The sequence below is a fragment of the Benincasa hispida genome, chromosome 6 (genome assembly GCF_009727055.1).
Source record: "Benincasa hispida cultivar B227 chromosome 6, ASM972705v1, whole genome shotgun sequence".
NCBI lineage: Eukaryota > Viridiplantae > Streptophyta > Magnoliopsida > Cucurbitales > Cucurbitaceae > Benincasa > Benincasa hispida.
Window position 1 is genome coordinate 10,455,100 of NC_052354.1, and position 72,089 is coordinate 10,527,188.

Consider the following 72,089-nt stretch of genomic DNA (forward strand, 5'->3'; position numbering starts at 1 on the left):
TTAAGGAACACAAGGGGAACACAGATATAGAGAAAATATAATATAATAATATATAAATAAAATAAAATAAAATAACTAAAATTATGAAAATTTGATAATATGAAAATGTGAGTGAAATTTTGAAGTGGATTTTCTTACCAATGTGTGTTTTTCCAAGATCCACCAAATGTCACTATATATACTAGGTAAAGTGGCAAATAGGATGTGGTACACTTGAACACTATATATGGGTGGTTAGATGACACATGAGTAACATGTGTGGTAATGGAAAAATGACATTTGGTATTGGACAGTATGCATGAGCATCTAACATTTATTTATAATATTTATAATAACCTTTTCTTTTTGTTCAATTATTGGGTTGAGAAGAAACCCAGTTCTCTTCTCTCTCTCTAAGATAGTAACATGAATAGAAAAATTCAAAATTGGGGTTCTAAGGTATCCGCCCTATCACTTTTGCTTTTCTCCCTCTTTGATTTGCTTTGTTTTTCTTTTTTCTTTTTTTCTCTTTTTTAATTATTTTAATAACAAAACTATTGAAAATATTTTTAAATATAACAAACTTTCACTATCTATCTAGGGATGATATTGGTTCCGTTTTCTTCGGTTTTAAGCTAATCCAAGAATCCAATCAAACAAATTAGTTAGCTAAAATAGGAACCGAACCGATATCTAATAAAGAGTAAAACCGTTGGTTCGGTTTTCCCTTGGTTCGGTCATATGTCGTTTGGTTTTTGGGTTTTTTTTTCTTTTTCTTTTTAAAAAATTATGCTTTTGTCCATTTTCATTTTTTTTTTTTTTTTTTTTACCAAAGTTACAACTTCCCTGGATCATTCAAATTTTCCAAGTTACCATATTAGTCAAAGGTCTCGACAAAATTCCCACACCATTGGCAATCGTAATTCAAACAATCTAAGGGGGAGTTTGGGGTAAAGATTATCCTAAGACTATAATAACCACCTCTTGCTACTGCTACAGTAAATACCATTTTGTAATCCTCAATTAGCTACGATCAACACTTTTTCAAAACTTTCATTTGCTACAGTTTTTACTATTTTACATTCATCTTTTTTTTATTCTTTGCTACAATGTTTAGTATTTGCTTCTCAAACTAAAATAATCTACACCTCAAAGTCAAACTATAATAAACCAACCATAATAACCCAGGACTACAATAACCAATTTTTTGTCCTAAATGTCTCCTAAATGATTTGTTTGCTTTTTCTTCCATACCTCTCTTGACATTATCTTCAATTTTAAAATTTATATATGTCATTATCTTTGAATTCTTATCTTTTGTATTTGGTTTTTTTTTTCCCTTCCATGTAGTCTTTTATATATATATATATATATGAGAAATGAAGAATCCAAGCTTAAAAAAGGAAATAAGAGGAATTTTGGATTTATTTAGGTATATTTATATCTCTTGGTTCGGTTCGATTTTTTATTGGATTTGTCAAACAAAAACCAAAACCGATCCAAAAAATCTTCGTTTTCTCAAAATTCAAACCAACCTATCCAATGTTTTGCTAAAAAACCAAACCAATCCATTGAATCGATTTGGTTTGGTTTGGTTTTCTCAATTTTTTATTATTTACATCATCCCTATGTCTATCAGCGAGAGACAATGATAAATGTTTATTAGAGTCTATTACTATCTATCATTGATACGGTGACATTTTTCTATGTTTGTAGATAAATTGACTCATTTTTATATATTTGAAAATAAGCTTTTTTTTTTTTTTTTTTTTTTTTTGTTAATTTTTATTTTTATATTTGAGAAATAAACCTATAAAGAAAGACTTGGTCCAAAGTAACTAATGCCCAAACAAATGTGTAAAGTAAATGAAAACATATTCAATTTTCAAGTTGCAATAGGACAGATTCTCATCACAATCATTTTCCAACACTCCATTGACCCAATTCTTTTTTTAAAAAATAAAAAATTACAGATTATGACTATATATTATTTAGTGAAAACTTGTAGTTTTATTTTTTTAAAAAAAAAATAATCAATTTATGTAACTAAGATCCATATGATAATAACTTTCCAAAAATTTTTTATTTGTAAATTTAGCCTACATGTTTTGTCTTTTTCTGCTTTCTACAGTACTTTTAAAATTTTAGTCAAACTTCATTATTTTTCAGTCCCCTCTTTACAACAACTTGGCTATGCCTGTCCCACATACAATATGTAAACCCATGGATTCTTTGGTCAATTTTTTAAACTAAGTTTTATAGAGTCCTTCAATTTTAATTCAAAACAACTAAACTTGTCTTTAAGAGTCTCAAATTTGGTTAGGGCCATAATAACATTTATAAAAATAATTACGAAACAAAGAAAAATCGTAATCAAACAAAACCTTTTAACAACGAAACCTTTTAACAACAAAAGTTCTCCCAACAAAGATAAATACAGCAACAAGATGACATGTCTTTCAGATAAATGTTCAACTAAGAAATTTCAAGATTCAAAAATGAAACAATTAGATGTGTCTGATGTTGACTTTGACCAGCTTGCAAAACAGAAAAAATAATAAATAATAAAAAAAGGAAAGGAATGGAAAGAAAGAAAATTTGTGAGTGCACGTATGGTTGAAAATAACCATTTAACGTGCAAAAGATTAACAACAATAATCATACAGAACAAATTCAGAATTTGAAAGTTTCAAAGTCAATGCCAAACTTAGAAGCAGACATTTTTCACTTCTACATATACATATTTAAATATTTATATATTTATACAGAACCAACTGAATATAAAAACACGGTTCGAAGAGTTGACGGTATCGAAACGAGTAGATATTAGCAACCAGGTGAGAAAAAGGAGGGCAGCATTTGTGCAGATCTTTAGAAGAAAGAAGACACCAGTTTTGATCTTTCAATGGCTCCTTAATCTAGTTGACATACATTCTAACAAGTTTTAACCTACATATTTCAATGCAAGGATCAAATACATATCATACAAACCACATAGAAATGAAATCATGGTATCTTTATTGGCAAGATACCGACATCTAAGGAAATGAATGTCAGAAATGCTCTTATTCTCAGCTCCTCCTAACAATATTTCGAGTATTTGATGGTCAATTATCGTATAGCAAGTGTAGCAAGAAACAATGATGAAGCTTATGAAGCATACATACAAGGTACCGAGCAGTAGGAACAGTATCGGTATAAGCGTTAGAGCAAAAGCGATTTCATGTGCGATAGTTTTAGTGTTTCATTCAAAAGCAAGGAATCTCTATAGAGGCAGTGTGCCATCTAGGATAATAGATAAATTACTTTAGAATCCAAGAACCTACAGTCTAACTTGGGTTTATTGTATCATACAGCCATACGAAACAATTGTGGAAACAAGTTTTCTTTTACGCGAGTTAACACGATTTACATTACGAGTCGTTGAGAACTCACCAGAAGATGTTGAAATCTCAAGTCCTCTATATAATGTTTTCCATCCACATATATTTTTCTGGAGCTACATTGGTTCATTATCTCCCTTGCCGAGTAAAAGTGGGAATTCATCATCTGGTTCAGGGAAACTGTAGTCTTTAGCCATGGCTCTCATTGACTGATAAACCTGATACATAGACCACCTGTCCTTCGGCCGAGAAACAATGCAGTTCATTGTAATTTTCAGAAATTGTAAGATCTCTTCATCGTTCCCTTTCCCACAAAGATCTTTATCAATAACATCCTTAATTCGACCCGACATACTTAGCTGATTAACCCAATCCACCAAGTTACCCTTATAGCCTTCCTCTGCTTTGGTGACTTCTAGAGGTTTTTGGCCAGTGATCAACTCCAAAAGCACAACCCCAAATCCATAAACATCCCCCTTCAGAGAAGCAATCATGGTGCTCGGGTATTCGGGAGCGACATAACCAAGTTCCCCTAAATCTCCATTAACAAAACTACTGTCATGAGAATCTGAAGCCATCAACTTTGCCAATCCAAAATCCATGATCCTAGCATCATAGTCTTCATCCACAAGAATTACACTAGAACAAATGTTTTGATGCATAAACGGAGGTTGGCATCCATGGTGAAGCCAAGCAAGACCTCTAGCTGCACCCAGACCAATCCTAAACCTAGTTGGCCAATCCAATATCTCATCATTTCCATGTAACAAAGAAGACAAAGTCCCATTAGACATATACTTATAAACCAAAAGCTTTTCCTCTTCCACAACACAAAACCCCAAAAGGGGTGTCAAATTCGGGTGCCTTATCGATCCTAACCGGTTCATCTCCATTCGAAACAGCTTCTCGCCAAGCTTGCAAGTATTGAGCCGCTTTATAGCAAGCACAGAGCCATCTGGTAGAACAGCTCTATAAGTAGTCCCAGTTCTAGAAGAAACTATAATGTTTTCTGGATTGAAATTGTTAGTAGCAGCCATCAGATCAGCCAATTTAACTTTCACAAGAGGCTTTTGAAACAAGGAAACTTGAACAAGCTTATAAGCTCTCAATCTATCAGCCCAATCCCCACTAATCCCATCCCCATATCCCCTTCTTCTCTTCATGTTCATTCTAGAGTGATACCACCACCATAACCCAAAACCTAATAACAGAGAAGCCGCAGCACCAAACACACCAGCAGCTATAATAATCGCAAGATTCTTCTTGCTCAACCCACCACAACTAGATCCAACAGGCCCTCCACATAAATCACTGTTCCCATCAAAATCTTCCTTCCCAAATTTATCAAAAAATGAGGGAATCGTACCAGTGAGTTGATTGTTCGCAACAGAAAATTTATTAAGCCTACCCAAACTCGTGAGCTCAACTGGTATTGTACCAGACAGCTCATTATCGGACAAAATCAACGAATTCAGATAAGAACATTTAGCAAGATCAGCCGGAATAGAACCGGTAAATTGATTGTTAGACAAATCCATACTAACCAAATACGGAAGCCACTCACAAATATGCGGCGGGATCGCGCCGGCAAAGCTATTGCCGGACAGATCCAGTTTCTGCAAGCTTACACAGTACTGCAAGTCTTCAGAAATCGAACCGGAAAGCTTCATATCTTTGAGTTCAAGGCTGAGAATGCGATTCTCACGGTCGTTCCAGCAGGAAAGACCGACGAATTTGTTGCAGAGATGACCAACGGAAGTGTTCTTGAAATCCCATGAACTGAGCCTTCCAAGAGGATCAACGAGCGCATTCTTAACCCCACGAAGGCACCTTATATCGTCTTCTGGAACTACAGAAAAAGATGGAGAAACACAAAGTAGAAGAAGAAGAAGAAGAAGATGATGATGATTGAGAGAAACCCATTTGAGGAAGAAAATGAAGATCTTCATGGTGAAAAACAAAAATAAAAAACCCTTTGAAATGATTGTTGATTGAGGCTCCTAAAGCCTGAACCAGGGTCTTCTTTTGGCCCTTCTTCCTCCTCCCATCAATGAATCCTTTTCAGTTTTCCTTTTTCTTTTTGATCATTTTCCAAACTCCAATAATTTCAAGGTTATAAGACCAACCATTTTACCAAAATACCCCTGTATTCATATTTTTATGGGCTCTTTTCCAATCTTACCATATATTGGAATAAAATAATAGAGAGAGGAGTAAAAGGGGAATTTGGGAAAAAAAAAAAAGGATATATTTACAAATAATGTAAAAAGAGAGAAGTTGAGTTGGAGTTGTCTAAATAAATGAAAAAGGTTTGACTGTCTTCAGATAAAAAGGGGAAGACATCCTGTGAAAGCATTGACTACATTCTAAAACTAAAACAGCCTATTCTTTCTTTCTACATTGCAAAAATTACAATTTTTAACAGAAAAAACTAAAACTAATTGTTTTGTTTTGTTTGTTTTTTAAAAAATAACCAAATTACAACTTCAATCCCTAAACTTCATTTAAATTATGAAGTATGACATTTGTTTCTAGCTATCTTGTCCCTAAAAACTTTTAGACTTTTAATCATATCATAATATCATTTGATCAAAACCTAAAATAGTTTAATTAATTAAGATATATACTCTATTGGGAGGTTAGATTAGATAAAAAACAATAAAATATAAATGTGATTTGTTTTTGTACTTTAAATTTGAATTCATTTATTAAAATCTTGTTGGTTGACCAAACATGTAATTGTTTGAAAATGTTATTCAAATCTTTGCCCATCAATGAAGTTGGAACAAACCAATAGAATCGATTAGATTATTCTTCAAATTTTAAGATTTAAGTAATTTAAGATTGAATGTCTATCTAGACTTCATGAACTTTTATAAAATAGTAAATAACAAGATACTTATCATAAAATCAATAGGCAATGAAAGAGTAGCACATTGATTTCTCTAGTGATCTCAATAATTTTTTTTTTAAAAAAAAAAATGAAGCATTGTACTTAAGGTTACATACAACTTTAAAGATACACTTTTTGTAAAGTTTTTTTCTTTTTTTTAATATAACAACTACGAGGTGGAGGATTATACCTCCGACTTTTAGGGACGAATGTCATGTCATTATTACTGAGTTAAGCTCACTTTGCCTACTTTTTGTAAATATTTTTTTAATACAACAACTACGAGGTGGAGGATTGAACCTCCGACTTGAAGGGACGAAGGTCATACCAATACTGCTGAGTTAAACTCACTTTGGCTACTTTTTGTAAAGGTTTTTTTTAATACAACAACTACGAGGTGGAGGATTGAACCTCCGACTCTTAGGGACGAAGGTCATACCAATACCACTTAATTAAGCTCACTTTGACTACTTTTCGTAAAGGTTTTTTTTAGTACAATAACTACGAGGTGGAGGATTGAATCTCTGACTTTTAGGGACGAAAGTCATGTCAATACCACTACATTAAGCTCACTTTGGCTACTTTTCATAAAGGTATTTCTTAGTACAACAACTACGAGGTGGATGGTTGAATATCTGACTTTTAGAGACGAAAGTCATGTCAATGGCACTGCGTTAAGCTCACTTTGGTTACTTTTCATAAAGGTTTTTCTTAGTACAACAACTATAAGGTGGAGGATTTAATCTCCAACTTTTAGGGACGAATGTCATGTCAATACCACTACGTTAAGCTCACTTTTGCTACTTTTCATAAAGGTTTTTCTTAGTACAATAACTATAAGGTGGAGGATTTAATCTCTAACTTTTAGGGATGAAGGTCATGTCAATACCACTGCATTAAACTCACTTTAGCTATTTTTCGTAAAGATTTTCTTAGTACAACAATTACGAGGTGGAGGATTTAATCTCTAACTTTTAGGGACGAAGGTCATGTCAATACCACTACGTTAAGTTCACTTTGGCTACTTTTCGTAAAGGTTTTTCTTAGTACAACAACTACGAGATGGAAGATTTAATCTCCAACTTTTAGGGATGAAGGTCATGTCAATACCACTGCGTTAAGCTCACTTTGGCTACTTTTCTAAAGGTTTTTCTTAGTACAACAACTATAAGGTAGTGGATTTAATCTCCGACTTTTAGGGATGAAGGTCATGTCAATACCACTGTGTTAAGCTCACTTAGGCTACTTTTCATAAAGGTTTTTCTTAGTACAACAACTACGAGGTGGAATATTTAATCTCTGACTTTTAGGGACGAAGATCATGTCAATATCACTGCGTTAAGCTCACTTTGGCAAATTTTCGTAAAGGTTTTTCTTAGTACAATGACTACGAGGTGGAAGATTTAATCTCTGAATTTTAGGAACTAAGGTCATGTCAATACCACTGCATTTAGCTCACTTTGGCTACTTTTCGTAAAGGTTTTTCTTAGTACAACGACTACGAGGTGGAGGATTTAATCTCCGACTTTTAGGGACGAAGTTCATGTCAATACAACTGCGTTAAGCTCACTTTGGCTACTTTTCATAAAGATTTTTTTTAATACAACAACTACGAGGTGAAGGATTGAATCTCCGACTTTTAAAAACGAAGGTCATACCAATACCATTGAAGTTTGGCTACTTTCCGTAAAGGCTAACCTTTGTAATTCGGTAATTAATTCAAATGGTCTTTGTCCTCAATAAGAAAAATAAAATAAAAGGGAAAATATAAAGAAATGAAAGGGAAAAGTAACTATAATTGAACGTTTTCCCAAAAACAGTTTTTTAAAAAATTTATAATTAGAGAAATGAACTGATTACTGGTGGTTTGACTAAGAGATATCAATTGGGGAATTTTGACCAATGGGCTGTGTTTGTCGTGGCCCACACACATTGCCTTTTGTCTTCTTGTCCTTTGTTTTACCCTACTAGAATTTGTTCTCTTTATTTTATTTCCTTTCAATAAATTATTGACAATAAATACCATCCACACACATTTTTTTTTCAAAAAAAAAAAATGTCTTCTTATATATTTCTAAGTTTATACTTCCTTTAAAAGTTACAATATATATCATGAAATCTTTGTATTAAAAAAAGCTTTATTATTTAATGTCAATTGCGTTGACTCGAAATTGAGGATTCTCTTTATGGAAATTACCTATGATTATGACAAATTATATTCCTCTTCAATAATGTTTATTCTTAATCAATTAATGTTCATTCAATGTTCAAATAGTTTTAGCTAATGGTTCATAATTTCTTATGTAATTAATTATTTGTGTTACTTTTGTTTGATTTTTTTAGTATAACTTTATTTGATTGATACTATGTTGATTTTTTTCCCAACCCTGTTGGACATATATATTTAGTATTCACTATTTCATTATTTTCACCTTTTAAAAATAGAGCGACAACTCATTTGATGATGTGTAGCTTGATTTAGCCCATAGAGTCCTTATGTTTCATATTTGATTCACTTTTTGCCTTCATGATTTTATTTTAAATGATTTATTAAAAGTAATTTTTAATATAATTATCATTTTAGACAATGTTTACACCCGTTGAAAGATAATCCATCAATGGTCTTATAAAAAGTGAGCCCTAATCGATTACTTTTGTTGTTGTTTACCTGTTTTTTGTAATCGCATTTAGATGTGGGGTTCATCTTGAAATTTGTAATCAAATCATGTAATCTAAATGAGGGATGAATGATGCTTAATCTGATTGTGGTTGAAAACTATGTGGGATTCACTACCTTTACCATTATTATTACCGATATTGTTACTATGACAGTATGAAAATTATGAATTTCTCACATTTATTGTTACCTTTACTGTTACCGTTGCTGTTAAGGTCAAACAGTAACAGTAATGATAATGGTAACAGTAAAATCTGATATATTCATAATTATAGGTAAATGCGATAAAAAATAATCCAATTATGTTTACAATTCAAATCTATTACGATTTATCTACCAATAAATTTTTATTTCGATTACACCAATTTTCATTACAGTTTAAATATAGCTTTAATGTTTTGTTCTACAATTTTAAAAGTGATTTTTCATGTAATAAAAAATTGTCATGCATGCATGAAGGTGGCTTTGAAATAAAAGCTAAATGATTTAGTTATAATTATTTTGTAAGGTGTTTAGTTATAAATTATTTTAATTATTAATTTCACCCTTGTATAGGAGATTTTGATTCAATTAAAAATGTTTTCGTGATTAATGTTTGTTTTCACCGAATCTTTTAGAATCATATTAATAAAAAGGACATTACATTTTAGAGAGAAAAAAAAGTGGTAAAACAAAAGTTATGGGGAGAAGAAACCCAATAGAAAAATAAAAATTTAAGAAAGAAAAAAAATATAAAAATGATATAAGAGGAGTTATTTTTTCCATTAATTTGAAATAATAGTCACGTTAAAAAAATCCTTCCAATTATTTATCAAAAATCACATTTTCTGCGATTCACCTAGAATAATTTATATCTACTAAACCATCACCATTTTATAATAGAAAATTTTTGGGCAAGATAATGATTAATCATCTCAAAAATCTCTTTCAGACATGCTTTAAGAGTATGTTTGGATTATTATATACATATATATATATATATATATATATATATATATATATGTTTGATTAATTTTTAACAAAATTTTGAAGGTCCAAAAATATTATTTTTACGAAAAAAGTCTAGTTTCGGGATAATTTTTGAAAATATTAGGTTAGTTCACAATTATTTTTTTAGAATCATTTTAGATTGATTTTCTAATAAAATAATCGACTGAGAATCACTTTATAGTTATAATTTGACATTTATAAAGTCACTCTTAATGTAGACAACAAAACACTTGTATTATTAATTAAAATCTCACTTTAAAGAAAAGGTGAGCAAAACCTACAAAACTTAGAACCATTTTTATATAAAAAAATATTTAAGAATAATAGCTTTTTTTATAAAGAAAATTAAAATGAGAAGGTACTCCAAACTCACAAAGAAAGTTGGCCTACCAAGAAAAAAAAAAAAAAATCTTCTTTGGGTATCCATGGTGCTATTTGTTCATAATTGATCACAAACCATAAAAGAGATCTCTTCAATGCATTAATTTGATTTTTGTCTTCTTCTTTTTGTTTTTCCTTTCCTATGCTCTATACTTTTTGTTAGTGATTAATTTTTTGATCTAATTTTTATTTCGTACTTATGTTTCAAAATGTTACCTTTTTAATTTTTATGTTTTGAGTTTAATTTTAATTTAGTCTTCAAATTTTAAAATATTATAATTTTACATTTAAAGTTTGAGTTTTGTTTCAATCTAGTTCATAGATTTCAATATTTATATTTTTAACCTCAATTTTTTTTTGCTAAATTCTTACTTATTTAGTATTAATGTCTATTAATTAGTTTTAGAAAAATTAAAAGAGTTAAACTTCATTATATTCAACTATTTTTTGCTTCTATATTAAAATTAGTTTTAAAATTCTACTTCATAATTTTTATTAATTAATAGACATTAATGACAAAGACTGAGAAGTGAATAATTGAGGTTTAAAAATATAAATCTTGAAATCTAGTGACCAAATTGAAACAAAACTCAAATTTTAAAGGTAAAAATTGTAACAATTTGAAACCTAGAAACTAAGGTCATGTTTGATAACTATTTCATTTTTTGTTTTTTATTTTTGGTTTTTGGTTTTTGAAAATCAAGTCTATTTCCTTCCCATTTTTTACAATGCTTTGCATCTTTCTTAAGTACAATGACTGAATTCCTAGTCAAGTTCCAAATTCCAAAAAAAAAATTTTTAAAAATCACTTTTTTAATTTCCAAATTTTGGCTTTGTTGAGAATTCCACATTGAAAAAATCAGAGGATCTCATATTCTTTATAAGATAGATGAGCTACTCTTCTTATTCCCTATTGGTTTTGAGATGGAACGTCATCCTATCAAATATGGTAACCCAAAAAGTGTATCATCTTATTGTCTATAAGCTTAATTTTCAAAAACATATTCAAAACTAAAACTAAATTGTTACCAAACGGGATTTAAATTAAAATAAAACTCAAAACTTATGTACTACTAAAAATGTAACACCAAATGCAAACTATACTCAAGACCAAAAAAGTAGTTTTTCTTAGCATTACGTTTCATATAGCTTGAAACTAATATTTTTGTACTTTTTTCTGGTTGTTATTTTCACTTTCAGGTTGCTTAAGGGCGTATTTGGAATGTATTTTCAAATGTTTAATTTAAAAAATAAGTCATTTTGGAAAAATTTGGAGTGTTTGACAATCACTCAAAATAACTTTTCAATTGTATTTTCAACCTTTTTGTCAAAAATATTTAAATAAAAATATTTTTTTAAAAAAATATTTTTTCTTAACTCAATCCAAACGTCCTATTTTCAAATATTATAAATTTAGTTTACCTTCCCGACATTGAGTTGGGTCACAATTCGATAAATGAAAAAGTCAAAAAAAAAAGAAAAAAAAGAAAAAAGAAAAAACAAAGAGACATACCAACTTGCTTGTGTTCCACTTGATGACAATGGACATGGGAAACAATGACAGTAATCAACGTGGAAATTCAACAAGAAACCAACCACAACTTCACATTTTTCCTATGAAACATCCACTTGGATTTTATGTGCTATTCCTATTTCTTTCCAGAACAAAGAAAATGATAAAAGCTAACAAACATTAAAAAGAAGTGTTAAAATTATTATTATAAAGTAGCGGATAGTTTCACATCGTCAAATATATGAAAAAAAATTACATATAAAACTTGGGTAATTATTTTGAATTAGCAAAATTACTGAAAATCGGTGATAAGCACTAGTAGATAGTTATATTTTGCTATATTGTAAATAAATTTGCTCGTTTTCCTATATTTGAAAACAATCATGAATATTTGATTACTAATCACTAACTAATTAGATTAGATGGACAAATTTCCAAGTTATTTGAAAAAAACTAGATTCTCCTTTAATAAATTTTCTATACGTTTTAGTTGGATGTAGTTAAAAGGGGAAAAAAAACTAGGTGATAAGCTGTTTAATCACTAAATTTTAAGCATTCATTCTTTTTTGTTCCTAAAGTTTAAGATAATAGTCTATTTTACTTCATATTATAAATAAATAAACTATAAGTAAAACATATTTTGTTACTAAAAATCATTTCACATTATTCATTTTTTCCAAATAGTTATAGTTCAATTATCCGAATAATTTATCTATATTTTTCTTAATTCATCGAAATTTGGATTACATACCTCATAGTTACTAAAACATTTGTATGTTTAGTAGAATTTGTGATATTTTAAATATAAAAAAATTAAATTAGTAAGTAAAATTCATTCTTTTCAAATGGTTTAAAATTTCTTATTATTAATATTAGGTCCACGTGAATAATACTTTGATGGTAAATTTATTATTTTTCATCAATGTTTAGCAATATAATAGAAGTATCAATTAATCTCTTATATCAATATGAATCTATGATGAACACACAAAAAATACATTAATGAAAATTTATAATCTTGAATTAGACAACACAATTTTCTATCGTTTATTTATCTTTATGGGAACTATGATTTTAAAATTTTAAGAAAAAAAAATACATTTTTGGTCTTTTAGATTTTAGGTCTAGTTTCTATTTAATCCTTAGGTTTCAAAATGTTATACATTTAGTTCTTAAATTTTGAATTTTGTTTGAATTTAGTTCATAGGTTTCAAAATGTTACAATTTTACTCTTAATATTTGAGTTTTGCTTCAATTTAGTCCTTATGTTTCAAAATTTACACTTTTAACATCAATTATTCACTAAATACTCATTTTATGTCTTTAGTGTTAATTTATGTTAATAAATTTAAAATCATTGAAAGAGTTATAATTAATTAAGTTTCATTAATTTTTTTTTATCACTTTTCAAATTAAATTTAAAATTTCACTTTATAATTACTTTCACTTAATTAACAGAAATTTACGTCGATGATTGAAAGTGAGTATTAATGAAAAGTTGAAGTTAAAAATGTAAAATCTTGAATCCTAAGAACCAGATTGAAACAAAACTCAAGGTAAAATTATAACATTTTGGAACTTAGGGACTAAATTGAAACAAAACTCAAAACTTAAAAACTAAGGTCTCGTTTGATAATCATTTAATTTTTTTGTTTTATTTTTTAAAATCAAACTTATATCATCCCGATTTCGTATAATGATTTACATCTTTCTTTACAATGATTGAATTCTTAGCCAAAATTCCAAAAACAAAAATAATTTTTTGAGAGCTACTTTTTTAATTCTCAAAATTTGACTTTAGTTTTTAAACCATTGTTGAAAAGTAGATGGTAGATGAAGAAATTTAGAAGTGAAAGTAGTGTTGATAGGCTTAATTTAAAAAAAAAAAAAAAAAGTTACCAAACGAGACATAAATATATAAAATTTTAAAATCTTAAAACCAACTAAAAACTAAATCCAAAATTTAACAACCGAAAAAGAATTTTAGACGCGTTAAAAACAATTTGCATATAACACATCCTTTCTATATTTTCTTTCTAAAGTTGTGCTGGAAAAGTGGGGAAAGAGGTGCTTAATGATGGATTAGTTGACCCATTAGTTCTAATTTTTACCATTATTACACGCCTATATCATGACTAATCTTACAAATTTTCAATTAAAATATGTCCGTGTCTCTCACTCTATATATTTGTGCTTTTTTTTCTTTTTTAATTTTCCTCATACCTTTTCAGTGATTATCTAACATCTATCCTAACTTTTCATAATTTCTTTAATGAGTAATTAATCTAGCCACTACTTTTAAGATTAATAATTAAGTATATAATAATATTTTTAAAGAATTATTAATAATCTAGATAGACGTCTACCATTGATAGATTTCTATTAATGATATGGTCTATCACTGATAAATTTCAGAATCTAAATTTAATTTTTGTTATATTTGTAAATTATTTTGTATTGTACTATATTTACTAATATTTTGAGTTTAATTTATATATTAGCAACTATCTTTAAACTAAAAGGAAAAAAAACAAGAATAGGCCATTTGAACAATGTTAAAACATTAATGGATTAAGAACGGTTTGATTTCATCAATTTTTGAGCCAACAAGAAACCAAACCGATGTCCATGAACAATGAAAACAAATAAATTCGTTTTTATTTAGTTCAGTTTTTTATCAGTTTGGTTCTCCATTTTTTGTATTTTTTTTTCTTTTCTTTTAAAGTTCATTTTTATTTTTTATTTTGTTTTGAATTGGGTATTTTTTTTGCTATTTTTCATGGTAAAATTGGATATATATATATATATGTATATAGATTAAAATTGGTTTTGTTTTTTATTTTTATTTTTTTGCGTGATTTTTTTCACACCATAATAATTGGTCACATTTTCCTAACTAAAAAATATACACAAATCATAATAATGAAAATTTAAAAGGATTCTGGGACGAGTTTATCTTCAAGGATATATATTCGGTTTCATTTAGTTTCGATTGAGTTTTTCAATAAAAAACCAATTTAAATCAATAATTTTTTGTTTTTCTCTAAATACAAATCAAAATATCTAATTTAATACTAAAAAACTAATCCAAACTAGTGCATCCATTAGGTTTTTTTTTTTTTTTTTTTTTTTTTTTTTTTTTTTAAATTTTTTTTGCGCTCCTAATAGTCAATAGATATAGTCGACATGTACCTACGGTTTTGAAGATGGTTCTTCTTCTTTTTTTTTTTGAAAAAAACTTAAATATGATCACTAGATTTTTAGGAGGGATCTACAACTCATCAAATTATTCCATATTTATCCTAAAAGATCATATATTTCTAATAAGGATCACCATTCATTAAGTTTTTCCATACGAACGTATGTGGATTTCTTTTATTTTTAAGTGGTTATAAAATGGAGTATCTACAAACAAATTTGGTAAGATTTTGAACCTTTACCGTATTCATATTATATTTTAGAAAAGAGTTGAATAGTTACCTTTTTCTTCCATTGAAATTTTTTATTTTCTACCTCCAAAGTTTGATTCAAGTTCGTCAACTCAGTAATGATTTCAAAATACACAAATTTTTCATATAAATGCGTTAAAACTATCATAACTTTCAAATACTTTCTTGTCAATTGAATTTCTTAATGCGTAATGAGTCTAAGCATCACACTTTTTCGTGATAGAATGTTCGCGTTTGAATTGACTTCATCAAAAAAATATTTTTTAAAACACTCATTTTTATTAAATATTTTTTATAAAATTGGTTAAAATATACTTGAAAACTATTTATCAAACACTCGAATTTTTTCAAAATGATTTTTTTTAAAAAAAATTATACTTGAAATATATTCCAAACACACCCTAAATCTCATTTAAGAGATTTTTTTTTCTTTTCCTTTTCCTTTAGTGAAAAAAATTTAAAATTAATTCACACAATCTCATATTAAATTAATGTAAATAAGAAACGTATTGTACTTAAACTTTTATTTTGATTTAATTTCTTAATAAAAATGTCAACTTTCAAAAACTTTATTTTACTTATTAATTTATCACTATTTACCAAATGTTTATACTAATCATTTAACAATAACTCGTCAAAGAGAGCATAACTCAATCGATATATAGTATTGTTCTGTTTTATGCCCTAAAACTCGTAGATAGTAAGTGTTATTAATTGACTGTCATCAATAAAGAGTTATAAATGTTATTGTGTTGTTTTTTTTATTTTTTTTTAATAACTTTAAATCCAATAAACTAACATCTTATGAGTCTTGAATTGTATGTGGAGACATACAGAGATCAATGTTCAAGATAAAGCCTAAATGGTCTATAGTATAGGGATAAAGTTGGGTACTTTATCATTGTGACACTATGGATACGACCCACTTTGTATTTGATACAAATACAATGATCCAATGCATTCGTCTAGGTGACACATGAGTGACGGTATCCTATGCAATGAGTTTGCATAAGATCAAACCGCGAAATAGTAATTACTAGATGTAGCACCTTAACTAGTTAAGCTCCTATTTCAATAGGATGACCTAGACAAATTAGTCTCAATCCTGAGTATGTTATGAATTCCTGTTCACGATGGATTATCCTTTGATTTGTATGGGTGAGGGTGGCCAACTCGCCGACTCAATATGTCTACCATTTTGGGGACAAGAACGAGTGGAGAGCTGGGAACATAATAATACAAGATGAAATTCACTCATTCCCATTTTTAGAGTAAGTAGATGAGTGTTCCCTTAAGTGATGTCTTTGGGACGTGAACAAAAGGCCCTACCCTTTCATTGGCCCGAGAGGATTTTTTGTTTATTGGTTGAACCATAAACAGGTTGTTCATTAGAGAAACACTGGTACTTAAGGAATCAGAGGTAATCCAAGGGTAAAATGGTAATTTGACCCAATTGGAGTTACGAACACTCGTGAATGACTAACTTGTTGATATTGGTCTATTTCCTTGGACACAAAAATATATCTGTAGTGAGAAGAGTGCAGCTATGGGTTTTTAGTGGAGTGTGTCCACAATTAACGAATATTGATTAACTTGGTTAAACAGTTTAGCCAATTAATCTCATATCGTTGGAGCTTTTGATCTACAGGTTCACCAGGTCCCTTGTTAGTTCACTAAAGGATATTAAAGATGGATGATATGTTCAAATCAATATGAGAAATTGTATATTAATATGATTAATATGTAATTGAATATGGATATGATCTATAATTCAAATTAAATTGGAAAGAAACATTTGACTAAGATTCAAATAATTAATTCAAGTGAATTAGATTCACAAGGGATTAATTAATAGAGAGGTGTTGCACATCTACGTATGATGTTTATGATAATTACATATATATACAAGTTAAATTGGATTTAATGTATGAATAATTATTTAATTAATGTGCTAATTAATTAAATAAGTATTATTTAATTAATTGTGACAATTAATTAAATAATTGTTATTTAATTGATTGTGCATAAGGAAAAATTAGAAAAGGACTCTGAGAAGGGTTGACCATTTTCTATATAAAGTCTTCCTTATGACCTTTTTAGGACACACAAAGCACAACAGAATTGCAAGCATTCATTGTACTATTTTTTCCCTAAGCCACAAAAGAAATCCTCTCTACTCTCCCAAAAAGTTTTCCCTCACACCATTTTCCAATAGTTGAATATCATCTATCATTTTATTTAATCTTTGAGAATAACAAGGTTACTCTCATGGTCGTATTCAAGATTGTTCGAGGAAACGTTCATGTTCTAGATCGTTAGAGGAGTCGTTCATTAGAATATCGAGAGGATCGTTCTAGGAGCTTGTGAATCTACAAAGATAAGAATGGTTCTATTCTTTCCCTACAACATGCTATTTACATGTTTGTTCTACGTATATTCTATTTTAGTTTATGTAAAAATCGATTTGTGGGATGCAAGACATTCACAACGCTTCCGCTGTAGGATATGACCCCTTCAATTGGAATCAGAGCCAATTTCTTGCATCTTCATTCTTCGTATTTTTCGAAACAAAAATAAGTTTAGAGGTGGGTTATTAAATCTGCATTTTGAATAAAGGTTTGCAAGATTGGATGTTTTCGATTTTGGTACTTAGATTAATTTTAATATGATTGAAATGTAAGGGTTCATTGTATTTTTTAGGCAATTTAATTCTTGCTTCGAGTTTATAAGTCCGTGTCAATTGAAAGAGCAACAGTTGCTAAAGAGATTAGAAGAAACGGAGGTGTTCGGGGCAAGTTCAGAGACGAAAACGAGCAAAAAAGAAGCATTTGTCGTTTAGCATCATGACGCTGCTATCGCCGCCTCAGATTCATAGCATTGCAAGGTTGCTCCTCATCATTGCAACACTCCAAAGTTTGACGGAGTCTTGGCAGTGCACGCGCGATAGAAGACAGCGGCTGAAGTCCTCTTTTGACCTAGTTTTGCTTTTGTAATTATTAATTATTAATTAAATTGATATAAAGTTATATTAATTTAATTAATTAAATTTTCATTAGGGTGTCAAAATCGGTCCAATTGTTGCTGCTTAAATTAATTTAATTATGCATTAGATATATGTTTAGATTAATATTTGAATTCATATTACATATTGTATGTCATATAGATTCAAAAGTATCCACCTTAGGATAAACATATACATGCATCATAATTAAATATAAGGCTTATATTTTATGGATGCATGACTAAATTAGCATGCTAATGCATCATGATATAAGTGTTATGTTATAATGATGTATGATAACACTAAGCATGTCCATGCATTATGCTATATATTAAAATTGTTATAATAAATAGTGGAATGATGTATGTGAATGTTGTTTTTCATGTATGATTTATATAAGTGTTATATTTATAAAATGAAAATGGAATTTGCATTGAGCATGACATTACTTAGATAAATATAATCATTTTATTTAATCGATGTCATAGATGCAAATTTTATAGGTTTTAATAAAGCATTAAAATATAAGTGTTATAGTTTTAATGAGATAGATTAAAATCTATAATCAAGAGTTGCATGCAAACATAGGTCTAAATTAATTTTAAATAAATTGATAAACCTAGACTTATGTTATTTCTAATTGGATTAGGAATAGGTTAATCTTTTTAATTTGTTTTAATAAGATTAAAATGAATTTATAAAATAATTTATAAAATAATTGCCCATAAGAGACCTTTGTATAAGGAACATTCTGTTTAAAAGGGGGCATTTAAGCTGACAGAAATGAAATACTTCCACCTGGGAACCGACCTGGAAGGTGAATTGGAAAAATATTTTATAAGCATACAATAAATGATTAATTTTATTAGAGAGTTTAATAAATGAAATCAAGTATTATTAAATCCTTCAATATAAATGTTATATTAAGCAAATTAAAATGACTTAGATAATTCATTAGCCAGGTATTAACTAAATATAATAAAATCCTAAAAACATTAGAATAATTTAGTGGGAGGAAATTGGTATATGTGATATATCAAGTTTCAGCTCTCACGTCTCTGAGAGTTCACACCATGAGATCCATGCTCGTCTTCGTGTCGCTCTGGGCGCGACCTCCCTTTGGAAAGTGTTTGCATAAGTTAATAACAAGGTGAATAAGGAAAGTACTTGTAGTAACTGGGAGAGAGACGTGTGTCAACGTATCCTACGGTCTCCTCCATTAGTTTGCACCGTGAGATTCCTATTGTTTGTCTGCGTGTCGTCCTAGAGTGACCTGTTAGGGTTAATGCCCTAAATCTTGTAGGGTCCTGTAGTTTGTAAACATTTATATGAACAAACAATTTTATGATATATAATATGAGATATTTTATTCACTTCAGTCTATGAAATATGAGATATTTTAGTTGCATTAACCACAAACCAACAAACTAAGATCCTTGGTTATCCTTGTAACTTAAGCATGTATGTGGAGATATACAAGTGGATCATGCTTTAAGTGATAACCTAAATGGTCTGTAATATATGGATAAATGAGGGAAACCTTATCTTGATGACACTATGAGTGTGACCCTCTTTGTAGATGCTACTGAAGGAACTCTTATCAAAGAGACCAGTGAGCGGAAGCGAGATCGTTCTAAACCCCATTGTGACAGAACATACACATTTACAATCAAACAGTAATAGTTATGCAAACACTCCAAATTACAGCATGCTTCCAAAGGAAAATACTAAGGATCAAAAGAACTTACCCTTGAAGAACTATTCTTCTCGTTTCCTCGATCTTATTGCACGATCACTCACCAATACGAACGTCAGGCCTCAGCAATCTCCTCGAACAAGAACAAATCCCACTTGACCCTCGAACAGGAAATAGACACCACCAGCAGGCTACCTTGGTATTCTCGATGTGAGAATCCAGGATTTGATAGAGGGTAGGAGGAATTAGATAGATCGTATAGATGATCGAGTATGTGGGAGATGACTATAATCTATCGTATAGACTAAGTACTTGATCGTTTAGAAAACAAATGACTATTGTATAGAAAACTCGTTGCACGATCATGTATGCTCTCAAGCTATCGTATAGCTAATTCTTTTGATCGTACGATTCTCAATCGCTTAATGATCGCCTTATGTAAAAATGAAAACAATTTTCATTTTATCTATCAGTTATCATAACTGATCACAACTTCCCACTAAGTTAGTTATTGAGAGAAAAATCGTAACCAATTATTCCATAATTGATTTTATTACCAATATAAATAATATATATTCATAATCTATAGTTTTAATATCACATCTCATGCAATATATAAATCATATTTCTTTTTCTCCCTCATAGCATTTAATAATAATTCCTCCAATTAATGTATCTAATACATTAAGTCAATTATCTCTCATATAATTGATACAATTTAATTATGTCATATATGATCAAATTTTCTTTTGTTAATTTGAACACTTCAAACTAACCCAAAAACTGATTCTCAACATGAATCCATTGAGCTACCAAGGAGACCTTGTGGACCTGTAGCTTGAAGCTCTAACGGTATGTGAATAATTGACTAAATTCTTTAATCACGATATTCACCATTCGTTAACTATCGAGCATTCCACTAAAGACTAACAACTACACTTTTCACGCCACAAATATATTTCTGTGTCCATTGGATAAAACCAATCAACAGTACGATGACCCTTCACAAATCGCTCGTAAGTACAGTCGAGCCAATTTACCGTTTTCTCCCAAAAGTTACATCTAACTCCTTAAGTAATAAGTACCACTAATTCCTCTAATGAACAATACATCATAGTCCTACTATGAGTAAATCCTTCTCGAGCCAAGAGAGGGTGTGACGCCACATTGTTCAAGCCCCGGAATCAACCCTTAAGGGAGCAATTTATCTACTTACTCTTAAATCGGTGAATGAGTGAATTTCATCTTGTATAGCTGAGTTCTCGGCTCCCCAATCAGACGAATCCCCAAAGTGGTAGGTTTGAATTAGCGATCTGGCCACTCGCACCCATACAAATCAAAGGACTGCCCTCATAAGCAGGAGTTCCCAACTCACTCAAGATTAAGGGGTCACGTTACCTATGGTCATCCTAGTGAAATAAAAGTCTCTGTCATGAACGACATTATATAATGAGACTAAACATTTCGTGGTCCAGTCTTCTTTGTATAGAGCATCACCACTCGCATGTCTAATACATGAATGGTCAGGATCAGACCATTTGTAGCACTTTACAACACTTGTAACATCTACAAAACGGGCCACACTCGTAGCATCAACAGGATAAAGTTTCCCTCATTTATCCATATACTACAGACCATTTAGGTTATCAATTAAAGCACGATCCACTTATATGTCATCACATACATGCTTAAGTTACAACGACAACCAGAGATCTTAGTTTATTGGTTTGTGGTTAATGCAACTAAAATATCTCATATTTTGAATACTGTAGTGAAGACAATATCTCATATTATTACATCACATAATGTTTGTTCATACACGTGTTTACAAACTACTGAACCCGACGAGATTTAGAGCATCAACCCCAACAGTTACAAATGTTGTAAAGTGCTACAAATGGTCTGATCCTGATCATTCGTATATTAGACATGCGAGCAGAGATACTCTATACAAAGAAGTACGTATAAGACCGGACCACGAAATATTTAGTCTCGTTATATAACACAGTTGATGACGAAGACTTTTATTTCACTAGGATGATCATAGGTAACATGACCTTAATCCTGAGTGAGTTGCGAACTCCTGCCTATGAGGATGGTCCTTTGATTTGCATGGGTGCGAGTGACCAGATTGATTCAAACCTACCACTTTGGGGATTCGTCTGATTCAGGGGTTGAGAACTCAGCTACACAAGATGGAATTCACTCATTCTTCAAAGCAAGGATAAATAGATAAATTGCTCCCTTAAGGGCTGATTTCGGGGCTTGAACAATGTGGCGCCACACCTTCTCTTGGACGAGAAGTGTTTAGTCATAGTGGGACTATGATATATTGTTCATTAGAGGAATCAGTGGTACTTAAGAAGTTAGATGTAATTATAGAGACAAAACAGTAAATTAACCCAGCTGTACTTACAAGTGATTTGTGAAGGATCCTCGTACTATTGATTGGTTAAATCCGATGAACACAGAAATATATCTGTAGTGCGAAAAGTGTAGCTGTCAGTCTTTAGTGGAGTGCTCGGCAGTTAACGGATAGTGGATATCGTGATTAAAGAGTTTAGTCAGTTATTCACGTACCGGGAGCTTCAAACTACAGGTCCATAAGGTCTCCTTGGTAGCTCAATGGATTCATGTTGAGAATCAACTTTTGGGTTAGTTTGAAGTGTTCAAATTACAAGAGTGAATTTGACTATATATGATATAATTAAATTAATTAATTTATATGTGATATAATTGATTTAATGTATTTGATACATTATTTGATTGGAGGAATCAATATAAATATGATTTATATTAAATGCCATAAAGGAGGAAAAGAACTATGGTTTATATGTTGCATCTGATGTGATACTAAAATTATAGGTTATAAATATAATATGATAAATTAATTATTATATTTATTTATAATAAATTAATTATGAGACAATTGATTTCATTTTTTCTCTATATAACCAACTTAGTGGGTGGTTTTAGTAAGTTTTTGGCAACCGCATGGATAAAAGATGAAAATCGTTTTCATTTTTCATAATACGCGTAAAAGGCTTGAGTTATACGATAACTAGTTGAGAGAGTAAATGATCAATCGGGTTTTTCTATACGATAAATACTCATTACTAAACGATCGAGTACCCAAGTCTATACGATAGATTTATTTCTTGTCCCAATTACTCGATCGTCTAGTTCCTCCTTCCCTTTTCCCAAATCCATACAGAGCCCACACCTTCTGAATTCTCACACTGAGAATACCAAGGTAACAGAGTAGTGTTTTGAGTTTTCGTTCAAGGGTTGAAGATCGAGTTTTACTCGATTGTGATTGAGTATTTTCCAGTTCGTGTTGTTTGTTGAGATTTCTCATTGCGTTCGTGCTTATTAACGTGTTCGAGTTTGATCGAGAGAATACGTAAAGAAAATAGTTCTTCAAAGGTATTGTCTTACTCAATCCTTTTGTATTTATCTTTGAAGCATGTTGTATGTTAGTCCATGATGCATAACTGTTGCTGTTTGATTATAAATGTTCTTGTTTTTTTACAATGAGATTTGGAACGATCTACTTCCGCTCACTAGTTCTCTAGATTTAGAGTTCCTTCACGACCATCCCTTTGGAGGGTCTTATCATAAGAGTCAGAACAACGCAAACTCCAGAAATAGATAGGGTTTCTTAAGTTAATCTTCCAACAACTGTCTTTTCTTTTGATAGTCTGTTGAAGCGTACCTCTAGGATCTAAAAATGAGAGGGTCACACTTATGGGATGAATTAAGCTAGGTAATGAATCATCGACCAAAACAACGACAACTAAAAACTATGGGAATAAGAGTTATTCTGGTATTAATGATTGGCTGAGATTGTCTCAATTTAGGGGAGGAGTAGTCGTTCACCCTTCTGTGGTTGTTGCTCTAAACCTTTGAAGTATTGTTGCAAAAACTAAAATCAGTAGTTTAATTAGGGTTCTATGATTACATGTGTGTTTTTTTAAAATTGATTGGACAATTAAGTAATGAGTTAAGACAAATATAACTAATAAGGTCAATTGTTTATTATTCGTTTTAGCATGTCATTCGTAATCGTTTCCTTGCTTAAAAACGAAAAATTAACAAGTGAAAACTATGCGACGTGGAAATCTAACTTGGATATGATTTTGGTTATTGATGATCTGTGGTTCATCTTAACAGAGGAATGTCTTCTAGTCTCCACTCGCAATGCATCCCGAGTATTGAAGGATGCTTATAAACGTTGGACGAAGGCCAATGAAAAGGCCCGAGTCTACATCTTGACAAGTCTATCTGACGTTCTTACCAAGAAGCATGAGGCCATGATGTCTACGAGTTAGATCATGGAGTCCCTCTAGGAGATGTTTGGACAACTGTCCGTTCAGATCCAGTATGAAGCCCTCAAGTACATTTACAATGCGCGCATGAATGAAGGCCAACCAGTGAGAGAACATGTTTTCGACCTGATGGTCCAGTTCAATGTTATCGAAATGAACGATGCGATCATTGACGAGCAGAATCAGGTGTCCTTTATTTTGGAATCTCTTCCAAAGTGTTTCCTTCAATTTCGCAACAATGTAGTTATGAACAAAATACAGTACACCATGACTACCCTTCTTAATAAGTTACAAAATTATCAGTCCTTTATGAAAGGTAAGAGTTTATCCTTGAGAACTAAGTTTGCTCACTCATCTTCTAATTCTAAGAAGATTCAGAAAAAGAAAGAAGGGATTGGGAAGGCTCCTACCATTGGGAAAGGCAAGGGTAAGCCTAATGTACCTGGCAAAGACAAGTGCTTTTACTGCAATGTAGATGGTCACTAGAAATATAATTGTCCCTAGAACCTCGCCTAAAAGAAGAAAGAGAAGGAATGTAAATATGATTTACTAGTCCTGGAAACTTATTTAGTGGAAAATGACCATAATACTTGGATAGTTTATTCAGAAGTCACTAATTACGCTTGTTTTTCTTTACATGGAATTAGTTCCTTCCAATAGCTCAAAGAGGGTGAAATTATGTTTAAGGTTAGAACGGGAGACACCATTTCAACTCGTGCAGTGGGAGTTGCTAAGTTATTTTTTTGGAAGTAGTTTTTTATTTTTAGAAAACTTATACATTGTTCCCAAAATGAGGAGGAAACTTATTTCTATTTCCTATTTAATTAAACAATCGTACTTTGTTTCTTTTATTGTGATTGCATACTTTATTCACTTCTCCATTCCCTACCATTGAAGGGTGATTAAGAGAGTTAGCTAAGAGAGACAGAGAGGTAAATGTTTTTACAAACTAAACTTTAGATCGTTATTGTTCATTTGAGTAAGAAAAAGGAATGACGCTTCCTAATCTACTTCCCCTTCTGCTACGTGGCCTCACCAAGATCACATCTATCATCTACCACACTTCATCTTTGTTGGACCAGATGTAATCTTGGGCCTGAATTCGTTTCTTGAAGCCCAACAAAATGGTATCAGAGCCTACAAGAAGAACTAAGGGCCTATTAGGTAGGCAATTCAAATTCCGTTTTCTGCTTTCAAATTCACTGAATTCATTGAGTTTGTGTTTGGTTGGTAGCCATGATTCTATGGAAACTGTTTCTGGATTTTGTGATCCAAATGGTGCAAATTCTGAAAATAACTGTTTTTTTTTTAATGTTTCCAGTGTATCCGGATTTTGAATTAAAAATTTTAAAATGCATAATTATAATAGAAATGATACAAAATAATAATAATAATAAATATACTATTTCATGTTATAAACTCAATTATTTTTGTTAAATTTAAAATTATATTATATGATATTACAAAATAATAATTATACAAAAAATTAACATAAAACAAGTTTAGAAATTAATTAGTAAGGGTTTATATTTAACCTAGTATTTAATGAGTAACTAAAATATATTTTCAAACAAATTTTGAAAAGTTGTTTAAATTGAAATTTAATTTCTGAATCTGCTACCAAACACATATACGAAAACATGAAATACAACTCTATTTTCTTTGAATCCCTTGTTTTCAAATTGCCTACCAAACAGGCTCTAAAGAACTTCATGAACTTCAAAGAAAGTAAATCTTGGAGAACTAAAAAAAGTTAATGGCATTTAAGGCTAGATTACTAGCCAAGGGATTCACTCAAAGGAAAGATATTAACTACAGTGAAATATTTTCACTAGTAGTCAAGCACACCAAGAGAGCTTTTCTTCATGGGCATTTGACAGAAACAAATTACATGGTACAACCTAAGAGATATCTAATTGAAGAGAAAGAAGACTACTACTACCTATTAGATAAATTAATCTATGGTCTAAAACAATCCCCAAGATGTTGGTATCAAAGATTTGATGATTATATCACCAAGATTGGTTTTCAGAGAAGCTCTTTTGATAGTTAAGTGTATGTGAATACCGAGTCTTTCAAAGATTCTATCTATCTACTTCTATATGTAAATGATATGCTCCTAATAGGAAGATCTAAGGAGAATTTGAAATATGTTTGGTATAAAAGACATGGGAGAGTCTAAAAGAATTCTAAGCATTGAAATTGAAAGACACAGACATAGATCAAGACTATATATTTGTCAACCCAACTGCTACAGAAAGTTGATCAAAAAGTTTAATATGGAAGATGCCAAATCAGTGAACACTCATTAGCTTAACATTTTAAGTTATCAGCTGTGAATTCTCCCAAAGAGAATGATGTCTACTGTTCCCTATTCCCAAGCATGGGAAGCCTAATGTATTTGATGATCTCTATAAGACCTAATTTAGCCTATGCAGCAGCTTAGTCAACAGATACATGGCTAATCCGGGAAGAATGCATTGGGAAGTAACCAAATGGATCCTGAGGTACATAAAGAGTACTAAAGATACTAGACTCCTATATCAACAAACTACAAATTCAAAACCAGAATTATTTGGGTTTGTAGACTTAGATCATGCAAGTGATCTAGACAAAAGGAGATCTCTTTCAGGCTATATCTTTCTATATGGAAGTTGTCTCCTAGGCTGGAAGGCTACTTTGCAATCCGTAATAGCTCTCTCAACTACTGAGGCTAAGTTTTATAACTCTATCGGAGGCTATTAAAGAAGCCTTATGGCTAAGAAGACTATTACAAGACCTTGGAATCACATAAACATACACTTGTCTAAGAATCCTCAATTCCACAATTGCACAAAGCATATAGATGTAAAATTTCATGTTGTGCAAGAACAGATAGAGAATGAAAATGTAGACATTTTGAAGATTCATACCTCTGACAATACCTTAGACATGCTGAAAAAGATTGTTCCTCAACTCAAGCTTAAGAAATGCCTAGACATTGTTAGCTTCGAGCTTATTGAAAACGGTTGAAAGAAGAAGAATTTGAAGAAGGAGATACCATTAAACAACTTAAATATTGTTTTTAAGGTGGAGATTTGTAGAAGTCAATATCTACTCTATTGAAATCAACATTTACTTTCATTTAAAATTTTTCCTCTCTTACACCTGTAACATCCTATCTATATAAAGGATGAAAAACTAAGAGAGTTTGAATTAGAAAGAAAAGAAAGGGCGTGAGAGACTTATCTATATTTTCAAGATTTCTCCAATAATATTGATTGAGAACCTTGTATCTTATGAATGTACACAATCTACCGAACCACGTTAACTTGTGTCTCTCTCTTCCTCTTCCTTTTCTTACTGTGATTGCATGATTTCTTCACTTATTCATTCCCTACCATTGAAGAGTGATTAAGAGAGTTAGCTTAGAGAGACAGAGAGGTAAACGTTTCTGCAAACTAAATTTCAGATCGTTTTTTTTCATTTAAGTAGGAAAAAATAACGAAGCTTCCTCATCTACTTCTCCATCTGCTACGTGGCCTCACCAAGACCACATTTGTCATCTACCACACTTCACCTTTGTTGAACTAGATCCAATCTTGGGCCTGAATTCATTTCTTGAAGCCCAACAAGGAATCAAGACAACACCATGTCAATTTGATTTTTGTCCCTACATATATATATTTTTCTCTTATTTCTTTTGGTTAAATCAACCTTTCTTGCTCATATATTAACAAATGCCAACTTTGAAATTGGACAAGAGAAGTAAAAGAGAGAAACATTAGACAATTTTCATTGTTTACTTGAAAGAGCTTTTCCTTCGACCAATTGAGATACATGTAACAACTATAAAGAGTTGAAGAGAGGTTAAAGAAGAATGAAAAAGAGGGAAGTAACATCATCAAGAAAATAATATTAAATTAATATATATATTCTTGTTGAATCAATTATCTATTTTATTGATTTGAGCATCAGAGACTATTCAAAATCATTTCCTAAACTTAGATTAAGAAGCATTATGGGTAAAGCCTAGCTAGGACTAGAGATGTACTCCCTGTTGTGGCCCACGGATTTTCAAGGGGGTCACACGACCCCATTCCTGAATAGAAAAAGAAATGTCTTGGTAGTGAGCCAAGTGACGAATGAAGTACTTGAAAAGAAAATATTTGGCAGACTAGCCTGACACATATATTTGACATGCCAAAATAGGTATAGTACCATTACCAAGGCAAACCACACTATAAATATGAAGATCCATTATGCATTAACAATATGCAAACTACTCTGAGCCCGAGCCCTATTTATCACTATTGAGAATGATGTCCTAAATCTCCTCGTAATCTCATAGTTTGTAAACTTTGTATAAACATATTGTTATTAATAAAAATAAGTGTTATTTTATAAGTATATACTCAATCCAATAAACTAAGATCCGAGATTATTTTATATAAATTTAAATAAGTATGTAGAGACATACAAGTGGATCTTGTTTAAATAATAACCTAAATGGTCTGTAGTAGATGGATAATGTTGGGTATCTTATCCTGGTGACACTACGAATACGACTCGCTTTGTAGGTGTTACAAATGTTGTAAAGTGCTATAAATGATATGTTCCTGATCATTCATGTGGAGACATACGATTGGGGGTATCCTATACAAAGAGTTTGCATAAGACCGGACCATGAAATGATTAGTCACTTTATATAACACCGTTGATAATAGAGACTTACATTTCACTAGGATGACCATAGGTGACATGACCTGAATCCTGAATGAGTTGTGAACTCCTGCTCATGAAGGTGGTTCTTTGATTTGTATGGGTGAGAGTGGCCAAATTGCCAACTCAACAAGCCTATCATTTTGGGGTTTCGTCTGATTGGGGAGCTGGGAACTTAGCTACATAAGACGAAATTCACTCCTTCCCCTACGTAGATAAATTACTCCTTTAAGGGCTGATTTCGGGTCTTGAACATAGTGGTCACACCCTCTCTTGGCAAGAGAGGACTCAGTCATAGTGGGACTATGACTTATTGTTCATTAGAGAAATCAGTGGTATTTAAGGAGTTAGATTTAACTATAGGGGCAAAATGGTAATTTGGCCCAACTGTACTTACGAGCAATTTGTGAAGGGTCACCACACTGTTGATTGGTTATATCCAATGGACACAGAAATATATCTGTAGTACAAAGAATACAACTGTCGGTCTTTAGTGGATTGCCCGACAGTTAACGAATGGTGAATAATGTAATTAAAGAGTTTAATTAATTATTCACGTACCAATGGAGCTTCAAGCTACAGGTCCATAAGGTCCCGTTGGTAGCTCAAAAGGATTATGTTGAGAATAAGTTTTTGTGTTAATTTGAATTGTTCAAATTAATAAGATGTGATTTAATTATTGATATAATTAAATTAATTAAATTATATATGATATAATTGATATAATGTATTTGATACATTATTTGGAGGAATAAATTAAGACTCAAATAGTTGTTAATTTAATATAATATGATTTATATTAAATTCCATAAAATAAAGAAAAAGAACTATAGTTTATATTGTATGTGATGCAAAATTAAAACTATAAATAATATAAATAAATATGATAAGTTATTTATCATATTTATTTATATTATTTATTATTATTTTTTAATATAATCTTATTTCTCAAAAAACTACTTTAGTAGGTGGTTATGGAAATATTTATGGCAATTGGAATAAAATGAAAAAGAGTTTTTCATTTGAGAGAGAAGTTTTCCAAGAAAACAAATTACAACAAGAATGCAAAGAGAGACTATACGATAGTCTATATGACAAAAACAGAGCATATACGATAGGCTCTTGTTGTCTATGTGATAGGAAGACTTATCTATGCGATAGTCTACACGACTGGAAGTTTTTGCTATGCGATAGCCTAAACGGTCGAGAAGTTCCTATGCGATAGTGCTTCTTCGATCGTCTTCCTCCTCCAAACTCACAAATATCCTCTTAACTAAAATAATCAGAACCCACCACTCCTGGGATCTCACCGTGAGCATAGTGAGGAATCCGAGTGGTTGTGTCCCTGTTGGTTTGAGGATTGAGTTGCTGTTTGTTGCTTGTTCGAGAGGAGTGTTCGTGGCTTGTTCGAAGTGTTCGTGAACAAGTTGGATCAAGGGATTACTTGAAGAATAGTTCTTCAAAGGTATAATCTCTCAACCTTTGTATTTTTTTTGAAAAACATGTTGTAATTTACTTTGATTGCATAATCTTCTTGTATGACTATAAATGAATGCATTCAATCACAATAAAATTTGGACGATCTGCTTCCGATCAAGGAACTCCTCATGTTGAGTTTCCCTTCAATTGGTATCAGAGTCAGGTTGTGTTCTGATTCCAAATTTCATTTGTTGTATTGAATTTTGTTTACAGTTTCTAGTGGGTTTTAAGTTTCTGTAATGCGTTTAAGTGTTAAATGTTTGTGGATGTTGTTGATGTAGGATTGTATCAATAGCAGCAGAAGCACAAGAATCATCTAAGTACTCAAATTCACTAATTTTGACATAATATAAAGCATTCTTCTACAGAAAAAATGGGTTTCAAGACATACCTCTTGTAGAACTTCTTCAAAACTCCATCTTCAGCTGCTATCTTCTCCATATCTTATTGTAGACCACCTTAAGATCTTTCTCACTATTCTCTTGATGCTCTAGATTGAGTTATGGGATTCAAAACAAGCTTGAATCAAGGGATGAAGGAGAAAAGCTCATGTTGCAACCTTGTTGAAGAACCTTTCTTCAAATCAATTTTTCTCTCAAAACTCTTTTGATTGCATGCCCGATTTTTACTCTAATCGTCTCATTATATTGCAGATCAACATGCAAAGAGAAGAGCTGCATGAGTTGCAGCTCATGCTTGGAGAAGACAAGGCCAAGAATATGCAATATGTGTGAGCTACTTGGCGATGGATAATAGAAAAATCCATTTTTCTATTTTGTGTTTTTAGTTTTTCAATTTTTCAATTTTATCTAAAAATCAAAATTTGATTTAAAAAATCTATTTGATTTTAAAAATAAAAAATTAATTAATTTCATAAATTAATTATTAAATAAAACTTAATTAATTTAATATCAAATATTAAATTAATTTTAACATATATCCATCTTTTTACTATATTTAAATCATATTTAAAATATATAAATTCTCCTATTCTGTTTAATTCTAAAATTAAACATAATTATATCTCATATAATCACTAATTCCCTTAATTCTAATTTGAATATTTCAAATTAACTTATCACGCTATTCTAGAGCTAGTCTGTTACGAGCTAGTTGGGGACCTCGCGGACCTACAAATCATGGGCTCCAACGATCCAAGATTAATTAGCTAAACTCATTAGACCAAATTAATATCCATTCGTTAACTAATGAGTCATTCCACTAAAGCCCATAGTTGCACTCTTCTCACTGTAGATATATATGTCCACATGAATAACCATATCACCACTCGACCATTCATAGGTTGTTCGTAATAACGGCTGGGTCAAATATTTGTGTTTACCCCTGAGATTACGTCTTATTCCTCAAGTCCCTACTGATCCTCTAATGAACAACTGGTTTGTGATCCAATCACCAAACCAAACTTTCTCAACCCTGTGAGAGGGTGGGCTTCTTGTTCAAGACTTGGATTCAGTACTTGAGAGAACAACCTTTCTCCTATTCCTAAATCGGGCAGGTGTGAACTCCGTCTTGCACCCTATGTCCCCAGTATCCTATCTGGTCTTACCCCTGAAATGGGATTCTTATTGAGCCGGCGCTGTTGAGCCAACCCTCAACTATGCAAATCTAAGGGCAATCTCGAATAAACAGGGGTTCATAGTTAGCTCAGAATTAAGACCGAGTTACCTAAGTCATCTAGGTAAGATAGTCAATCTTAAATAGTAAACAACTTATAAAGTAAGAGTGACTTATTTCTTGGTCCTGATCTTATGAAAACTCATTGCATAGGATGCCCCCACTCCTCATGTCATAACATGTATGAATTAGGATCACATTGTATGTAGCACTTTACAACTTTTTATAACAACTACAGAGTAGGCCGCATCCAATGGTGTTACCAGAATAAGGTACCCAACCTTATTGATGTACCATAGATCATTTCGACTATTTACTCGAACCCGATCCAGAATAAGCACTCAAATTCACTAATTTTGGCATAATATAAAGTATGCTTCTGCAGAAAAAATGAGTTTCAAGACATACTTCTTGTAGAACTTCTTCAAAGCTCCATCTCCAGCTGCTATCTTCTCCATATCTTGTTGTAGACCACCTTAAGATCTTCCCCAATATTCTCTTGGTGCTCTAGATTGAGTTGTGGGACTCAAAACAAACTTGAATCAAGGGATGAAGGAGAAAAACTCACTGTTGCAACCTTGTTAAAGAACCTTTCTTCAAGCCAGTTTTTCTCTCAAAACTTTTTTGATTGCATGCTCGATTTTCATTCCACTCTTCTCATTATATTGCAGATTAACATGCAAAGAGAAGATTTGTATGAGTTGTAGCTCATGCTTGGAGAAGACAAGGCCAAGACAATGCAATATGTGTGAGCTACTTGGGGATGGATAATGGAAAAATCCATTTTTCCATTTTGTGTTTTTAGTTTTCCAATTTTTCAATTTTATCTAAAAATCAAAATTTGATTTAAAAAATAAAAAATTAATTAATTATTAAATAAAACTTAATTAATTTAATATCAAATATTAAATTAATTTTAACACATATCCATCTTTATATATTTAAATCATATTTAAATATATAAATTCTCTTATTCCGTTTAATTCTAAAATTAAATATAATTATATCTCATATAATTACTAATTCCCTTAATTTTAATTTGAACGTTTCAAATTAACTTATCATACTATTCTAGAGCTAGTCCGTTACGAGCTAGTAGGGGGACCTCGCGGACCTATAGATCATGGGCTCCAACGATATGAGATTAATTGGCTAAACTCATTAGACCAAATAAATCTCCATTCGTTAACTAATGAGTCAATCCACTAAAGCTCATAGTTGCGCTCCCCTCACTGTAGATATATTATGTTCACATGATTTAACCATAATCAGCAAGTCGACCCTTCACAGGTTGTTCATAATAACGCCTGGGTCAAATATCTGTTTTACCCTCGAGATTAGTCTTATTCCTCAAGTCCCTACTGATCCTCTAATGAACAACTAGTTTGTGATCCAATCACCAAACTAAACTCTCTCAACCCTATGAGAGGGTGAGGCTTATTGTTCAAGACCTGGATTTAGTACTTAAGAGAACAACCTTTCTCTTATCCCTAAATCAAGCAGGCGTGAACTCTGTCTTGCACCCTATGTCCCCAGCTATCTATCTGGTCTTACCCCTGAAATGGGATTCTTATTGAGCCAGCGCTGTTGAGCCAACCCTCAACTATGCAAATCTAAGGGCAATCCCGAATAAACAGGAGTTCATAGTTAGCTCAGAATTAAGATCGAGTTACCTAGGTCATCTAGGTGAAATAGTCAATCTTAAACAGTAAACAACGTTATAAAGTAACAGTGAGTTATTTCTTGGTCCTGTTCTTATGTAAATTCATTGCATAGGACGTCCCCACTCCTCATGTCATAACATGTACGAATTAGGATCACATCGTATGTAGCATTTTACAACTTTTTGTAACAATTACAGAGTAGGCTGCATCCAATGGTGTTACCAGAGGTACCCAACCTTATTGATGTACCATAGATCATTTCGACTATTTACTCGAACCCGATCCACTCTTATATCTCCACATAAAGTTCAAGTACTCATACAATAGTCATTTTAGTTTATTGGATTTAAACTTTCATACAATTTATAAGATCAATAACAAGTATATTGATAATAGAAAATGTTTATCATTTTACAAACTACAAGTTTTTAGGACATAAAACCCAAAAGTTGATAGATGTTTTGGGATAGTTGTCTCTGTTTAATATTTTGGTTTTACATTATAAAAGTTAATTGTAAGGCCCCCTGCATTTTTGGGCATCATTCTTGCAATCGAGTCTGTATTCATTTGTGTTTTTGAGTCATTCATGAAGAAGCTTCAGACGCAAAGAGTTGCAGTTTGCTTCGATGGAGAAGATGAAACGCTGGTTGCATCGTGTAGCTTAAGCTAGATGATCGTTTAGATTAGGGTATGCGATTGTGTAGAATTGTTCTACTCGATCGTGTAATATTTGCTAAACAATCGCATAGCTAATGCTACGTGATCATGTAAAGAGTTTACTCAATCGTGTTATGTTGGTGATATGATCGTGTAGACGCTCAGGAGTAAACAATTGCACGATATTTAATACACGACACATGACATGCATTACTCGAAGTGCACTGCATGATTGCCTGGACTTCCATACTCATCGCATAGTCCTAAGCCACACGATCATTACTACACGATCGTTTATACTTGACATGCGTTACTCGACAATCAAAGGATTTGCTACACGATCAAATGATGAGGTTTCAAGGCAGGCAGTTCAAGACTCGGTTCACCTGTTCGAATCGGTTGATTCCAACTTTTGTAATAGTTTAGCATTTTTTCGGTTTTGAGACACATTATCCCCGTCCATCAACTTTTATTAAATGTACATGTGATGTATGTTTATTATATGTCATAATGTATGTCATATAGTTTTAAACCTACCATAGGTTATACATTTTTTGTGCATTTTTTTATATTATAAGAGTTATAATATATTAAGATGCATGATTAAATTACTTAAAGCATACTCATGCATCATATAATATAAGAGTTATATTATATGCATGCTCTAAAGCATATCCATGCATCATCTATATTATAAATATTATAATATAAGGTTGTATGTTAGCATGGAATGTATGCTTAGTTCATTACTTGTTATGTAAAAGTTATATATATATATATATATATATATATATATAATATTAGTAATGAATGAACATTGCATGAAGCATGCAGTTAGATTTATTTATAAGAGTTATAAATACCTTATGTATGTCTAGCTAGCAATGTTGAATGGTTTTAATTGTTTTCATTCTTTATAAGAGTTATAATTAATGAAATTAGAAATTAAAATCAATTAACCAAGAGTTGCATGCAAACTTAGGTAAAATCATTTTTTAAATAGTTTTAAAATATGATTGAGATAGACCTAAGCTCACAAATTTCTAATGAGATTTAGAAATTAGATTAATCTTTTAAATCGGTTTAATAGGATTAAATTGATTTCAATAAAAGATTAGATTTGTACCCAAATCTATCTATAAGGGATCTTTTATCTAAGGTGGGTTCTGGCTAGGCTGGGATATTTAAGCTGATGAAATAGAACACCTCTACCTGGGAACCTACTTGGAAAGGTGAATTAGATAGATTTGCTATAAACATGCAATTGTTGATTAATATTTTTTTAAAGTGTTTAATAATGTTAATCAAAATTGTTTAACTTTTCCAAAGTAAGTGTTACTTTTGGGAAAAACTTAAACAATCACTTAGTAAAAATAATTAGCCATATTTTTCATAAGTAAATTAAACACTAGGTTGTTTAAAAATACTCAGTGGGAGGAAAAGATATATATGATACGTCATTTTCCACTCACGTTTCTCCCTTAATATCACACTGTGAGATTCATGCTTGGCCTCGTGGCGCCCTGGAGCATCCTTCTTCAGATGGTATTTGCATGGATAAATATCAAGGTGAATGGAGAGAGTATTTATAGTAAGTGGGAGAATGATGTGAGTCAACATGTCCTGCGGTCCCTTTCATTGGTTTTCACTGTGAGACGCTTCTTGCACGGCCTCGAGGCGCCCTGGGAGCGTCCCCCTTTGGATGGTTTGTGCAGTTGGTCAATATCAAGGTGAACTCCAGAAATGGATGGGTCGCTTTAGTTTTTGCCCCAATCGATTTTTCCCTTCGGTTGGCTAATTGAGGCGAAACTTTAGGATCTAAAATGAAGGGTCACACTTACAGGAAATTGTTAAGCAAGTTAATGATTTCTTGACCAAATAAAAAAGGAATAAGAGTTATTCTGGTGTAATGATTAGTTGAGAGTGTCCCAATTCAGTGAAGGGAGAAATTGATTACCCTTCGGTGGCTTTTGTCCTAAATCACTGAAGCGTAATTGCAAAACTAGATGTTAATATGGGGTTCATTTAGATTTTGCTAAACCTGATTGGATTTATTTTAAAAGAGTTATGCTAAAATCTAACGTAGATCAATATATTTCTTTTTTCGGCAAAATGTCAAACAATGATTTTTCGTTAGTTGCCTTTTCTGCTTTGACCGGTTTTAATTATATGACTTGGAAAGAATCTATTAAAATATTTTTCGTGGTAAACGACCTCGAAATTGTCATGTTTGAGGATTGTCCTCAAGTCCCAACCCCGATGCATCACAAAATGTTCGTAACGCATATGAGGTGTGGATAAAGGCTAATTTGAAGGCCCAACTTCACATTTTGGCAAGCATACCTGATGCATTGGCCAAAAGGTTTGAGAACATGGTCATTGCACATGAGATCATGGAATCGTTGCAAGGATTGTTTGAACGTAAGTTCTCACTTTTTAAGCAAGATGGGATTGATGACAATGAAACCAATGGTGTCAGTTCACAAGATAATCTCCAGTCCATATTGAATGTTAAGGAACTAACAGAGAAAGCAATTGTTGCTGACTTTTATGAAGTTTATCGACGAGGACTGTCCTCTGAAATGAAACTAGGAGTTTATAATATAGGTTTTGATACTGATCCCATTACTCTCTAGAAAAGGAAGAACTTCAAAGATGATAAATATGATTTATTTATCTTGGAGATGTGCTTAGTAGAGAATGATGATTCTGCCTGGATAATTGATTCAGGGACTACTAACCACATGTGTTCTTCCAATCAAGGATTTAGTTCCTGGAAACAGTTGGAAGCTAGAGAGTTGATTCTTAGAGTCGGTACTAATCAGTCCGTTTCAGCTGTTGCTGTAGGCAGGCTTAAGTTCTTTTTGGACAAGAAACAGTATCTGTTATTGGATAACGTTTATGTAGTTTCTTATATCAAAAGGAACTTAATTTCAGTTTCTTGTCTAATTGAACAAAATTATTCCATTTCCTTCTCTGAGAATAAAGTGTTTATTTTTAAGAGTGGAATGGAGATAGGTTTTGGTTCAATGAAAAATAACTTGTATGTACTAAGGCCGTTATTCATAAAAGTTGTGCTTAATACTAAAATGTTCAAAACAACAACAACTGTAAAAAGACCAAGAGTTTCTCCTAAAGAAAATGCCCATATTTGGTATCTAAGGTTAGGTCACATCAATCTCAATAGGATTGAGAAGTTGGTGAAAGGTGGACTTCTAAATGGTTTAGAAGAAAACTCTTTGTTGGTATGTGAATCATGCCTTAAAGGCAAAATGACCAAATGACTTTTTATTGGAAAAGATTATAGAGCCAAGAAAACCTTAGAGCTTATACATTCAGACCTTTGTGGTCTGATGAATGTAAGAGCACGAGGTGGGTATGAATACTTCACCTCTTTCATAGATGATTATTCTAGATTTGGGTATCTATACCTAATGCAACATAAGTCTGAATCTCTTGAAAAGTTCAAGGAGTATAAGATTGAAGTTGAAAACTTGTTAGGTAAAAAGATAAAAACAATACGACGTGATCGTGGTGGAGAGTATATGAACTTAGGATTCCAGAACTATATGATAGAACACAGAATCACATCCCAACTCTCAGCCCCAGGTACACCTCAGTAGAATGGTGTATTAGAAAGGAGAAATAGAACCCTCTTGGACATGGTTCGGTCTATGATGAGTTATGATCGTCTTCCAGACTCATTTTGGGGATATGCAATAGAGACTGCAATTTACATTTTGAACAATGTTCCCTCAAAGAATGTTTCTAAAACACCTTTTGAGTTATGGAGAGGTCGCAAAGGTAGTTTATGCCACTTCAGAATTTTGGGATTTCCAGCTCACGTGCTTATGGAAAATCCCAAAAAGTTGGAACCTCGTTCGAAAGTATGCCTATTTGTAGGTTACCCTAAAGAAAGGAGAGGTGGTACTTCTATGATCCAAGTGAGAATAAAGTGTTTGTATCGAAAAACGCTACCTTCTTGGAAGAAGACCACGTAAGGGATCATAAACCACAAAGTTGATGGAAAAGTAGGCATGTGTAGCGGAATTGAGGATCAATTTTACTCTAATTGCATAAATTAAACATACAACCCTAAATTAGTTAATTAGGGTTTTTTAGAAACATTACCTTTGAAGCTCCCGAAACTCGTCTATCTCCGCTCGAACACGAATCGGACAACCACTAGAGCTGACCTACTATCCTCTGGACTCAGAACCAGGTTGTGGGACCCGATGGATGAAGAACCCGAGAGAGAGAAGAAGAAGGAAATAATAGAGTGAGATTTGGGTTGGGTTTGGATTTTTTCAGCGCTATTTTTAAAAACTCAATTTTTGCAAAATGTCCAAAAGTTTTTAATCCAAAATGACAAGCCCATATTTATAGAAAAGGACCATGCAAAATTGCATGAAATAACTTCATAAAAACCTAACACCTAGAATCCACTATCTAAGTGGGCTTAATGTCTCCACTATAAGCCAACACCTAGCCCACTATTTTGTTAGTGGAATTATCCAACAAAAGTTTGGATTTTCCTACTAACTTTAGTCAAAGGGCAAAATAGTCATTTGTCAAAGTCAAACTTTGACCGAAAAGTCAACATTTTGACTTTTTATGATGTTTTTTGTGTGGACTAATTTTGACCTCCCGAGCATGAATCCATATTCATTTTCTCGAAATTCAAATCATATTTCAATATAAGGTCGGTCAAAGTTTGGCTTTTCAAAGTCAAAAGTCAACTCTTTGACTTTTTACATCTTTGACCATTTTCATTATTTCCGAGCTTCCGAATATGAACTTATTCATATTCTTGATATTTAAATCACATTTAAATATTAAAGCTATATCTCTAAACTAAAAAACCAACCACTATATCATATATATTTGTCGGTTTCTCTCTCTTCACCTAATTTGAACAATTCGAATTATTCTATCATACTGTTCTAAGTTTATTCCATATGAGCTAGTAGGGGAACCTAATGGACCTATAGATCATGGGCTCCAACGATCTGAGATTAGCTGGTTAAACTCTTTAGATGGAACTAATCAACATTCGTTAACTCACGGGTCATTCCACTAGCGTTCTCTTATACACATCTAGATGTGTATAAGAGACAGACTACATAAAGTTCAAACTTAAACTTAATAGCCTCGGAACCTTAGTTTATTGGATTCATGAATATAGAATTTAAATTTACTAAAGATTTTCAATAACAGCTTTATTGAACAAGAATATGATATTACAAACTGTTGGATTTTATGTCCTAAAACTCGTAGGCTGTTTAAGAAGTTCCTTACTGATTTGGAAGTTGTTCCAAATATGTCTTTACCCATCACATTTTATTGTGATAACAATGGCGCTGTCGCAAATTCTAAGGAACTTAGGAGTCACCGAAGAGGCCAACACATAGAATGAAAATATTATTTGATCCAGGAGATTGTGCATCGCAATGATGTGATTGTCACGAAGATCGCGTCTGAGCACAACATTATTGATCCGTTTACAAAGGCTCTCACGACTAAAGTGTTCGAAGGTCATCTAAAAAGTTCGGGTCTACGGGATATGCAACACATTGTCTAGGGCAAGTGGAAGATGTTACTGGGGTATAGTGTATGCCTTAGTTTATTGTATTTTGTACTTTATTTATAATGTACATTAGTCTCCCTAGACTTTAGGACAAGTGAGAGATTGTTGGAAATGGTGTCTTAAATCTCCTTGTAATCTCATAGTTTGTAAACTCTGTATAAACATATTGTTATTAATAAAACAATTGTTATTTTATAAGCATATACTCAATCTAATAAACTAAGATCCGAGGTTATTTTATGTAAATTTAAACAAGTATGTAGAGATATACAAGTGGATCTTGTTTAAATAATAATCTAAATGGTCTGTAGTAGATGGATAAGGCTGGGTGCCTTATCTTGGTGACACTACGGATACGACCCGTTTTGTAGGTGTTACAAATGTTGTAAAATGCTATAAATGATTTGATCCTGATCATTCATGTGGATATATGTGAGCGGGGGTATCCTATACAAAGAGTTTGTATAAGACCGGTCCACGAAATGATTAGTCTCTTTATATAACATTGTTGATAATAGAGACTTACATTTCACTAGGATGACCATAGGCGACATGATCTGAATCGTGAGTGAGTTGTGAATTCCTGCTCATGAAGGCGGTCATTTGATTTATATGGGTGAGAGTGGCCAGATTGCCAACTCAACAAGCCTACCATTTTTGGGATTCGTCTGATTGGGGAGCTGGGAACTCAGCTACATAAGACAGAATTTACTCATTCCCCGATGCAGGGATAAGTAGATAAATTGCTCCCTTAAGGGCTGATTCCGGGTCTTGAACATAGTGGTCACACCCTCTCTTAGCCAGAGAGGACTCAATCATAGTGGGACTATGACTTATTGTTCATTAGAGAAATCAGTGGTACTTAAGGAGTTAGATTTAACTATAGGGGCAAAATGGTAATTTGGCCTAGTTGTACTTACGAACAATTTGTGAAGGGTCATTGCACTATTGATTGGTTATATCCAATGGACACATAAATATATCTGTAGTGCAAAGAGTGTAACTAGCAGTCTTTAGTGGAGTGCCCTACAGTTAACAGATCGTGGATAATTTAATTAAAGAGTTTAATTAATTATTCACGTACCGTTGGAGCCTCAAGCTATAGATCCATAAGGTCCCTTTGGTAGCTCAAAAGGATTACTTGAGAATCAGTTTTTGGGTTAATTTGAATTGTTCTAATTAATATGAGGGAATTTAATTATATATGATATAATTAAATTAATTAAATTATATATGATATAATTGATATAATGTATTTGATACATTATTTGGAGGAATAAATATTTGAATGAGATTCAAATAGTTGTTAAGTTAATAGAAATATGATTGATATTAAATGTCATAAAATAGAGAAAAAGAACTATAGTTTATATTGTATGTGATACAATATTAAAACTATAAATTATAAATATAATATGATAAGTTAGTTATCATATTTATTTATATTATTTATTATTTTTTAATAATAATCTTTTTTCTAAAAAAAAACTACCTTAGTGCGCAGTTATAGAAATTTTTATTGCACTTGAAATAAAATGAAAAGAGTTTTTCATTTGAGAGAGAAGTTTTCCAAGAAAACAATTTACAACAAGAACACAAAGAGCGACCATACGATAGTCTACATGACAAAAACAGAGCATATACGATATACTCTTGTTGTTTATGTGATAGGAAGACTTATCTATGCGATAGTCTACAAGATTGGAAGTTTTTGCTATGTGATAGCCTAAATGATCCAGAAGTTCCTATGCAATAGTGCTTCTTCGATCGTCTTCCTCCTTCAAACTCACAAATATCCTCTTAACCAAAATAGTCAAAGCCCACCACTCTTAGGTTCTTATCTTGAGCATACCGAGGAATCCGAGTGGTAGTGTCCCTATTGGTTCGAGGATTGAGTTGTTATTTATTGCTTGTTCGAGAGGAGTGTTCGTGGCTTGTTCGAAGCGTTTGTGAACAAGTTGGATCGAGGGATTACTTGAAGAACAGTTCTTCAAAGGTATAATCTCTCAACCTTTGTATTTTTTTTAAAAGCATGCTGCAATTTACTTTGATTGCATAATCTTCTTGTATGACTATAAATATATACGTTCAATCACAATAGAATTTGGATGATCCGCTTTCGCTCAAGGAACTTCTCATGTTGAGTTTCAATCACCATTCAACTTCTCCCAATGACTTAAGCATTAGTGGTAGGCTGAGCACAACATGGTCCAAGGTTCACTGTAGGTCAACTTCGGCAAGACTACTCACCTGTTCAATAGTGCACGTCAGCTGTTTATACTAACAAGAAGTTATTTTTTTAAAAACTTCAAAAACCAAATATACATAACTTCATACTGCAAAAACCAATTTTCTTTGAAAAAATTATTTATCAATGTTTTAAGAAAGAACGAGTATGGTTATGAAGATTGCACTTGTCAAAATATGAGTAATTGTGGTAAGAGGGTCTGATTCGGCCAATGAAGGTCTCAATAGGGTAAAATGCCAATTGGGGCTTGAACTTTTAAGCCACAACCTACGTCTTACTAAAAAAATATTTAGGAAATTTGAGTTAGTATTTACGTTTGTAGTGTGTATATTTATATATAGTTTAAGGATTAAAATAAAATATTTAAAAATTTATGATTTTTCTTAGCTTAACGTATGAGGATATGAATCCCATGCTTTTTGATTGATGGTACAAATTTTATGGTAATTTAGTTATGCTTACTCTAATTAAAATTTTAATGACCAAAGTAAAATAAACCAGAATTTTGTTTAAAGAAAAAATAAACCTAAACCAGAATTTTGTTTAAAGAAAAAATAAACCAGAAAATTTGAAAATTATAAAAGGTTTTTTAAATCTTTAGAAATTAGAAATGCATTTGTTTAAAATTTTTAATAGATGTTAGGGTTGAGTTTTTGGCAAAATATTAGAAGTGCAATTTGTCCCACATCGAAAAAGTCGAAGAAAGTGATGGTTTCTACCACTATAAAAGGAGTCAATATCTCTAGTTTTAAGTCATTCCAATTAAAAACACTTTAAGTTTTTAATGTGCTAACTTTAATTTTTTTTTTTTTATATTCTCTAATTTGATAGTGGGACAAAAGGTGTGAGAAATCAAAAGGTTTGAGAGAGTGTAATTGTAATTGGGGTACAAGAGTGAATATAGAAAGTGGGCATATGAAAAATAGGAAAATAGAGCAAGTTCTCGAAGGGGTCTGGATTATGACAGTGTCATCAAATAGCAAGGTTTATTGGTATGTGACGAAAATATGAAGACAATGAATGTAACAATAGCTGTGCATTTTTCAAATATCTTGTCAAAGTAGAATCTGTGAGTTTTTGGTAAAATATTTAAAGTGCAGTTTGCCCCAGATTAAAAAAATTGAAGAAAGTGATGGACTCCTACCGCTATAAACTTATGCCTCTAGTTTCAAGTCGTCCCAATGAAAAATGTTTAAGCTTAATACGCTAACTCTAATTAAATTTCCTTTGTATTCTATAGTTTGAGAATAAGAAAAAAAGTGTGAGTAGTCAAAAACTTTGAGATAGTGCTATTATAATTGAGGTTGAAAGAGAATTATCCTATGTGATTGTAACAAAATTTTACATAATGGATTTCTTTCCCGTGGGCGATGAATTTCCTTGAGTTTGAAGTTTTTCATATAAATTCTTGTATTTTCTTTTATTATTATTATTATTATTATTTTCTTTTAACTTCTTTGTTATTTATTTATTTATTTGTTTATTCCTCTAGTAGAAGTCAAGGTTTTTTTCCAATAGTAAGAATAAAGTCAAAATAAATATCTAAAAATCCAAACGAAATAAGATCAAAAGAAAATATAAAAGTTTGTCCTTCATAAAAAAGAAAAAAGAAAAAATAAAACAATAAACTTGGTTCTAAAAGTTTCAATCCACCGTTGATGATGTTAAAATGGGCCTACGTTTAACGACCTTGTTTTCAAAATTTGAAATTGGAAAAATAGAGCGTTGAGAGAAACCGCGCTCTAAAAATGAAAAATGAAAAATAAAATAAAATAAAATGCCGAAAGTACATTTCAGATTTAAAAAATTATTTTCCACATGGGCCCCGCACTCAAAATTCCTTCTTTCTTGCGCGCCTTTGAAAACAAAAATCTGAATGGCTCACGTGGATGATTTCCCCAAAACGCTGTCGTTTTCAAGCCCTCCTTCATCTTAACAGAAACCGCTCCCCCGCCGAAATGCTCCCCAAACTACCATCCCCACCTGCTCAAGAACGCACCCAAATCTAAGCAAATTCAATCTTGAACAGCCAAAGCAATTTCATGGCAATGAGAACAGATTCGAGTTCGATGCTGAAGTTTTGAGTTGATCTTTCAGTTCTTCTTCTTCTTCTTCTTCTGCTTAATCTGAGCTCGAAGTTTTTGTTTTATTCAGCCATGGAGGACGAACACCAGGTCAGTTCCGCATTCTCGTTTCCATCTGATTATCTTTGTTTATCCGTTACAAACATTTAACGCTACTTCTCACTGATTCGATTTCTTTTTGTCTGTTTCTAATTCCTGATTTTGGAGCTTTGGAAGTGTCGGAATCTACTGGAAAACATTGCGGTTTTGGTTATTTGATTCTCTTTGACTGTTTTCAGAAAATGATGGCTCTCAAGAAGGCTTATGCTGATATAATTTTGAACACGGTGAAGGAGGCAGCGGCTCGAGTAATGGTATCCGAGCGTAAAGCGCTTTGTCTTCAGCAGAATCTTTGTTCTGTCAACGATGAGGCGCTCAGGATGCTCCTTCGCTTGAAGAACATGATCGATTCTAAGGTAATTTTTCTTTTAATGTTATCTTCACTTTCGTTTCTTCTTTCTGATTCGTTCTCGAAATTTATTGATTGATTATGGTTGCGTACATTGCTGTGTATTTGTGATCTCTATCATCGTTTGTGTTTCTGATGGTTTGATAGCCAGCTATGCTTTTCTACATTGTAATAGTACTGCAAAATTTTACTATGCAATGACATGTTCATCTTCATTTCTTTCATGTATTACACAATGGTTATTTGTCTGCTTTGATTATGTATAAGGCAATCTTATGAATATATATAAGTTCCTGACTGAACTGTATCCAGGGAATACCTTTATTAGCTAGCAACTTACTCGAATCCAAATAGTGATGATACTGTATGATAATGTTAATGGAATTTGAACTATGCACAAAACTTTTGCTTAATTAGCTAGATTTGAATTTCTCATTATTTTCTTCGGCGATTCAATTTTACTGATGTTTTTGCTACATATATTTCTAATTTGTTGAATCCCATAGTGGGATGTTTATTTATTGTGTGATTTTTCGTCATATCCTAGATTGGTTAGACATAAATTTTTTCACTTATGATGGCCTCTATGCTTAAGTGTCGCTTGTGAGTTCGTTTGAAGTTTTATGAGCTACATTTGAGTTTTATCTACTCTCTGGAACCATCAGCGGATATGAGTACTTGAAGTTAATGGCATCTGAAAGCAGACGTAATTGGATACTTTTGCATTATCCTTCTCGTATTTAAATTTCCTACCTTTGGAATTATTGGTACCTCACTACATTCAGCAAAGAACAAACCCTTTGTTGAAGGTGATCTGAAATTTCATGATTGCTTGATTGTAGTATCTTGCAAATGGTTGGAGTTCTAACTTCTACATATGATTCAAGGCTCTTCCCCAATTGTAAATGTGGTTACCTAAAGTAATCAATTTTGGGTTAATAGTCTGAGACATTCCGCCACTGAGATATGACTTAAATAATTTGCATTAGTTTACTTGAAATGTTAAACTAATTTCATAGAAGTGCAGTTATCATTTGTTTACTTTGCCAAATTCTGTATTTAACAAGATGTTGAAACAATTCATGGTTCATAAATATGAGATTCGGTGGAGTTTGATGTTGGTTGACAAATGGAGTTTGCTCTTTCCTCAAGCGAAGAACTCTGTGAAACTGAGTTACTGAGTCTTATATTTTGTTTTTTAAAATTGTTTTTGATAAGAAACGTACTATGTATCTCGGACAAAAAGAATAAAAATAAAATAATAACGATAATGAAAATAAGAAAACCTGGGGTCGGGGGAGTAGATAGGATTCCCTCCCACCCAAAAGAAAGCTACATAATCAAATTCTTCCCATCATGACGAGGCTGTTACTACAAAAACATTTCTTGCTGTTTGAACACCGCTCCAAAAGGAATTCATTGAGGTGATTCTATCTTTAAAAATATTACATAATCCACTTGTATTAGTTTGTTAAAGTCGTTCAGTAACAAAGCCCACTCATATTGGTTACCTTTCCGTTATAGATAGGTTTAATCTCTCTGATTTATGCTGCAAGAGTTTTGTGATTTCTCTCTTTCCAAATAGAATAAAGTAGCTCTCACCGCGCAATTTCATAAAATTTTAGTTTTGCCTTCAAACAACTTTCCTCCTACACTCGACACAAGCCAGAGATCCACCTTTTTTGAAATATGGCCACACCGGAGTAGCACCAAACCTTTTGAACAAAGGGGCAAGGGAGAAAAATATGATCGAGTGTCTCAGCCTCCTTAAAACAATAGAAGGAGATAAATCCAAACTCAGGAACTACTTTTGTAACTTTTCAGCGGTATTAAGATTTCTATAAAGAAGGGAGCAAATGGGAATTTTCACTTTCTTTGAGACTTTCAAACTTCCATAAATAACCTACCAATGCATACCTCTCTTGGTTTACTATTATAGTGGCCATTTCCAGTCTTTTAATAAACTGAATTTATTATTGTTGGAGATCATTATTGTAGTAGCCATTTCTAACTGTTGTTTCTTATTTCATCCAAATGGATATACCATTCTTCTTTGCAGATGCATGAAGCAGAAATAACGTCATTATGCCAGAGGAAAAGAGTTGAAGAGCTTGAAGCACAACTTCACGAGGCAGAGAATGTGATAACAGATCTTAGAATACAGTTGAAAGAGGCACAAAACCAGTTGGAGAAGGAGAAGAAAGACAAAATGCAACCTTTGGAAGGGAAGATTTTGAATAAAATTACTTTCTCCAGTCGATCTACCCTTGAGCCGGATTCTTCCAGTCCTTCCTCATCAGAACTGCAAACAGTGTCTTCTAATTTAAAGAACACGAAGATGGAACAGATTGCCCATGCAATGTACAATAGTTTGCCAAAGTCTATCGAACACTCATCTGTTTCTCAAGTGGACATTGTCCATTCTCATGATTCTGACTCTACCTCCACGGTAGTGAGAATCAAGGAGCATAGGTTATTTAGTAAGAGATGCACCCAGAGAATTCGTTCACTAGAAAGGAATTTCCCGGATTATAGTTTACCTCTAGGTATTGATGTAAAAGATAGCCAAGTCCTTGAGGGAAAGGAAACTTTAGTAAGAAGGAGGGACAAGGAGGAAAGAGGCCTCTCTACCAGAACTGGAAAGACAGATATACGAAAGAATGTACATGGTGCTGTGTTAAAGAGATCCGTAAAGCTCCATACATTAAGAAGGACGTCTCGATTTGGAAAATGTAAAACAGGCTCTTGCAGGTTGCAAGGTAATCAACTCACGAAACCTCATCATCCATCATGCATCATTTCCCTTTGCAGGCCACATTTGAAAGATGGTAACGTGAGATTTGATAAAAGTGAATATCGACCATCTCTGATGGCTGATAGTGGGAATGTGACACAAAATTCTCGTTTGCCGGAGGAGCATAAAATTGACAATTACAAAGATGCAAGTGGAAATTCTAATGGAGGGCAGCCAAAAGGAAACATGAAAAGAGGGAATTTAAATGGTCAGTCGCCTGATCAGCCTATCAATCCGTGTGATAAGTCTTTTGTCCTGTCTCCATGTAGGACTTCCATTAATCTAGTAAATGATAATAGGAAGTCTAGTGAAGATCATTCCAACATACCTAAGCATCAGAGGAAGATGAAGAAATTAACCTGCTTGGATCCAGGACTCACATCAACAGGAAGTTATGTTGATTCTACATCAGTGCCCCCTAGTGTTACTGCCAGTGTTAAGGTCAATAAATCCAGAGTCCTCGAGAATGCAGCAAACAGTAAGAAAGATTTGATGGCATTGTCAGTGAAACAGGAAAGTGATGAAATAATGAATTTGATTTTTCCAAGTTCTAGGTTGAACTCTGAAATGAATCCTAATACAAAATGCGAGCCAATATGTGAAGTTACAAATTATTCTCCTTGCCAAGTAGACAAGAAAATGTTTCTCAGATGTACAAGACAGAGCAAACGCAAGAGGGAAGCCATAGGCATTTCTGATGAAAATATTTCTCCCGGAAAGAGTAATGCAAAAAGGAGGTTGGGTGAGAAACTAAATTTTGAGCCCGAGTTTGAGAGGTCTAACTTGATCAGAGAATCAACAAGGGAGAGTCGACTGCTGTCTCAGGTTGCTCGTCAGGTTGGTTACACATTCTCCTTAGCAATTTTGAACGTATGATGAACTGATATAAAAATGTTGAGACTTTATCTAGAATGGGGAACAAAACCCGTAGTTGCTCTAGCCTGCAATATTTTGAGGTTTACATGGTGAGAACTCCTTTAGTGTTCTTTTAGGAACCGACGATGCCTGACTCCTTACTTGAGTTCAATATTTTCTCCTTGCATTAGCCGAATACAGGTTTTGGGCTAAGCATTGTTAATCATTCTGTCGCTCACCTATAAAATTCAACCAGGAAAAGGAAAAGCAATCACTTGACTTCGAACTGTTTTTAGGAGGCAGTTGGTTCATGGGATTGGGAAGTCTGAGTTTCTACAATTGATTTTAGATTGTGCAAAGACTGAGTTTTAGAAGTTTGTTTAGCTGTAGGTTTGTATTTTTGGGCAGTATATAGCTTGAGAAGCAGGTTATACATACCTATGTACTAATTCAAGACAAGCAGTGGGACTAACTACCAAAGTAGGAGATTGGAATATAAAAGTTCACTGACCAAATATAAATTTGAGTACAAAAGCTAAACCAATGGATCCCACACCCTTACCAAAAACACCCCTTCAGAGTTAAGTTTTTTAACATTCAACCAGAAAACCTCAATGTGAAGGTTTGAAGCGACTTGTACAGGAGAATTTCCTTTTCCACTATAATTTAAGGGTAATTGCATTAGATAACACTTTTAGGGATAATAATTAAATGTATAACAACATTTTTAAAGAATTGCAAATATAACAAAATCTATTAGTAGTAGACTCTATTACTGGTAGACTCGTCTTAGTAATATGGTCTATCACTGATACACCCTTATTATCGATATGGTCTATCATTGATAGATTTCGAAAACAAAATGTATATTGCAAAACTGTCCCTAAGTTTAGTAAGACTCTAATATTGATCATATTGCTTGCAGTTTCCATGATCTTTAGAACAGTTGCATAAGCACTTGCTGAATTTCTGTCCTTACATTCTTATCATTTGGTTGGTTAAAATCTTAAGTGCTTTGTTTCAAATTGCTAACTTTTTACCTTTTTCTCCGGCAGCTCGTATCTTTGTCTAGAAAAAGATGGGAGTAATAATGGTGATTTCTTTTCGGCCTTACAACACCATCAGAACCTGGATATGATTGGGCATCAAGCACGTCAGCCCTCCTTGGAGTTGTTCTTCAGAATTTACTTTTCCAAAAAAAAAAAAAAAAACCTCAGGTTGGTGTTTAGATTTCATTTAATGAAAGAGAAAGAAAGAAAAAATGATAAATTATCCTGTGCAGTTTTACATGTGTCTTCTTCTTACATAGTTTATTAGGTATCTAATATTTAGTTTAATTTATAGAAATATAAATCAATAACAAAAGATATCAGGAGCATTATTATTAGCTTCAATGTGGTGATGGTGTAAAATGAAGCAAGTAGGGTCATTTTGTGATGATCAATGTAACACATGTTTTGATGAAGCAAGCATGCCTTTGAATTTATATTTCTTACTTTTTTGTTTTTGAATTGTTTGTTTTATCATCATCAACTTGGCATTGACATTACATTGCTTCTCTGACTGATGAAAGGTGAGACTTTTTAGTACTAAAAAGAAAGAAATGAGATCTTTTGCAGGTGATTATCACTTTCCAAGACACATTGGATTCTCTATATAGTTTTTTGTTTTAATATGTTATTTCCTTCTAATTACAATATTTGATTAAGATGGAAATTGTTATCGTGCCTTTAAGTTTTTACCTCACAGAACTACATCTTTTTTAAAAACTTGTAAAAATAATTTTTCTCGGTTCATTTGGAGCGAGATCTCATTTCTTTTCTTTTTTTTTTTTTGAGAAATTGTTAGAAATAACATATTTAAGTTTTTACCTCATAAAGCTATTTTTTAATTCTCGGTAGTCGATCTCGTTCGAGATGGATCGTGAAAAACAATTTTTACGAGTTTTCAAAAAGCTTGCTAGTTTTGTAAGATGAAAACCTAAATGTGCTATTTTTGACAATTTTTCAAAAGAAAGAAATGAGATCTTTTGTAGGTGATTACCACTTTCCAAGACACATTGGATTATCTGTATTGTTTTTTGTTTTATTATATTATTTCCTTCTAATTACAATATTTGATTAAGATGGAAATTATTAAAAGGCTGCATTTCTTAACCATGTAATTTTTTGTTTTTGATTTATGAAAATAAAGATTATAAACACTACATTCAACTATAAGTTTATATGATTTGTTGGCCATGTTTTTCAAATGTTTTTAGAAAACTAAGCGAAAAAGTTTCAAACTAAAAGAATTAACTTTCAAAAACTCGTTCCTAATTTTAGAATTTGACTAGGTGAAAATCAACATTAAAATTTTTTGAGGAAAGAAAATTCTAACACCGTTATCAAATGAGACCTAAATTATTAATATTATTAAATCTTAACTTATGGAAACCGTGTTCAAACGCCTGTAATATTATTTTCTTCTTAATTAATATTATTTCTCACTTGTTGAATTTTCTATAAATTTTAAGCTTGCAAGTGAGAGTGTTGATGTAATGGTATAATTAAATTTATTGACACCTATTAGCTTAAGCTTTTTGATTGATTGATGATTTAAATAACATCACTAACATGAACCTATGTGGTTTACATGATAAATTTAAGGGAAAATTTGAATTTTTTTTTTCATTTTCTTTTTTGAGTACAACAAATATATAAATATAGAGATGTACAAATTTGAATCTTGGATCTCAAGAGAGAAATACATGTCAATTACAATCATGTTCATATTAGTGGGACCAGATAGACCTATGCTAACACCAAGAAAGAATCTATGAGCAAATGACATATTTGGGTTATATTTGATATTGAACATTTCTATTTACAAAATTATAAGGGTCCAAAAAACAAATTGATCGAGAGCTAAATTTTATTTTATATAAACTTTCAACTTGTTTTCTAGTTTTTAAAAATTAGACAAAATAATTATTTGTAAGAACACTTTTCAACTTTTTTCGAGACATTTTCTTTATTTCATTGGTTTCATCCCTTTCTATTTCTTTTTTTGGCTAAATAATTTCATATATTCTAATTATACCCATATAATTTCATGGCTTAGGGATCGATTCAAAAAGATTTTATGGCTTAGAGATAATCCTTTTATGGGATACTATTTATCGTTATTGTCGGTTAACAAGTTATAAACTATTTTTATTCAGGAAAAAAAAACACGCTAAAAACTATTAAATAATTAAATTTTCTGCATTATATTTGTTCATAATTCATGTACAACTCTTCCTTTCTTTTTTTAATCTCTCTCACTCTTTCTTTAAAAAAAACTTGCTTCTTTAAATAAAATTTAGCATAAAGTTGCAACTATTAAATAATTATAATTGACCAGTGCAAGAAAAGTTAAAAGGCTTATTTATTAATTAAAATGGATTAGTTTTAGAGTCACTAAAAAAAGAAAAATTTTGGAGATAGAAAAATTTCAAATTATTTACAGAAATAAAAAAACGATTTTCATCCCAAATAGATATTAATAGACTTCTATCAAAGATCAAAATTTTATTATTTTGTGTAAATAAATTTCAATCACCCTCCTCCTCCAGGATGAAAAAGAGATTCACATTTGTTGCTATGATAATGTCTACTAACAATGCCAAAGCTTCGAGTTACCTTGTCATTAAATATCTCATTGACATTCTCAAATTTTGGAAAAGCCAACATAAACATTTTCAAGATGCAATCAAACAATTTTTTCAAATAAAAAAAAAGTAGAGAACATAATCTAATGCTTCAGATTCTGGGAATGATATTTTACATTTTTCAACAACTAGTCAATTCCTTATGACGTAAGAATGACAAACTAATAAAATAACCCCCCTATCAATTACTAATTACCAAAAACAATTACCTACCTTAGAATGTAGTTATCTAAAAGTATAAAACTTATTGAAGTTACCAAAGCTTTGTATTTATTTTATGAAAAAAGATGGAGAATTTTTATGGATGTTTTTGAAATAAATGTCGAATGATCCTTTGTTGATGTTAAATTTAGATGAAATTATCAAAATATACTCATGCATACGTGGAAAAGCATCTCGTTCTCTCTTATTTTTCTCACACACAAATCTCTACTCTCTCTATATCTCTCGCTTTCTCTCAGTCTCAGTCTCTCTCAGTCTCTCTCGATCTTGGTCACTTTCGCTCGATTTGTCTCAGTCTGTCTCGCTATCTCCCGTCTCTCTCTTCCTTTCCTCACTTACAAAATCTCTCCCCTCTCTCACTCTTGCTCAACAGACTTGGTCGCGTCTAAGTTTCCAAAAAAGATGAGGTAGATTTTTTTTTTTAAAAAATAATTATTTTTACTTTTTTTACTATGTAGTAACAATGGGGTACATGAGATTAGGTGGTGTCTAATCATTGCCTTTATTTTATTTTGATGTTTCTACTAAAAATTGGTGTATATACTTTTTTGTCTCTATACTTTGAGATTCTTTTATTTTAATCCATGTTCTTTTATTTCAAATTTAGTTTTTATATTTTTAATAAATCTTAAAATTCATCCTTATTGTTAGTGTGAAGTTTATTTTAATTTAAATTGGTAAGATAATAACAATAATTATCATTCAAAATAAAATACATTTGAATATCTTTCCAAAATTTATATCGAAAACTAATTGAAACTATTTGTTTCGAGAAAAAAAAAACGACAAGCTACTAATAAGGTTTGATTTTAAGATTTCTCATTAGTACAAAACTTCACACAACCATCCAATGACTCTTTAGAGTCGCAACAAAAAATGAAACACTTTGAGACTCAACTCTAGAATAAAACAACATTTAAAAACTATAAAAACCAAAGTATAGAAAATGAAAAACCAAAGTATAGAAAATGAAGTTTTAAATTAGATTAAAAAATAAAAACAAAAGAAACCCAACTAGAACTATCTCTTTCCTATTCCCAACAAAGCTAAAAAGTTTGATTATAAAACATGATATCAATTAGGCATCCTAGAAAGACAAGGAGTTAACGCACGCCAGGTCCCAACATGAACATTTGAACATATCTACCACCACCACCTTCACAACTTCAAATCATATTCCTAAGTTGAAGTAATCATAAACAAACCAAAAAACAAAAAAAGTAGAGTAAAAAAAAAAAAAGGCAATGGCAGTTGCAGTGAAAAAATTGCAGGCTTTATAGCATCTCTGTCTTCTTGTCTTCCCCAGCATCTGCACCTTGTCCCTTTGATATCATTAAAGCCTGCTTACATTGTTGGCCCACTCTCACAACCCAACAAAATAATACTCAATTTCTTCGCCACCATTATAAACAGATCAAAATTTGAGAATTTCAACTTCAAACATCAAAACCCAGCTGATTTTTGCCAAAAAAAATTCTTTTTTGAGTAATTTCATCGAACATGTGGAGGGCAGAAGAAAGTTACAGAGAATTAAAGCAAGGAGAGGTTGAAGATAAAGATTCTATAGGAAATGTTTTGTTATCAGCAGGAACAGCATTGTTAATGGCCGCTTGTTTGAAAAAAGCTGTTGTTATGTTCTTGGTTGAGCAATGGCGGATCTGGGTGTTTCTTGTTTTAAACCTTATCCTTGTTGCAATTTTCTTCACATCGAGTCCTGCAAGTTACAGTGAAAACCAAAATGAAGAGGCAAAGCAGAAGAAGATTAAGAACAGAGAGTTGAAGGAAGCTGAAAAAACAGAGATCAAAGAAGAAGAGGAAATTGAAGAAGAAGAAATTGAAGAAGAAGAAGAAGAAGAAGAGGAAATTGGGTTATCAAAGGAGGAATTGAATGAGAGAGTTGAAGCTTTCATTGTAATGTTCAAGAAGCAATTGATTTCAGATGCAAGAAAGGGGAGAAATAGAAGCACTCCATTTAGTTATAATAATAATAATAATAATACTCAATAGCCAAAGCCAGAGCCAAAAATTCTTTGGTGTGGTTAAAGTGAAATGAAATGATTTTGGGATGTTCTTGTGTTTGTTTGGTGAGTTTCAAGAGCTTGAAAAATGTAATCTTGAACCATAATTTTTGGAACATATAATCTTTTTTGTATAATTCAAGGTTTTAACATCACTGTTCTCTCTTGATCTCTTCTTATGGCTATGGGGAGTTTTTTTCTTCTTTTTGGTGCTATGGGATGGGTATGGATTCATTCTCATTCTTAGTTCAATTCAATTTTATGGAAATATCGATATCAATAGAAAAAATATAAAAATAAAGAATTCAATAAAATATTCTAGATGTCTTTAGTAACTATTTGGTTTATTGTTTTTAGTTTTTGAAAATTAAGCAAAAAACCAAGTTCACTCCTAAATTTATTGCATTGTTTTCTACTTTTTATCAATGTTTGAAAAAAAATCAAACCAATCTAAAGGAGGTTTGGGTTGGATTGGATTGTGCGTGACTCTTCAGACTTATCATTAGCTGGTGGAGGTAAAACTGCGAAGAATTTCTACTCTATTCTCATTCTTGAAGTTGAAGCAATCTTGAATGGGTTGAGAGAGATGAAGAAGCTTTGGGGAGGTAGCAACCCACCGCTAATTGTTGAATCTGATTCATTGGAGTTGGTGAAGTTGTTAAACCATGTTGATTTCAACCTCATTGAGGTGAGCTTGTTTTTGGATGAGATTTTGGATGTTACTTCCTCTGTAAACGTTGTTACATTTCTTTTTGCTCGAAGAGAAAAGAATAAAATAACTCATTCCATTGCAACTTTGACATCCTATTTTGGTGACCTTTTTTTATTTAGAAAGAAAGTTTTTCAAATTGTATTATCTTCTTTGTTAATGAGGAGAGACCTGTCTAATTGGTGGGTAGTTACCCCTTCTTTATATATTTTTTAAAATAATAAAAAACCAAACAAAAATTTGAAACTAAAAAAAGATAGTTTTTTAAAAACTTGTTTTTGTTTTTGTAATTTTGCTAAGAATTCAACCTTTTTACTTGAGAAACATGCAAACTGATATAAAAAATTGAAAGAAAATAGATTTAATTTTCAAAAACTAAAAATTAGAAACCAAGGTCTCGTTTGGTAACCATTTAGTTTTTTGTTTTTGAAAATGAGAAAAATACCTTTTTGGTTCTTAGATTTTGGGTCTAGTTTCTATTTGATTCTTAGATATCAAAATGTACACTTTTTGTCCTTAGGTTTTGAGTTTTTGTAGTCCTTAGGTTTCAAAATATTACAATTTTATTATGGATATTTGAGATTTATTTCAATTTGGTCTCTAGATTTCAAGATTTACACTTTTAAATTAGATTTTGCACTTAATACACATTTTTTAAAAATCTTTATTGGTAATGTATCTTAATAAATTTAAAAAGAATTAAAGGAATTATAATTAGTCAAGTTTCATTACTTTTAAAATTAAACTCAAATTTTCGCTTCATAGTTATTTTAAGTTAATTAAAAGGCATTGACGTCAATGATTGAAAATGAGTATTTAGTGAAAAATTAAGGATAAATATGTAAAATCTTGAAATAGGGATCAAATTGAAACAAAACTCAAATCTCAAGTGTAAAATTGTAACATTTTGAAACCTAGGGAATTAAAACCAAACTCAAAACTTAAGGACTAAATATGCAACATTTTGAAACCTAAAGACCAAATAGAAACATAAGGCTAGAGCAACCTAAGGACCAAAATCTAAGTTTTATATTTTACTAATGTTTTCAAAATCTAAACTAAAATTTGAAAACTAAAAAAAGTAGACCCTGTTTGGTAACCATTTCATTTTTTGTTTTCAATTTTTGAAGATCAAGCCTATTTCCTCTACATTTCTTACAATGATTTGCATCTTTCTGAAGTACAATGGTTGAATTCTTAGCCAAATTCCCAAACCAAAAACAACTTTTTAAAAGCTATTTTTTTAGTACTCAAAATTTGGCTTGATTTTTTAAATCATTAATGAAAATAGATAACAATGGGATAAATTTGGAGGTAGAAGTAGTGTCTATAGACTTAATTTTTAAAAATAAAATGGTTACCAAACAAGGTCATGGTTCTTAAAAATTTGTTTTTGTTTTTGAAATTTGGATAAAAATACAACTCTTGTACTTAAGAAAGATGTAAATCATGGTTAGAAATTGTTATGGATAATTTTGGACTAAAAGATGAACATAAAGATAAAACTAGCAGAGATACCTAATCCCAAAAAACGGACCCAGGATAGGCAGAAAGCAAGCTCGAGAGAGTTCCTAACAAATATAAAGAAGAGGCAATTGGGCCAAAACCAACCGAGGCCAATAATCCTCGTGAGTGGTCGATCTGGATCGATCCTCTATTTTGGAGCATCCATAGGGACCCAAATCCAGCCCTGAGTGTCCAGTTTCCAATTAGGTAAAGGAAGTAAATTCTAAATCCTAAGGGGATAAGGAAGACCTTTAACAAATAGAGCATGACAGGCCTGCAAAAGGTAAGTTCATCTCCTCCCTAAAACTGTTTGCTTTGGCCTTTGTGCTGAGATCTAACTTAAGTATCAGAGTGGTTGCGCCAGGCACCACATTGATGTGTTATATTTTATTATTTTGCAAATAAATTTTCCTCCAAATTATAAATTTACCGTTGGTGGCACGTGAAAGTTAGGTGAATTCGCTTGGCTGGATTTTGCCATCAATAGTTGGAACAGTTTGTGGGGAAAATGTATGTAATCTGTAAAGAATTCATAAGACTGAAGGAATGGAATTCCTAAATCGAAGCAATTGATTGCTTTTGCCCTAATTTTGTTATAGGAATTTCATACAAAATAGAGATATAACAAAGAGTAAAGTATGCTTATACAAGATTTTTAAGGAAGAAAAACAAGAATGAACACTTCATAGTTTCTTCTCCCGATCAACAGTTAACACACGATATGAACTCTTCTTGAGATCACAAACTCTTTTCATAACCAAAACATCACCAAGAGGACTTCTTTGCTATTCTCTTGAACAAAGAAGAGTTTGTGGGAACTCTTGAAAGTAAAGGGGAAAAAAATAGAAAGAGTTTTCTTTTGTAAAGATGAAGAGTGTTTTAAGAGAAATTGGTGAGAGGTTTCCTTCTTTTGGTAAAAAAAAATGCAAAGACTAAACATTTGAGATCTCATCCCATAATATACGTGAGGGAAGTTTGTAACTCCTCTCCCCGCTCATTATTCCACTGCATTGGAGGGGAGTTATTTTAATTAATAAATAAATAATAAATATATGTTAATTAAATCAAATTTAATTAATTAATTAATTTATTGAATATTAGATAATTAAATATAATTTTATTTATAAATATTAAATATTTAAATCTTATTTAATTAAAAATAACATATATTTCATATTCTCTCATAACCTATAAATTTAATATGAGTCCAATTCACATTAATTTTAACATATTTGTTTAATATGAATCCAATTCACATTAACTTAATATGAATCATATTCAAGTATTAATGTTCTCATATTATAAATTTTAATTTTTGAACCTAATTCGAGAAAGAATTAAATTAATATTATAATGTATCTTATAAATTATACTAATTCCCTTAATTAATTTGAACATTTCAAATTTTTTCAACACTAAGTAACTTTGTTTAACCCATTGTGAGCTAGCAGAGGGACCTAATGGATTAATTAAACTCTTTAATTAAATTAATCAACTTTCATTAACTATGGGGCATACCACTAAAGACCCGTAATTGCACAATTATGAACTATAGAACATTTATGTGTCCATTGATTTAACCAGTACATGTAAGTCAATTCTTCATGAGTTGTTCATAATTACAGTTGGGTCAAATTATCGTTTTACCCCTGTAATTACCTCTTGCTCCTTAAGTACCACTGATGCTCTAATGAACAATCTGTTTATGGTCCAATCATAAATAAAGTCCCTCTCGAGCCAATGAAAAGGTGAGGCCTTATTATTCAAGTCTTGGATTCAACATTTAAGGGAATAACCTATCTACTTACGGTAAAGGCGGGAAGGAGTGGGTTCTATCTTGTGTAGTTATGTACCCAGCTCCCCACTTGGTTTTTTCCCCCAAAATGGTAGGCATCACTACAACAAATTAGCTTTTAATAGCATGTTAGCATAGCCTTAATAATTAATGATTAAATTAGATATTAAATTAATTTAGCACATTTTCACCTTCATGAATCCTTATTCATGAATTTAATATTTAAATATTAATTGATTCTCCAATTTCGTTTAATTCCAAAATTAAACGTGTAATTATATCACATATAATTACTAATTTCCTTAATTCTAATTTAAACGTTTCAAATCAATTTATCACATTACTCTAAGGCTAATCCGTTTCTGAGCTAGTAGGGGGACCTAGTGGACCTATGTATCATGGGCTTCAACGATCCAAGATTAATCGGCTAAACTCTTTACATCGAATTAACCCTCATTTCTTAACTACTGGGTCACTCCACTAAAGCCTGTAGTTGCACTCCCCTCACTGTAGATATATTGTGTCTACTCGATATAACTATGATTAGTAAGTAACATGCATATTATATATTAAAACATTTGAAACCCTATACATGCATACTATATATTATAACACTTTATAGCATACTTTCAATGCATGTAACATGCCTCCTATGGTGGGATTTTAAATCTACATGGCATACTTTATGTACATACAAGATTTATTTAATTATAACATATATCACATGCATAAATAATTAAACACAAACTGATATGATTTTAGTTTTGGCATTTTCAAGCAAGAAAAGGCCTAATTAATACAAAGATCAGCAAAAACCAGCTCCAAAAAACTTTTGGATTGCTCGAACCGCTTTGAACCAGACCCGAACCTCTCGAATCGGACCTCCAATGCTTAAAATTGTGCTAAATCGGGAAAAAACTATCGAGTACCATCAAGCATCGAGGATGCCCTCAAGCACCATTGCGTCGAGTATTTCCTTAAATATCAGCACCGGGCAAAAACAATCGAGTACCATCAAGCATCGAGTATGCCATTGATCATCGAATATGCCCTCGAGTACCATCGTGCATCGAGTATTTCACTAAATACCATCGAGTACCATCAAGTATGGCATCATGCATTGAGTATTTCACAAAATACCATCAAGTATGGCATCATGCATCAAGTATTTCACCAAATACCATCGAGTTGCTCATTGAGTATGGCATCGTGTATCGAGTTTTGGAGCATCGAGCATCGAGTATTGGGTAGTGGCTGAAAATCTAGTTACTGTTGCTCGACCTTCTCACTTCTTTCTTTAATTACATCCTAATTGCAAATCTAATGACTCCAATCGAATTACAGACACTTAAACACACATTAAGGCCCATCAAACAAGAGCCAATTACAAGAATTAAATATAATTAAAGAGAAAAGAATGCAAAAACTCAGAAAAACCATATCAATTCATCATTTCCATATAACTTATGAAAAAACACCCACCAAGCCAAAACTAAACTGAATTGAATGCTTAAATGATGCTCTGGATACCAATTGTTGGATTACAGAAGCAAGCAGCGGAAGAAAAAACAGGATCATTAAGCATTCTAATTCATTAATTTTGGCTTCAAACTCAACATGCTAAAAAACTAAAAACAGAGTTTCAACATTAACCTTTGAAGTACCTTTGAATCATGAATTCCAGCTGCAATCCTCCCTTTCTTTGGATGTGAACCACCACAAGATCTTCCTTACGATTCTTTTGGTGCCTTAGATTGAGTTGTGGACCTCAAAACAAGCTTGAATTAGGGAAAAGGGAGGAGAAAGGTTTTTTGGTTTCACTATGAAGAACAGTTTTTTTCAACCTTTAATTTCTCAGAATTCAGCAACAATTGGATACCCATTATGTAGGAATATATCAATAAGCAGCAAAAGCAACAAGGATCAATAAGCACTATAATTCATTAATTTTGGTAGTAACTAAAGCATGCTCATACTATAACAAGAGAGTTTCAAGCCATACCTTTGTAGAACTTCTTTAAATCTTGATTCTCAGCTGTAAACTTCTCCAAATCTTGTTGTAGACCACCTCAAGATCTTCCTCACTATTCTCTTGGAGTTTTAGATTGAGTTGTGGGACTCAAAATAAGCTTGAATGAAGGGAACTTGGAGAATAACTCACTGCAACAACCCCACTTGAAGAACAACTTCTTCCACATGAATTTTTCAGCAAAAATTCTATAGATGCATGCCCCAATTCCACTCCAATCTTCTCAAATATTGCAGGCTATCATGCAAAGAAGATGGCTGATACAACTCATGCTTGGAGTTATTGAAGCCAAAAAAAATGAGTTTGGTGTGAGCTAGTTAAAGGCTTAATGGAAAAAACCAAATTTCCATTTTGTGTTGTTTTTCCAATTTTTCAATTTTTATCAAATGATTTCAAAAATCAATTTGATTTAAAAAATTGAAAATATTATTAATTTTTGTAAAATTAATTTTTTAAATAAAATTAATAAATAATTATTTAAACAATTTAATTAATTCTAATTAATTTAATATCAAATATTAAATTAATTTTACACAAAACCACCTTCATATATTTAAATCATATTTAAATATTAATTCTCCAATTCCGTTTAATTCTTAAAATTAAACGTGTAATCATATCTCATATAATTAGTAATTCCTTTAATTCTAATTTGAACGTTTCAAATTAACTTATCACGCTACTCTAAAGCTAATTCATTTAGGACCTAGTAGGGGGACCTCGCGGACCTACAGATCGTGGGCTCCAACAATCCGAGATTAATTGGCTAAACTCATTACAACGAATTAACCCCCATTCGTTAACTAATGGATCACTCCACTAAAGCCCATAGTTGAACTCCCCTTATTGTAGATATATTATGTCCACTCGATATAACCATGATTAGTAAGTTAATCCTTCACAGGTTGTTCGTAATAATGGTTGGGTCAAATGTCTGTTTTACCCCCGAGATTATCCTTTGTTTCTTAAGTCCCACCGATACTCTAATGAACAATTGATTTGTGATCCAATCAACAAATCGATTTCCTCTCGAGCCAATGAGAGGGTGGGAACCCTTGTTCAAGACTCAGAGTCAACACTTAAAGGAACAACCTCTCTACTATCCTTAAAAGCAAATAGGAGAGAATTCCTTCTTGCACTCTATATCCCCAACTATCTACCTAGTTTTACCCCTGAAATGGAGGTTTATTGAGCCGGCACTGTTGAGCCAACCCTCACCTATGTAAATCTAAGGATAATCCCGAATAAACAGGAGTTTATAGTTAGCTCAGGATTAAAGTCAAGTTACCTAGGTTATTGTTTTGAAATAGACAGTCTTAAATAGTAAACAACGTTATAAAGTAAGAGTGACTGATTTTGTGGTCCGATCTTGTAGAAACTCATTTGCACAGGACGCCCCAACTCCTTATGTCATAACATGTACGAATTACGATCACTTCGTTTGTAGCACTTTACAACTATTTGTAACAACTACAGAGTAGGCCGCATCCAATAGTGTTACCAGAATAAGACACCTAACCTTATTCATATACTACAGATTATTTTGACTATTTACTCAAACTTGATCCACTTTTATGTCTCCACATAAAGTTCAAGTACTCATGTAATAGTCAAGGGTCTTTATGGATTTCTAATAAGCAATACATATATTCAATAACAACTTATTGAATTTTCAGAACAAGTTTTATTGTTTACAAACCATGAGTTTTAGGACATAAAACCCAACAAACTCCCACTTGAACTAAAACTCCAATGGTAACTCATATATACGAATATATAAGATTTAGTTTCTAAGTTAGAGAAATACAATAAACTAAGGCATCCCATACCCATGGTTTACCATTCAGTGTCCCATACCCGCTATTTCTCCCACTTGTCCTAGGTTATTTACCTGGTATTCTTAGTCTTACTAGGTGATTCTTAAACACTTTAGCCGAGAGAATCATTGTAAACATGTTAATGTACAATAGACTTTTTATTAAACAATATGGGGAATGCATCTTATTCTCAATAATGACCAGGAAGTCATACTTTCCTCCACTACATTGAGGTACTCTCAACTCTTTGAGTAAGACATATTTGACCCGTCTTAACAACTCTTGTTAACAATGTTAATTAAATAGATCTAGAAATCTTTAAAATTTTTATACTTTGATCTAATTGATTTCTAGCCGTTTTAAATATCTGAATATTTGCAAATGGTTTTTAAGTAGTTTGATTCTTAACAGAAGTTGGTATGAGATAGAATAAACATACTTTTCGCAAATGAACATTTCATTTACAAAAAAAATATATACATTTTTTTCTTTACGAGATAACAAAAAGAAATTAAGATTATCATCAAGCAGCAACATCTCCCATTGGTTAAGCTGAGTAAGCGGTCCTCAGGAACTAGTTTTCCTATTTTGCTTTCTCTACTCTCTTCTCAGTAAGGTACTGAGGGCAGTTTCTCTTCTAGTACCCTTCTTCGTTGCAGTAGAAACACTTTCCTTTGTTTGCAGTGTTGTTCTTGCCTTTCTTTCCAGCGGATTTCTTCTTCCCTTTCCCTTTGCACTTCTTCATAGGAATACCCTTACTTTGTGAAGAGGAAGCAACACCAGGTTTTTTGGAGGACGTTCCTCTCTTCTTAGCGGTAGTAACATTTACTTCTGATTCCAGACATTTAGTTCTCAACATAGTCTGGTAAGCTTGTAGCTCATTCAGCAAAGTAGTCAAATTGTATTCAATTTTATTCATGAGTGCATTCGTGCAGAACTGCAGAAAACTCTTCGGAAGAGATTCTAGAGTAAAACCAACTTGATTTCTCTCGTCAACAACAACGCCATTTACTTCTGCCATATTAAAGTGGACCATCATGTCCAGGACATGTTCATGAATAGAGGCCCCCTCTTTCATGCGGCAACTGTAAACGCACTTAATAGCATCATGCCTTAGAGAGAAGAACGGTTGCCTGAACATCCCTCGTAGAGATTCCATAATCTCTTTGGTATCTATATCCTCATGTTTCTTCGCCAAAACATCAGATATGCTGGCGATGATATAAGCACGGACTTTATCATTTGCCCTGATTCATCTATCATACGCATGTCGAATAGTTCGATTGTGTTAGAGCTTGGAACGGGAGGACAATCTTCTGTTAAGATGAACCGTAAATCGTCTATCATCAGTATAATATTCAAATTTGATTTCCAGGTTGCATAATTATCCCCTATCAGTTTATCAGACACCAACAATTGTACTAGTGAACTTGTCATTATGAAATTATAAACAAATTCTATAAGTGAATTGCTTTTAAATCCAATCAAGTTTTAGCAAAGTAATAATATACCAAAAATTATTTTTGCAACGATACTGCAACAAGATATTCTTGACTAAATACTATCTCCAGAATAACTCATATTCTGATAGTCATTTAGCTACTGCTTTTGGTCAGAACTTACTAACACTTTAATAATTTTGTAAGTGTAATCCTCCATTTTCAGACGTCAGAGGTTGGCCCCAACTATGCTACCAAAATGGAGAGTCAAGGTTCGGAATGGACCTAAGAAATCCTATCCATTTCTACAGTTGAGTTGTTCTAAATCTTATGTTACAACCCTCCGTGCGAATAGCCATCGTTAAATGACTAGCAAAGGGCCGCTTAAAGCAAACCAATAGGTACAATATAGGAATCTCACGGTCTATTTCTAACGGAAGAGACCGCAGGTGACACATATCCTTCACCTACTTACTATAAACAACTTCCTCTGTTCACCTTGTTATTGATTCATACAAACACTTCCCCAATGGAGGTCACTTCTAGGGTGACACGAAGTGTCATACGAATCTCACGGTGTGAACTACGTGGAGATGTGGAAGTTAAAATTTTATGTATCAAACATTTGATTTGTGTTTGAACGACTTCCCCTTATTCACCACAATCTTGATTTATGCTAAAAAATACTTTCTGAATAGAGGTCACTTCTAGGGTGACATGAAGTCCTGCTTAAATCTCAATTGTGAACTCTTTAGGGAAATGAGAGCTAAAAATAACGTATTGTATATGTTATTAATCTCCCACTGAAGTGTTCTAATAACATTATCATATAGAAGTTATTAAACTCCCACTAAAATGTTCTGTTAATTGGGTAAATTTATACTTAGGTTTATTTCGGTTAAACAAACTACCCTAAGTCTATGTGGTTTATCTAAGTATAACACTTATAAATGGATTTAAACCTACGATGTCAAAGTGATAAACCGTTTTATTACCTTACATCACTCATGTATGCGTATAAAATCGATTAATAACACTCAATAATTCAACTATAATCCCCAGGTAGGAGGTGTTCCGTAGACCGTTAACTTAAATATCTCTAGCCTTCACAGGATTATATACCGGTTGAGTTTGTAACCCAAGTTTTACAAGTTTAATGATCTATTTTAACTATTAAAACGAGTGGTTAACCTACGTGGGCATGCAACTATTCTTTGTTATGGATTATCTAACCCAATTTTATAATAGCTTACAAAATTTTAGACATGCTAAACATCCACAACATACATCAAAGATATTCAATATTTAATATAACAATTATATTAAATAAAAGAAGCCCTAAACATGCATACTATATATTATAACATTTTATAATATACTTTCAATGCATGTAACATGCTTTCTATAGTGAGATTTTAAATCTACATGGCATACTGTATGCACATACAAGATTTATTTAATTATAACATACATCAAATGCATAAATAATTAAACACAAACTGATATGGTTTTAGTTTTGGCATAAACAAGAAAACAATAGCCTAATGATTACAAAACAACCAGTAACAGCATCAAAACCGCTTCAAACCAAACCCAAACAGCTTGAACCGAACCAGAATAGCCTGAACTGAACTAGCCAAAAACCTTTTGAGGCTGAACCGGATAGGACCTCAAGAAAATTGGTCGAACCGGCTGCTCTCGCTAGCTCTGGTGTTTTTTGATTCAACTCTCGCCAGTTCCATTGAAGAATTTCGCTTCAAACTTGATCTCTCACTCCATACTTGACATCTCGCTTGAACTTGATTCATAATCTCGCTCAACTCGATCTCTCGCTCAAAATTCCAATAAAATCTCATTCGAACTAGAAATCTCGCTCAAACTTGATTCAAAATATCGTTTGAACTTGAAATCTTGCTTGAAAAATTCCATCAAAATCTCGCTGAGGCTCATCGTGTAGCGCTGACGTCTATCGTCTAGCACGATCGTCTAGTGTCTGCCTGATCCTGTAGCACCAATACCTTTCGTCTTCCAACTATCGTGTAGCGCCATCGTATAGTGCCTACACAAAGCTACACGATTGCCTAGCGCTGCCAACTATCATGTATTGCCATCGTCTAGCGTCGAACGAAGCTACACGATTGTGTAGTGCTAGACAAAGATACACGATCGTGTAGTGCTATCGTATAACACCTCTTCACGTCGTTCAACGTTCGAACAAAGCTACACGTGAAGGAACTCTTATACAAGAGTACCTCTGAGTGAAAGCAGATTTTTCCAAAGACATTGTGACAGAATTACCACATTTGCATTCAAACATACAGATATGCATCATATTGTAAAATTACCAGCATGCTTTAAGATTAAACAACCAAGAGAACAAGAAAACTTACAAGTTGAAGAACTTTTCTCCTCGGAAAATCTCACTCTCTCCAAGGTAACAGGTGCTTTTGCTCTCGTTGGAACATCAAGATCGTTCACCAAAACTCTAGTCGTCTACCACGAACGACCTTCACACGAACAAACGAAAATGGGGACGACACCACCACTTAGAACCCTTAGTATTCTCGGTGTGAGAATCCAAAGAGTGGGCTCTGTTCGGATGTGGTAGAGGGGAGGAGGAATGAAAATTGTATACAACGATCAAGAAAGTGGGAGAAGGCTTAGTTTATCACATAGATAAAATGTTTGATCGTTTAGGTGAAGTACACGATTGTGTAGTAAATAGGCAGCGATCGTCTATAAGATCGTTTAGTAAATTCTCGAGCGCTAGATGATCATTTAGTAAAAGGTAGACGATCGTTTAGAAGATGCGTGTGCGTGTAAGCGATCCTGTAGTAAAATTTGAGCTATCATATAATCTCTCAATTTACTAAGCGATAAGCACCAAACACTTCGTGAGCAATTAACCGTGATTCCTTGCAAAATGAAAATGATTTTCATTTTATTCTTCAGTTACAAAAACTAATTGGAACTTCCCACTAACGCATGGTTACGGAGAAAACGATGGCCAATTATCCAATAATTTTCAAAATAAAATAACAAATATAATCATATTATATTCATTAACCTATAGTTTAATATCATATATCGACCATAGTGATTTCTCCTCCACTAGATATAAATTATATTTCTATCCATTTTCCTCCAATTAATGTATCTCATACATAAAGTCAATCATATCATATATAATTAACCAGTTTAATCATATCATATATAATCGAACTCCCTCTTGTCAATTTGAACATTTTAAACTGACCCAAAAATTGATTCTCAACTTGAATCCATTGAGCTACCAAGGGGACCTTATGGACCTATGGCTCGAAGCTCAAACGGTACGTGAATAGCTGACTAAACTCTTTAGCCACGAGATCCACCATCCGTTAACTGTCAGACATTCCACTTAGACTGACAACTGAACTCTTCTTACCACAGATATATTTCTGTCCCTCGGATATAATCAATCAACAGTACGATAACCTTTCACAGATGCTCGTAAGTACAGTTGGGCCAATTTACCATTTTGCCCCTATAGTTACATCTAACTCCTTAAGTACCACTGATCCCTCTAATGAACAATACAACATAGTCCTAATATTTGTGGACAACTCTTGGACCATGAGAAGATGTGTGGTGCCACATCGTCCAAGCCCTAGGATCAACTCTTAAGAGAGCAACCTATCTACTTACCCGTACTTTGGGGAAGGAGTGAATTTCATCTTGTGTAGCTAAGTTTCCAACTTCCAAATCAGACGAATCCCCAAAGTGGTACGTTTGAGCCGACGACCTGACCACTTTCACCCATGCAAATCAAATGACCACCCTCAATGGCGGGAGTTCTCAACTCACTCAAGATTGAGGTCATGTTACCTATGGTCATCCTAGTGAAGTGAAGTCTTTGTCATGAACAAAGTTATATAACAAGATGTTAACATTGGTCAGGTCTTACTCGCTCGCATGTCCCCACAAAAATCATCAGGATCAGACCATCATCTGTATCAAGTCACAACACTTGTAACTATTCTACAAAGCGGACCGCATCCGTAGTATTACCAGGATAAGGTTTCCCTCCTATATCCATATACTACAGACTATTTTGGTTGTCAGTTAAGACATGATCCACTTGTATGTCACCATATATATGCTTCAGTTACATAATGACAACAAAGGATTTTAGTTTATTGGTTTGTGGTAAAGCAAAGAAAACATCCAATGTTCAAATATAAGTAGTGAAGAAAATATCATATATTATACATCACAAACGTTCATACAAAGTTGTGTTTATAAACTACAGGACACGAGCCTTTAGGGCATCATCTCCAACAACACGATTGTGTAGTGTTATCGTATAGCGCCTCTACACATCGTTCAATGTCCGCACAAGGCTACACGATCGTGGAGTTCTATCGTATAGTGCCTCTTCACATCGTTCAGCGCCCACACAAAGCTACATGATCGTGGAGTGCTATCGTATAGCGCCTCTTCACATCATTAAGCACCCAATGTCCATAGCTACACAATCTCCTAGCCCTCTCGCTCTTGCTTTGTAGCGAGATTTGAATAGAGGTTGAAGAACTAGAATCTGCAGCTCGACCTTCTTCACTTGTTTCTTCAATACATCTTAATTTCAACGCTAATAACTCCAAATAAATTATAGACTCTTAAGAACACATATAAGCTCATGAAACAAGAGCCAATTACAAATTTAGCCAAGAAATCAAAGAGAAAAAAAATGTCAAAACTCAGAAAACCATATCAATGCACCATGTTCATATAACTCATGAAAAACACCTACCACACCAAAATTAAACCAAATTGAGTGCTTAAATGATGCTCTGGTACCAACTGTAGGAGTATATCAACAAGCAATGGAAGCAACAAGGATCAATAAACACTCTAATTCATTAATTTTGGCAGTAACTAAAGCATGCTCATACTATAACAAGAGGGTTTCAAGCCATACCTTTGTAGAACTTCATGAAATCTTGATTCTCAGCTGCAAACTTCTCTAAATCTTGTTGAACACCACCTCAAGATTTTCTCTACTATTCTCTTGGAGCTTTAGATTGAGTTGTGAGACTTAAAATAAGCTTGAATGAAGGGAACTTGGAGAATAACTCACTGCAACAACCCCACTTGAAGAACAACTTCTTCCACACGAATTTTTCAACAAAAAATTCTATAGATGCACGCCCCAATTCCACTCCAATCTTCTCAATATATTGCAGGCTATCATGCAAAGAAGATGGCTGCATGAGATACAATTCATGCTTAGAGTTATTGAAGCCAAAATAAGTGGGTTTGGTGTGAGCTAGTTGAAGGCTTAATGGAAAAAACCAAAATTTCATTTTGTGTTGTTTTTCCAATTTTTCAAATTTTTATCAAATGATTTCAAAAATCAATTTGATTTAAAAAATTGAAAAATATTATTAATTTTTGTAAAATTAATTTCATAAATTAATTTTTTAAAATAAAGTTAATAAATAATTATTTAAACAATTTAATTAATTCTAATTATTTAATATCAAATATTTAATTAATTTTACACAAAATCCACCTTCATATATTTAAATATTAATTCTCCAATTCCGTTTAATTCTTTAAAATTAAACGTATAATTATATCTCATATAAATTACTAATTTATTTAATTCTAATTTGAACGTTTCAAATTAACTTATCAAGCTACTTTAAAGCTAATCCAATTTTCACGAGCTAGTAGGGGGACCTCGTGGACCTACAGATCATGGGCTCCAACGATTCGAGATTAACTGGCTAAACTCATTACACCAAATTAACCTCTATTCGTTAACTAATGGGTCACTCCATTAAAGCCCATAGTTGAACTCTCCTCACTGTAAATATATTATGTCCATTCGATATAACCATGATTAGTAAGTTAACCCTTCACAAGTTGTTCGTAATAATGGCTGGGTCAAATGTCTATTTTACCCCCGAGATTACTTCTTGTTCCTTATGTCCCACCGATCCTCTAATGAACAATTGATTTGTGATCTAATCAACAAACCGAGTCCCTCTCAGGCCAATAAGAGGGTGAGGCCCCTTGTTCAAGACTCGAAGTCTGCACTTAAAGGAACAATTTGTCTATATACGATGCTTGAGACAGGGCTAATGTTCTATTCTTGCGACTCTAAATGATTTGGATTCCAAGAATAGTGAGCCTCTCCTAAATCTTTCATTTGGAATTGGGTAAATCCATTGCTTAACGTCAGTCACAAATCTTACATCATTCCCAGTGAATAGGATTTCCTCAATATACAACACTAGGAAGGCAACAGTGGTTTTAACAATTTTCTTGTAGACACAAGGTTCGTCAATATTTTGTTCAAAGCCATAATATTTGATCCTAGTGTCAAATCTTATATTCCAAGATCTAGATGTTTGTTTCAACCCGTAAATGGATCTTTTAAGCTTACAAACCTTATATTCTTGACCCTGTTCAATGAACCCTTCTGGTTGAGCCATATAAGCACTATCTTCAAGATTGTCATTTAGAAAGGCTGTCTTAACAACCATTTACCAAATTTCTTAATCATAAAATGCGGTAATGGATAAGAGTATCCTAATCAAATTTTTCATGGCAACAGGGGAGAAGGTTTTTTCATAGTCCATCCCTTCTCTCTAGGTATAACCCTTTACCAAAACTTGAGCCTTAAAGGTCTGTATCTTACCGACTTGGTCTCGTTTCCTTTTGTAGATCTATTTACAATAAATAGATTTTATCCTATCCAGCTGATCTATAAGTTCCCAGATTAAATTGAAGTACATAAGCTCCATTTCGAGGTCTATGACTTTGATCCACTGATCTCGGTCTACATCATTCATTGCTTGTTTATAGGTCAATAGATCCTCAATGCCATCATCGGCTATGAAGACCTGAGTTTCTATTAAACCCATGTAACGATCGAGCTGATGTACAACTGTTCCACTACGTCGAGGCATTCTTAACTCTTGAAAAGGACGTGATTGGCCAGAATTACCAACTTCAACAACAACTCTTATTGAAGATCGACCTGATCAACAAATTTTGTTGGTTTTTTTGGGTTTTATGTCCTAAAGCTCGTGTTTTGTAAATAATAAAACTTATTCTAAAAATTTAATAAGTTTTTATTGAATATATGAATTGCTTATTTCGTTTTAGAAATCCAATAAACTAAAAGATTCATGACTATTATATGAGTACTTGAACTTTTATGTGGAGACATAAAAGTGGATCAGGTTCGAGTAAATGGTCAAAATGATCAATAGTATATGAATAAGGTTGGGTGTCTTATTCTGGTAATACTATTGGATGCGGCCCACTCTGTAGTTGTTACAAGGAGTTGTAAAGTGCTACAGACGATGTGATCCTGTATCCTGTACAATGGGTTTGTACAAGATTAGACCACGAAATTAGTAACTCTTACTTTATAACGCTATTTACTATTTAAGACTGACTATTTCAAAGCGATGACCTAGAAAACTTGAGTTTAATGCCGAGCTAACTACGAATTCCTGTTTATTTGGGATTATCCTTAGATTTGCATAGGTAAGGGTTGGCTCAACAACGCTGGCTCAATAAACCTCAACTTTAGAGATAAGACCTGGTACACAGCTGGGAACATAGGGTGCAAGATGAAATCACTCCTACCGCTTTCTAGGATAGTAGAGAGGTTGTTCCCTTAAATGCTGACTCCGGATCTTAAACAAAGAGCCTCACCCTCTCATTGGCCCGAGATGGATTCAGTTTATTGATCGGATCACAAACTAATTGTTCATTAGAGAATCAATGAGACTTAAAGAACAAGAGGTAATCTCGGGGGTAAAACAGACATTTGACCCAGTCATTATTATGAACAACCTATGAAGGGTTAACTTACTAATCATGGTTATATCGAGTGGACATAATATATCTATAGTGAGGGGTGTGCAACTTTGGGATTTAGTGGAGTGACCCATTAGTTAACGAATGAGGGTTAATTTGGTGTAAAGAGTTTAGCCAATTAATCTTGGATCGTTGAAGTCCATGATCTGTAGGTCTACTTACTAGCTCATAAATGGATTAGTCTAAAGTAGCGTAATAAATTAATTTGAAATGTTCAAAGTAGAATTAAGGGAATTAGTAATTATATGTGAGTTTTTAGAATTAAACGGAATTGGAGAATTTAATTAATATTTGAATATAATTTAAATATTAAATTCATGAATAAGGATTCACGAAAGTGGAATTTGTGTAAAATTAATTTAATATTTGATACTAAATTAGAATTAATTAAATTATTTATTATTAATTTTATTAGAAAATTAATTTTGTAAAATTAATAATGTTTTCATTTTTGAAATCAAATTGATTTGGAAATCATTTTGTAAATTTGAAAAAGATTGGAAAATTAAAAGTTGGAAAACTCCATTATCTCAATTGACT

At 32.4% G+C, this 72,089-nt stretch overlaps 3 protein-coding genes and 1 long non-coding RNA gene across 5 annotated transcripts; 2 read left to right on the forward strand and 2 right to left on the reverse strand.

The window, feature by feature from the left end:
* Window positions 1–2,658: 2,658 nt before the first annotated feature.
* On the reverse strand, window positions 2,659–5,462 carry LOC120079880 (inactive LRR receptor-like serine/threonine-protein kinase BIR2). Its single transcript, XM_039034328.1, has 2 exons — window positions 3,415–5,462; window positions 2,659–2,928 (listed from the first exon to the last, which is right to left on the reverse strand). Exon 1 carries the CDS (start codon window positions 5,309–5,311, stop codon window positions 3,479–3,481), a length of 1,833 nt encoding a protein of 610 aa, XP_038890256.1. The 5' UTR covers window positions 5,312–5,462; the 3' UTR covers window positions 2,659–2,928; window positions 3,415–3,478.
* A 13,682-nt stretch (window positions 5,463–19,144) lies between these two features.
* LOC120079862 lies at window positions 19,145–20,523 on the reverse strand. The gene is made up of 2 exons (XR_005482361.1): window positions 20,015–20,523; window positions 19,145–19,573 (listed from the first exon to the last, which is right to left on the reverse strand). It is a non-coding gene; the product is annotated as an uncharacterized LOC120079862 (long non-coding RNA).
* Window positions 20,524–44,165: 23,642 nt separating this feature from the next.
* Window positions 44,166–49,907, forward strand: LOC120079594. 2 transcript variants are annotated; one of them, XM_039033822.1, is made up of 4 exons: window positions 44,166–44,435; window positions 44,624–44,800; window positions 46,853–48,424; window positions 49,498–49,907. In XM_039033822.1, the coding sequence occupies exons 1-4, from the start codon at window positions 44,418–44,420 to the stop codon at window positions 49,528–49,530; spliced, it is 1,800 nt and encodes a 599-aa protein (XP_038889750.1). In that variant the 5' UTR covers window positions 44,166–44,417; the 3' UTR covers window positions 49,531–49,907. The 2 variants fall into 2 exon arrangements, with proteins under 2 accessions (XP_038889750.1, XP_038889751.1); XM_039033823.1 differs by lacking the exons at window positions 44,166–44,435; window positions 44,624–44,800 and adding an exon at window positions 46,085–46,217.
* A 3,438-nt stretch (window positions 49,908–53,345) lies between these two features.
* On the forward strand, window positions 53,346–54,573 carry LOC120080357. The gene has a single exon (XM_039035001.1). The coding sequence runs from the start codon at window positions 53,856–53,858 to the stop codon at window positions 54,360–54,362; it is 507 nt and encodes a 168-aa protein (XP_038890929.1). The 5' UTR covers window positions 53,346–53,855; the 3' UTR covers window positions 54,363–54,573.
* Window positions 54,574–72,089: the final 17,516 nt, after the last annotated feature.

Coding starts and splice junctions, on each gene's coding strand:
- LOC120079880 (XM_039034328.1), bottom strand. CDS start 5,311: ATGAAGATCTTCATTTTCTTCCTCAAATGGGTTTCTCTCAATCATCAT.
- LOC120079594 (XM_039033822.1), top strand. Junction 44,801..46,852: donor AGAACATGATCGATTCTAAG/GTAATTTTTCTT, acceptor TCTTCTTTGCAG/ATGCATGAAGCAGAAATAAC. Junction 48,425..49,497: donor TGTCTCAGGTTGCTCGTCAG/GTTGGTTACACA, acceptor TTTCTCCGGCAG/CTCGTATCTTTGTCTAGAAA.
- LOC120080357 (XM_039035001.1), top strand. CDS start 53,856: ATGTGGAGGGCAGAAGAAAGTTACAGAGAATTAAAGCAAGGAGAGGTT.